Raw genomic sequence first — 72,089 nt, 5'->3', positions numbered from 1 at the left:
TTAGGGACCGGGACTATTGTTGCTGAGCTACATCGCCCAACGTGGGGCTCGAACCCACGATCCTGAGCTTAAGAGTCTCACGCTCTACCGACTGAGCTAGCTGGGTTTGTGCTGCCATCTTTTGTTCCCATTAAATCTCTGAGTTTGCTAGGTATAACCAAAACAAGCCTGCAGTGTGTCGTTACTTACGTTTTAGTTTAAAAAGTCAGACACTCTGAGAGGTGATATCACTTGTAAGCTGGAAAGGAAATGCTGTCTCACTAATTTAACCATTTAGTCTGGAGAGCCCGTTTGCTGCTCTATAAATACGCCATCTGTAAAGCTACAACATCTTACTAGTCATCGCAGAAAATAAGAACAATCCCAGGCTTCTCTTCACCACTGTAGCCACACCTCTGTTGGCTGTAGCTCAGGTGGTAGAACACAATTCAACCCCTGTCTGCTCCAGTCGGCCTGCCAAGTGTTCTTGAGCATGACAGTAACCCAAGTTACTCTCTGATGCATCCCTGGGAGTGTGAATGTTAGCTTGGTCTTACAAAGAAAGAAGAAAGTGCATGTGTGATATCTTAATGACCTCGTAGTACCATATCACTCTCACACTTACTTGTTGGTGAATTCTCCCGTAGTTACACTACAATAGTCTTTGCTGCTGTACTGAGTGCTTCTTCCACTCATTATCTGTTTATACACCACTCTGCATTCAATCATTATTAATCTCTGGCTGTTTTCCACAGAGAGTCTTTTGTCATGTCGTCCTCCCCCCACCAGCAGCCTGTAGCAGCAGATGGCCCCGCCCCTCACTGAGCCGGGTTCTGCTGGAGGTTTCTTCCTGTTAAAAGGGAGTTTTTCTTTCCCTCAGTCGCCAAGTTCAGTGTTCATAGGGAGTCGTTTGTAGGGACTTTACATTACAATAAAAATGTTTTGAGGTGACTGTTGTTGACCATAAACCGTCACAGTCTTAATGTGATAATGAGACTCAGCCTCTGTTGTGCGTCCTTTGAATCTGTCCTTCTACCTTTCAGCTTCTCATTTGTTAACAGTATCGATGTTCATGTCATTTTCTTAACACACACACTTGCTCGGGTGCGCTACATCCTACACAGTGTTACTGTAGATGGTGAATGCTTTCTGCTGGTGCTCTTCCTGCCACCCCTGCTGTACACGATGCACCAGGGCTGTCACTCATACACAGAGCTGTACATGACGGTCCATTCAGAGACCACAGGCGATATTCCAGTCAGGATTACTCTGTGTCTTTAGTGTTGTTTTTGTCAGGGTCACGGCGGGCTGAAGCCAGTGTACGCCCTGGACAGGTCTCCAATGTGATGCAGGGCTAACACAGAGAGACTGACACCAAGCTCCACACAGAAAGCTCGTTCACCGGCCTGATGGTGAAGTCAAACACAGGACCTTCTTGGAGTGAAGCGACAGCACTAACCACTGTGCTGCCCATATTAAATGTATTGGTTATAAAATACAGAATTGCTATGTCAGTTTAAACAGCTGTGAGTGTGGCTGGAGGTTGACCTGGTCGTTCAGCACTGTTAACGCGCTCTGCCTTTCTGTTCTCAAGTTCTGTGCTGCTTTTCAGTATACTTCAGTTTTATTTACATGGCACCACATCACAACAGCCACCTCGAGGTATGACACTGTAAGGTAAAGACCCTACAGTAATAGCACTGCTCATAATATTTAAAACAAAAATGTATTTAAGCATAAAGACACAGGAGGTAGAGGCAGTTGGTTGTCTATAAAAGGCCAGTGGTTCATTCCCTTGTTCCTCCAGCGTGCATCTCCAAATATCATTGTGCAAGATACTGAAACCTTAGTTTCCTCTGACGCCTCCGCTGGACTCTGAGATCAGGTTCAAAGTGCTTAAGCTTGGAATGTGAAGGAAAAGTGCTTTGAGTGCTCAAACCTAGTAGGAAAGCACCATATAGACCAATGAGACATGCTTTTCAATCTCCACACCCCCAGTTGCAGACAAAGACTCTTAAAGGTCGTCGGACAAAGCTGCAGCTAGCAGAAATCCTCACGTTTAGGTCTCGACTTTATTGCATGAGTTGAAATAAGAGCGTTCACACACCTCTTTGGCCTTTCTCATCCTGCATTCCTTTTGCAGACTGCAGATCTGCCTCTGCAGCTGGAGGTTAGTCTCCTGCATCTGGCTGATCTTCTCAACGAGTTGACAGATGTGCTCCAGGTAACCGAGTCCTGAAGATAGCGGGCTGGGACTCACTTGCTGCACCTGTACAAGCAGAAGGCATATGGGTTAAGATAGTTATGATAATTACGCCATTATTATCCTAAACAATGCTTCTATTTTTTCTCCAGGACTGCTGTAGTGTAATAACCATAATTACTGGCTGGGTTTATTTGTTCATTATTCAGTTTTATTAATGAAGAATGTCACCACAGATAGTGAGCTTCCGAAGCACACTGCAGACTAAAACCCAGGCCTATCATTTAGTCTAGTTTATGCAAGAAAAGTGCTTTTGTTATGATTATGATGGAAAGTTTTGGTTAACAGTGTCTCAAATCCTGACCTTTTTATTAAACCAGAGCAGATAGTGTCAGACTCAACACTGACATCATTACTTTAGTCTAATCGTTTTGTTGCCCACCTGCTGTGACTGTTAGTGTGTGCTTGCTCCTTCTACACATGAATTAAACTTGGCAGCAGGGGGTCGAAAAACTAGGTTGAAGTGTATGTGAGGAGAGTGATAAGCTTGCACCCAGTGCTGCTGGACCTGCAGGTTGCTTTTCTCACCTGGTTTTACCTGGTGACCTCCCACCAAGCTTCACACTTCACATTGAGAGATTTCAGAAACCATGGGAAGAGTTTGTGTAAGAACAAGGCTGATAAGGATGTTTCTGGGTCCAGTTCCTAGCATCAACAACATGATGATGTTGTTATCAAACCATTCTCCCCTCACTGTGCCATTAGGATGATCAAGGCACCAGAGCTGATATCACTGACGCATTCAAAAAAAGGGACATGTTTTGCAGTTAGATTAACATTCAGGTGTAAAAGCAGTCCACTCATTTTTAAACTAGTCTGAAAAAGCTCTGCTGGATCCCACTGAATAAAGTACCCTGTGTTCTGCACATTTTAGGTGATTTTGATACTTCAGTAAACTCATGGACAGACTTTTCTACTCTAGCCGAACTCTAAAAGCACTTTCCACAACTTGCCTCAATCACATCTTTTTCTGTGTAACTTTCAAACATTCATTCTCTGGTGGATGCATCTGAGAGCAGCTCAGGGCTAGTGTCTTGTCCAAGGATATTTGGCATGCAGGCTGGGATTGAACCACCACCCTGCCGATTAGGTGGTGCTCTACCATCTGAGCTACAGTCTGATGTTTTAAGGCATAGCCTCCAACAGCTGTGTATGAAATGCTCCCTCTGGAAAAACTGCCTCATAGCCACAAAATCACTCAGTGTCATTCTCTCTGTTGCACCAGCTGTTCCCTAAAGTTTGCATACATTTAGTGTCAGAAAGTGCAAATGCATCTCTCCGTGTCTGCAGTGAAGCTTCACTAAAGGCTGCTCTGCTCCTGACGTGTTGCCTTTCGTAGGATACCTCAGTTTGACTCTGTCGCTCACAGTTTCATTCTCACCCTCTCACTCCCCTGTTACATGAACACCAAAGCTGATTGTTTGTTTCATTTCAACTTCCAGGCTTTCAAGATCCCACGCTCAGTCGCCAGCTCATCAACATTTCTGTGCATTTATTTAAAATGTGGAAAAACTGAAGCTTCCTTACAGCCGCAGTTTAGTTGCTGCAATACAGTTCAGACAAAATGTCTCATCAAGGGTTTCCAAGTCTGTTTTCCAACCTTAAATGTATAGGAAAGGTCACACCCTCAGTTCCTGACACAAGATGCTAGCATCTCTTTGCAAAGGCATATTCAAAATGTTGGTTTATGTGGTAAAATCCATATTTTAATAAGAGGAAACTTTGAGCAAATATTTATCCAACCACAAACATTCCTGTAAGTGTACCAACAAAAGCAGGATGTGAGCTCAGGCCCAGTGTTTCCCATGCAGCTGACACTGAAACGCTGCTCCACAGTGGCTGTGGTGGAAACAATGGCCAAACAGGTTTAGGGACTGACATCACTCGTTTCCTCTGATGCTTTACAGAAACAATTGTATTGAGACTGAGAATTTTTACAATTGCAGTAAATACATTAATAATGTGTTAATATTTAAGTTAAAAAATCCATATCTACATTAACGTTGAAAATGACTGTGCACAGGTTGCAGATCCTGTTTTTGCCTCCTGATATTCCAGTTTAGAGAATAGATGGATAGTGTCCTGGATCTTTGATCAAGTATTTTCAGTTTTGTTCTGGACTTTTTAATTTATGTTTTAGTTCCTGTGTCTGTTATGTTGTAGCACCTCTGAGTTTGTTATTTGTAGTTCTTGATTCTTTGGCTTTGTTTTATTTGTTATTTCCCCTTTTGTGTCCAGTCTGTCCTGGTCTTGTCACCATGCTTTTTCTCCAGCGTCCTCGCCTCTGTTTACCTTCAGTCTCACCAGTCGTATCTCGTGTCCTCTGTCTCATCTCTCTGTGTTCTGCCTCCATGGGCTTCCCAGTTTTGTCAAGTTTACATTTTATTTTGATCGCCTCCTGTCTCGTGTATATAATGTTCAGTTTTGCTTCTCCTGTCTCATCAGTTTGATTCTGTTTAGCTGTGTTCTCAGGTGCGCCCACTCTCCTCCTGTGTATATGTTGTCAGCACTGACCTGAGGGCAGCCGGTTTAAACAGATGAGCGAGGTGCAAGGCGTCACCAGGTGGTGCTAATGTACTGGGACACTTTGCTAGTCTTGCTGAACATTCAAAATGCTTTAGGCTACAAACTGCATTATAACTAAACATTTATATTTTAATTATACACTTGAAATACTTTATTTTCTTAACATCGATGGCAAATTTTCATTGTCATTTATATGCTTGGACTGTGGGTGGAGATTGGATTACTCAGGAGAAACTGACACAGGCACAAGGAAAGCATACGAACTCCACACGGACGTGCCTCAGATTTGAATCATGAAACATTTTGCTGTGAAGCAACACGTTTATCCACGGCACCAGCAACACCCATCCAAATCCAACGTAGTCGACCTTTTGATCTTCAGCACGAGGCCCCCTTACAACAGAAGTCTCGCTGGTTGCTTGTGTGTTAGTGCAATCCCACGTTCTGACACATCTGCCCCAAGATCAGACCCTGCTAGCAGAGCGAGACTGAACAAGTACGGTTTGTTTTGAAGGCTTGTTGGAGAAAGTCTCTTCTCTCTTAAAAGAACACGACAGTACAGTCTGACTTTAAAAACCAGCATCTGAGCAAATCAAATGTCTTCATTACGCTTTAGACAGACCAAAGAGAACACAGTTGGCCCTAACACACAGCATGTGGCCATAGCACATCAGCACCTCATTCATCTTGCATCCTGTCAGGAGGTTATGGACGAGTGTTATTTTGCAGCCACAGGACCTTATAGACTGACTGATCACAAACTCCTCTCTATACCAAAATATTCCAGAGGACATTTATCCGATCACAGCAGCAAATCTTTGACACAATGACTGAAAAACAAAAGGACTGAAGGGTCAAAGTTCAGACCTCAGCCTGACTCAGATGATTAAGAGAGTCGTTCATAAATGAATTTCTGCAAACCTCAATGAACCAAAGCAACACGGTAAAGACGAACGGGCCACAAATGGAGTGAACGAAGTTATTACTGACAAAGGCGGTGCTTCATGCTGCATGGCACTAAACTCTAAACATGACCATGGAACGATGATTAAAACACAATGAATATCAGAGATATTACAACTTAAAGGAGAACATTAATTCCAGCAGTGTGAATATTTGACTGAGCCAGGTTTGGTCATTTTTGGTGGCTAATTAAGATAAGGATGGGTATTCAGTCCAGGAGATGGCTCTCACTTCCTCAGGGGAAGTCAGTAATTGGGGTTGGGGGTTTTCTTGATGGGACAGTAAACATTATCAGGGCTGGCACTGATCTTATCTATGGCCTTGCTCAGACCGCTGAGCTGGGAAGACTTAAGGGGATTTCCCCATTTAAACACACACACACAGTGATGCACTTCCTTGTTTCAGATCTGATCTCGTGAGTCTCACGTGGAAAGTATACCAAGACTGGATTACGTAAAGATACTACATGTCTGATAAAAGAACTACTGCAAGTTTGGAAAACTAAATAAAATGAACATTGGAAGCTCAGATCAGGAATCCCACAATCCAAACTAGAGTTAGGAGAAAGATGAATGGAGCCTTCCTTTTAGAAAGAAACCATGAACATCTGAGCTGACCGTTTCATACTTTTATTTGGCATATCTGTGGTATAATACTGTCTTTCTTTTTACTGTCGGGATCATGTAAAGGGAGGTCTGAAAGTAGAAACGATGGCACCTGTCACTATGATAAGGAGTGATGCACAGGACTGGCATTAATGTCTCGAGGATGAAAGAGTCCTTCATATCTGATTTCTCACCTGTAGACTATATCATATTCTTATATGCTATAACATGCTATCAAAGCTCTACCGTGTGCAGAGGGCATTTTGCCATCATTGAATGATAAACGCTAGGACCAGTTCTGTTTATATTACACATGCTTCCTTTTGGCAATATCTTTCAAATGTGTAGCACACATTTTCACATTGATCACAGCTGATCTCTAAACATTCAAAGCAGATGACACCCAGCTCTATCTGTCCATGAAGCCAGATAACACACACCAATGAGTTAAACTGCAGGAATGTCTTAAAGACATAAAGACCTGGATGGCCGCTAACTTTCTGCTTCTTAATTCAGATCAAACTGAGGTTATTGTACTCGGCCCTGAAAAGCCTAGAAATATGGTATCTAACCAGATTCTTACTCTGGATGGCATTACCTTGGCCTCCAGTAACACTGTGAGGAACCTTGGAGTCATTTTTGACCAGGACATGTCCTTCAATGTGGACGCTGCACCGGTCCATCATGGTGAAGAGGCAGCTGAGTGTAAAAGCGTCCCTAACTATGGCCACGAGATGTGGGTAGTGACCGAAAGAACGAGATCACAAATACAAGCAAGCTTCCTCCGAAGGGTGGCTGGCCTCTCCCTCAGAGATAGGGTGAGAAGTTCGGCCATCCGGGAGGAGCTCAGAGTAGAGCAGCTGCTGCTCCACATCGAAAGGAGCCAGCTGAGGTGGTTCGGGCATCTGACAAGGATGCCCCCTGGGTGAGGTGTTCCGGGCATGTCCCACCGGGAGGAGGCCCCGGGGCAGACCCAGGACACGCTGGAGAGATTATATCTCTCGGCTGGCCTGGGAACGCCCCTGCGACCCGAACCCCGGATATAGCGGATGAAGATGGATGGATGAATGTCTTTCAACGCACATATTAAACAAATATGTAGAGAGAGCAGATTTCTCCTGTTTGGCTTCCCTTCATTGGCTTCCTGTTAAATCCAGAATTCAAAATCCTGCTCCTCACACGCAAGGTCTTAAATAATCAGGCCCCATCTTATCTTGATGACCTTGTAGTACCATATCACCCTATTAGAGCACTTCGCTCTCGCTCTGCAGGCCTACTTGTTGTTCCTAGAGTATTTAAAAGTAGAATGGGAGGCAGAGCCTTCAGTTTTCAGGCCCCTCTTCTGTGGAACCAGCTTCCAGTTTGGATTCAGGAGACAGACACTATCTCTACTTTCAAGATTAGGCTTCAAACTTTCCTTTTTGCTAAAGCATATAGTTAGGGCTGGACCAGGTGACCCTGAATCCTCCCTTAGTTATGCTGCAATAGGCGTAGGCTGCCGGGGATTCCCATGATGCATTGGGTGTTTCTTCTTCAGTGATGATTTTCTTTTTATGAATTTATTAAGAAAAATAACATCAAACATTTCCATGGAAATTGAAATCTGCTCTGGTCCTCATTTGTAAGATTTCCATTATCTGTGCTCCACCCAGAATACTTTCTCAACATGACACTACTAGAAAGGAATGAGACACCAGATGTGTATGCTGAGCACCGTGATAGAGAGGAAGGCGCTACAACATCACGTACTCTGCCTTTCCTGCCAACACTCCTGAGCACACAGACAGTGCTTTGGCCTCACCTCTCTGCAGTATATCTTTCAAAGCTCTAGGGGAGGAACTGCAGACTGAAGCGTGCTTTTTTTGTGTTAGTTTTAGACTTACTCTTGTGATGAAGCCATGCACAGTTGTGTCCCTCTGAAGGTATTTCATTATTGTTACACTGCTGTAACAAACACTTCAGCCATTTCAGCTTTGGAATATTGTTCATATTTAAAGGCTCCACTACAGTTACCCAGTATCCACTACTCCTAATTACATTTCACACGAGTGCTGGTGAGGTATGCATTGGATATTAATACAACACATCAGATATGCAGTCAAAGATGTTACTGTTCAAAATATGACAGCAATGCACTCAGGAATGTCTCCAGCTCTGGAGTCCTGAGGCATCCGTGGGGTTCGTATTTAATAACACACAGAGGAACAGAGAGAATAGCCAACCAAGTCAACACAAAGCAAATATTTGTGAACTGACACGAGGTTTAAGGCAAGAAAAAGCCAACGTCCCTGTACTGTGAACTACAGAGTCCCCATTTAGAAGGGGAAGTATTTACATTATTAGCTGTGGTGACAAGTGAAGATGTAATACTGCCTGTCAGCTTGAAGTCGTGCTGGGCCCCACAATCCAGTGCCAAATGCCATTACCTCACAGGGGCCCCAGAAAGCCATCAAAGAGCCTTTATTTAGCTAAATATGTGAGTAATTTGAGATATTTGACACCGATTTGATATGTCCACACAGACCGCTGAGGGTCAATGACAGAGGAGCTTGTGGTCAGTGACAGTATCACTAGAAAAATCTCCAGTCCTCCAGCACAGATGAACAAGTGTTGCCTGACATGCAGTTTCATAAAGAAGCCTCGCTGCACTCGGTCTGTGAGCTCGTAGGCTCTCGTGTCTAAGTTTGACTGATGTGGCAGAAATAATAAAGCTGTGTCTCCAGAAAAGCCTTTGAAGGATGCAGCAGAACAGCTGCAGTTTACTCAGGAGAGACTCAGAGGTGCTTTGGCTGTAAACACAGGGATCCAAATGTGTACAAACATGAAATTGTTGTTACACAACCTCCAGAAAATTACTCAGTTTTTCTTTATTTTGTTGATCTGCTTGTATTTATTTCATGTAATTATTCTGTTTATATACTGACAGTTAAAAAAAATACTATGTAGTACTAGTTGACAAAGGCAGTCATCTCACAATGCTTTATTATTATAAGGTACACTTTACATAAACCAAAGAAATGATCCCAATAATGACACAATGAGCAATAGCAGCATTTCCTTTAACTGAAGAGACCACAGGTAGAGTCAGGCTCAGAGAGGCATCCAGCTTTCAAAGAGAAGACAGAAAGAGAGACACAAAGAACAAGTAAAAATAAATGACAAGATTGCACAGATAAAACCAGTAGTAGCATAGCTGCAAACGTTATTGCAAAGGAAGGTTTGGAGCTTAATCTTGACCCAAGAATCTGAATCAGCTGGACTGTGACAGCTGTTGTCTTTGTGCCAATATGTCACATCTGCCACAAGATGAGGAATGTTAATGAATTACAAAGAATTATTTCTCTTTTTAGGGACTATAGACTAATGTTTAACATCTTAGTTGTAGTATTTGTTGTTTATTTCTAAAACATCAGCAAGCATTCATTTGAAAAACTCTGTCAGATAACTCTGCTGGTAACGAAAGGCAGCCCAGGCTTGTGTCTGATGTTTCCAGGAATATCATAACGGCGATTATGACTCTGCAGCTTCCACAGCTGTCTGACGCTCTCCCTGTGAGTCAGCTGTGCCCTCTCATTATGAATGTGGACAAGTGTGATGGCTGCACTTACAGCCACACAGTGGTAATATCACCATGTTAGTGTAGAGGCTTATAAGTAATATTGCATTCACATTTCTTTCTTTAAATATAGGAATTTATTTACAGGACAATAAATAACTGGTTTTGGTTTAGAATTCATTCACATATCCACATAACGCTGCATTCTAAAATAAGTGCGCACATTTTAGTTTACACTGTTATGTATGATTAATCTTTTGTTTTCTGCGTTACCTTAGTTGCAGCTGTTCCAGTCCCTTGATTAAGGAGCCAAGAGGTGGAAAAGGGGCGGAGCGAGCTTTAAAGGAAGGCTACAAATTGGTTCACGCCATAACTCGGGACCATGGGGGGGAATTGGAGTTCATTATGTTTGGTTTAGTTAGGTTTTGTGTGTTTTACCCCTTTTCCTGTTTTTGTGGGCTGATCAGCCACTATTTAAGTTTCCCCTTTGTCTCGTTAAGTTAGGTCAGTTTGTTTGAGTTATCAGTTGTGTTGTCAACTTTGAGTAGAGTTTTGTTAGTTTGACCTCTTTTATGGGCCCAAGATTTTGATTCTTTTTGCATGAGTTAACTAATTATGTTTTTTGGGTTAAATAAAAAATCATTTTTTGGACTTTAACCTGTGCCTAAGTTTCCTTCACTGCTCGGGCCATCACAAGTGGTGTCAGGAGTGGGATCAGCAGTTGAAGGCACAGGATTTTTTTTTCTCTTTTTTTCCCCTCTTCACTCATCAAGCCATGCACAGAATGGGAAGGAGTGGCAGAGGAGCAAAAGGAGATTGTCAAAACCAGCCAGTTGGAGTTGTAGAGCAAGTAGAAGGAGGAGAGGAAAATGGAGCCTCTGGAGGGGTGGATAGTACTGAGAGCCAAGGTAAGGAGCCGACAATGTCAGAACTGATTTCCATGCTTCGTTCTCATATGGGTCAGCAGGAGGCCCAGGAAGCAAGAAGAAGGGAGGAGTTTACCCGCCAGGAACAGCGCTTTAGAGCACTGCAACATCAGTTTCAGCTGTTGCAGGTAGAAGTGCAAGCTCGTACCTCCCCGGTCCCTGAGCCTCAAATGGAGGAACCTGAACAACCAGAGGTAGAGTCCTTTGAAGAGGAGGATCCTCCCTGTGCTGGCTCCAGTAATGAGCAAATACATCCTCAGTCAGGTCAGTCTCGCTTTTATGAACCCAGGCTGGAAAAATTGACAGAGGAGGATGATATTGAACATTTTTTAACAACATTTGAACGCATGGCTGTAGTTTGCCGGTGGCAAAAAATGGACTGGGTTTTTCATCTGATTCCTTTACTCACTGGCAAAGCAAGAGGTGCGTATGTTCATATGGATATGGATGACTCTCTAGACTATGACAAAGTGAAAGCAGCTATCCTTCAAAAATATGACATTAATCCTGAGACATATAGACTGAGATTCCGTTCACTGGAGGTAAAACCTGATGAGAATCCAAAAGAACTATATGCAAGATTGAAAGAGTTATATGAGAAGTGGGTGAAGCCAAAAGGAAAAACGGTGCATGAGGTTAGTGAAATATTAATTTTAGAACAATACTTGAGAATGCTGTCTCCTGAGTTACAGATATGGATTAAAGAACGCAATCCAAACTCTGCAGCGGCGGCTGCAGAGCTAGCTGATGTGTTTGTGGCAGCACAGAGAAAAGGACAGCCATGGAGCCACACAGCATGGAAAATGAGAGATGGTTCAAAATCTGTCCCTCACTACCAGAAAGCAGGGGTGAGTAAACCTCCAAAGAGCCAGTCTGTCAATATGCCGTCAAGACCTCCACCCAAGACTGTGATTTGTTATTTGTGTGGGATGGAGGGCCACACAAAACCTATGTGCCCAAAGAATGCTACAAAAATAACGCAGATGTGTTTTGTGCCCCGACAAAGTGTGGAGCCTAAAGTGGAGTTTGAGAATGGTTTCAAAATGACCTTAGTTGAGGTTGATGGGAAACCATTAAAGGCCCTTGTTGACTCAGGAAGTACTCAGACTCTTGTGCACCGAGACTTTGTACCCGCAAATAAAGTTAATGTGGAGACAATCCCTGTTCGCTGCATTCATGGAGATGAGAGATCATATCCAACAGCAGATCTGTACATCAAGGTACAAGGACAAACGTATATTCTAAATATTGGTGTTGCAGAGAATCTGCCATTTCCAGTAGTGCTGGGTCGAGATCTGCCTGTGTTGTTTGACTTGCTGAATCCTAGTCATACATGCAATGTTGCAGTAACAACAGCTCAAGCTAAGAAGAAAGAGGAGTCCCTACACCCACTCCGTGCCTTGCCCTTCTATGATGCGGACATAGAGACTGCACCCGGGAAGTCTCGTAAGTCACGTGGACAGAGAAGGCAAGAGAAGTTTCTACATACTGCTGTTCGAGAAGCTCCTAGCACAGAGCCGGAGTTACCTTTGGGTTTCAAAATCCCTGTTAATATTATTGAAATGCAACATGACGATCCATCTCTAACATCTTTGTTCCAGAAAGCTGCAGAGAGGAGCCAAGGGACTGAGCAAGAATTGAACAGCAAGGGGGAGTTTCTGCTGAAAGATGGCATTCTGTATCGTCAGCAGGGTTCAGCATTGCAGTTGGTGGTTCCTAGAGCAGTCCAGAAGGTGGTGCTCTCCTTAGGACACTCCATTCCATGGGCTGGCCACTTGGGAAAGCACAAAACCATGGCCCGCATTAGAAAATATTTTTATTGGCCTGGTGTGCGCTCAGATGTAACACTGTTCTGTAAAAGCTGCCCTCAGTGCCAGAAGTCTTCTCTTAAAATCCCCTCCAGAGCTCCTCTCCAGTCTCTACCAATTATCAGCACTCCATTTGAACGGCTAGGAATGGACATTGTTGGTCCTCTAGAAAGGAGCAAGGCCGGCAACCGTTACATGCTGGTTGTGACAGATTACGCTACAAAGTATCCAGAGGTCTTTCCTTTGAGATCAATAAAAGCCAAAGCAGTCGCCCTCTGTCTCATACAGTTCTTCTCAAGGGTTGGTTTTCCTCGTGAGATTCTTACTGACCGTGGCACTAACTTTATGTCCACTTTGTTGAAGCAGGTGTACCAGCTCCTTGGGATTAAGAGGCTGAGGACAACGCCATACCACCCTCAGACAGATGGCCTAACAGAGCGCTTCAATCAGACTCTGAAACAAATGTTACGAAAATTTGTCAATGAAACTGGTACAGACTGGGATCAGTGGCTGCCCTACCTCCTCTTTGCATATAGAGAAGTACCCCAGGCTTCTACAGGTTTTTCACCTTTCGAACTATTGTATGGCCATGAGGTACGAGGCCCCTTGTCTCTTCTAAGGGAGACTTGGGAGGGTGATCAAGAAAGATCACAGGCTGTCAATGTTGTCTCTTATGTTGTCCAGATGCGGGAACGGTTGGAGAAGATGACGGAGCTGGCCCAAGCCCACAAAGCGGAAGCACAGCAGCACCAGAAGGCCTGGTACGACCAGTCAGCTCGGCAAAGATCCTTCAGTCCTGGTGAGAAGGTGCTGGTGCTTCTTCCAAGTGATGACAGTAAGCTGTTAGCAAAGTGGCAAGGGCCATATGAGATCCAAAGGAAACTTGGACAAACAACCTATAAGGTCGCTATTCCAGATCAGCCCCGCTCCAGCAGAGTACTGCACATTAACCTGCTTAAGGAATGGGTGGCGAGACCAAAAGCAGATGTCTTTCTGATCCGGGAGGTTTCAGAGGAGGAAGTGGATGATCAGTATCTGCCAAAACCCACTCCTCAGGACCTGGATCTCAACCATCTTCCTGAGGAAAGACAGGCTCAGGTGAGAAACCTGTGTAAATTAGAGGTGTTCAGTGAAAATCCTGGTAGAACGGACATTGTGGAACATGACATTGTGTTGAAAGATGGAGCTTCTGTGAGGAGAATGAGTTACAGGATACCTGAGCGTCTACTGATCCCGTTGAAAGAGGAGATCGACCTGATGTTGTCACTAGGAATCATTGAAGCCTCGAAGAGCGAGTGGTGCCACCCGGTGGTCCTGGTGCCAAAGAAGGATGGCAGTATCCGTTTCTGCATAGACTTCAGGTACCTGAATGCAATATCACAATTTGATTCATATCCAACTCCCCGCATTGATGACATGGTTGAGCGCCTTGGGAAGGCCAGATACCTGACAACAATAGACCTCTGCAAGGGTTATTGGCAGGTACCACTGACTAAGCGCTCAAAAGAGCTGACTGCTTTCCGGACCCCGTGGGGCTTGTTCCAGTTTAAAGCCATGCCCTTTGGACTGCATGGTGCCCCGGCAACATTCCAGAGACTGATGGACCAGATACTGTCTGACATGTCTGATTTTGCTGCAGCCTACCTTGATGACATAGTGATTTTCAGTTCTACCTGGGAAGAACACCTGAAACACCTGGAGAAGGTATTGGGGCGTCTTCAGTCTGCAGGGTTGACTGTTAATCCAGGTAAGTGTGCCATTGCCAAGGCTGAAACTGAGTACCTTGGGTTTGTGATTGGAAATGGAGTAATAAAACCTCAAGTCAATAAGGTCACCGCCATAGAATCCTGTCCTTTGCCAGAGACCAGAAAACAGCTGAGATCATTTTTAGGTATGGCAGGATTCTATCATCGGTTTATCCCTCATTTCTCCACCAGGGCAGCTCTTCTGACGGATCTGACTGGTGCCCGAAGTCCCAATAAGATCACCTGGACAGAGGAGGCTAAGATGGCTTTTCAGGACCTACGACAATCTCTGAGTAAGAGCCCAGTCTTGCACAGCCCTGATTTTGAGAGAAATTTCATTCTTCAGACTGATGCCTCAGAGAGAGGATTGGGAGCTGTTCTGTTACAGGGACCGCCTGGAGAGCGTCATCCAGTGGCCTTCATCAGCCGAAAGCTGTTTCCGAGGGAAGTGCGATACTCAACCATCGAGAAGGAGGGACTTGCCATCAAATGGGCCCTGGACTCCTTTAGGTATTATCTTCTCGGACGGGAGTTCATATTGGAAACAGACCACAAGGCTCTTCAATGGATAGAGAGAATGAAGGACACAAATGGAAGGATCACGCGATGGTACCTTGCAATCCAGCCATTCCGGTTCACCATCAACCACATCCCCGGCAAGGATAACTGCACTGCAGACTGTCTCTCTCGCTGTCCCAGGGAGAGATCTGAAGAGGGGGAGTGTGTGATGGCTGCACTTACAGCCACACAGTGGTAATATCACCATGTTAGTGTGGAGGCTTATAAGTAATATTGCATTCACATTTCTTTCTTTAAATATAGGAATTTATTTACAGGACAATAAATAACTGGTTTTGGTTTAGAATTCATTCACATATCCACATAACGCTGCATTCTAAAATAAGTGCGCACATTTTAGTTTACACTGTTATGTATGATTAATCTTTTGTTTTCTGCGTTACCTTAGTTGCAGCTGTTCCAGTCCCTTGATTAAGGAGCCAAGAGGTGGAAAAGGGGCGGAGCGAGCTTTAAAGGAAGGCTACAAATTGGTTCACGCCATAACTCGGGACCATGGGGGGGAATTGGAGTTCATTATGTTTGGTTTAGTTAGGTTTTGTGTGTTTTACCCCTTTTCCTGTTTTTGTGGGCTGATCAGCCACTATTTAAGTTTCCCCTTTGTCTCATTAAGTTAGGTCAGTTTGTTTGAGTTATCAGTTGTGTTGTCAACTTTGAGTAGAGTTTTGTTAGTTTGACCTCTTTTATGGGCCCAAGATTTTGATTCTTTTTGCATGAGTTAACCAATTATGTTTTTTGGGTTAAATAAAAAATCGTTTTTTGGACTTTAACCTGTGCCTAAGTTTCCTTCACTGCTCGGTCCATCACAACAAGATAATAACAGTTGGCTTAACATGAATGAGACATGATTCTGCAGATCCTTCTGAATGAGTACAGACGCTGTGTTTGTTAATACTCCTCCACAAAACAGAAAATACAAGTTGTTTTGGTTTGGTCAAAAGAAAACACTAGAAAAGTCACACATTTTTAAAACCTAGTGGGAGTGCTGTTGAGCAAGTATTGATCATGCATCCCAACACATACGCCAAGGTGTGAAAAAGGCATGGGTCACTATCAGCAGAGGTTTTGGGTGAAGCTGCTGTGAGACCTTGCCTTACCTGTTGAGATCACTTGATGAAAGATGTGAGAGAGTGAGGCGTCTGGGGAGAGATCTCAAAATCGCTCCTACATAAGGGATGTTGTTCCATTTGTCCGTCTGTTTCCTTCTAGTTGGCATCTGACCTTCTCTCTGTGCAGCTTTACTGATTTGATGAAGGCCCAGTTGGGATAACCACGTGTTGTAAGAGCTTTCTTTACATGTGTGTGTTCCTTTTCTTTCTCTAGAGGGAACGTTTTTCTGACTGGCGTTGCAGGTCCTGATGACTCCAAGTTTGTGTTCCAAAGGTCAGTGGGAGTCAAAGAGGAGGTGCTGGTTTGTGTGTGGGGGCTTCCGGCAAACTATTATCTTTTGCATCTTCCACTGAGTTGTTGTGAACAGTGAAGGCTTTTATTTCTTTGGTTTGCTTTTGAGCCAGGTGTCATGCACCCATCTGTACCAGTGGCTAGGTGTTGTCCCTTTGAAAGAGCCAGGAGCTTTACTTTCCACTTCGTCCATGTAGAGGTTTGCTGTACTGGGTGACACTGGGGAGCACGTGGCACATCAATGTTTTTGTCTGTAGAAACCCTCGGCGTATCTAAAATATGTGGGGGTAATGCAAATCTGATTGGTGGCACAGCTGGTTCTGTTTGCTAAGGAGCTGTCTTGCTGTAGTCATTTTCTGACCGTCTCCAGTGGAACAGAAGTGAAAAGCGAGACCACATCAAGGAAACAGAGTTTTTGGGGTGTACCCAAAGGATACAGTTCAAACTCTTGGCAACAAATATGCTCTTTGATGTTGATGTGAGCAGGGTTACGTAAGCGGTTATTAACAAGAGCAGCAAGTCTCCTTTGCTTTCCTCCTACTGCTAGCGCTGCAGTCTCCGGCAGCCTGAACAGCATAAAAGCCCTCAAAGGAAATGTAGCTGTCTGAAATATACTGGTGCAACAATTTCTCTGTGAAGCATATTAAACTAGACTTCTGATGCCTCCTTTGACTTTGGGCCAGTGCTGTCCTCCATTGTATTTGCCATTTAGATAGAGGGGAAACTTACGACTCTGTTTCTCCAAAACTCTCTGCTGTTTCACTGCACTCTGTCTGTTTCCTCTTCTTCTGTCCATCTCTGCATGCTTGGTGTGTTTCAATCCAGGTATCAGCTACAATCACTGTGTTCAAACCAGCAGACCAGTCAGCTTCAGGGCAATCAGCTGATCTCTAACGCAAACAGTGTGACTGACATGAAGTTGTTGCTCCATGGCCCATTGTTCCGAAGAAAAAGACACTTGGCCAGTTTGTTGGCAAAAGTTAACGGGTAAGAGTAGGATAAAAAAATCCAAGAATATTAAACAAATACTAGGAATGACTGCAACAGGCTGCACGCAGGTTGATGCATGTGCACCAATGGCTTCAGTGAGTTATCACCAGTGTCCTCTTTTGGGTTTTGTCTACCACACATAACCACATAATATACACTTCTTATCTTCTCGTCCCCCACAATCAGGGTCAGTTGTGTCGGACGACGGACCTGATTCTGCTGGAGGACTTTTCCTCTCCAAAGGTTAATCCTTCTTTCTACCATTGGCAATGATTGATGGAGTTTTCTCTCTAATATTGTAGTATCTTTATCTTGCAATACAAAGTGGCTTGAGATGACTATTGTTATGAATTAGTGCTGTCAGCAATATTATCACCAGTTTGAACCAATTATATGTACATGCTAGGGCTGCCACGATTAGTCGACTAGTCACGATTACGTCAAGGATTACGTCGACGACTAATTTAATAGTCGACGCGTTGTTTGAAGCTTTATAAGATCACAAAGGACGCAGGAATGAGTAGTAGGATTTAAGAGTGTAATAACGGACTGAAACAGAAGAGGGCAGCACTGCATGTACAAGGATGCCAGCTGCCGTTAAACCCCGAAGAAGAAGAAGCAGCTGTGTCCCAGAATTCATAGCGCAGCCCAGCTCAGTTTCCAACAATGGCGGCAGCTAGTTAGTTTTAACTTTACTCTTATTATTCTTTCTGGGTCAGAAAATAAACGTTTAACATATTTTCAGGCGAGAATGTAGCTGTGTAAACCTCAAATATCTGCTCAGTTTATCAGGACACCACATATTTTCAAAAGCGCTCCGACGTTTTCGGAGACGTCTGTTACCCACTAGCTCGATAGCTAGCCGGGGGCAAGGTCACTAGAGCCGTGAGAACATCGGACCCCCGGCAAATCGCGTCTTTCGCTACTCAGGTTAAACATGATATATAAGTCACTTAGATAACTTAACAATGTTATTGTTTGGCTTTTTTTTTTTTTTAGTATTTTATTTGTTCCTGAGTAAATCAGTTTGTCTGAGATTAAAGTTATAGTTTTTACACAGCTGAATAAACGTCAAGCAGACAGCTGATTATCAGAAGTGTGAGATGCTCCAGAATATACTCCAGTGTCCTGTTATATTTTAGATAGCAAGGAGTTTATTAAACTCCACCGAAACAATCTGCAAATTTCATTACAATTTTATAAACTATCATCTTGTCTTTATTTTTAGTTAGCACCTTAAACACTTACAGCTGTAAGCTAATGATAGTTATATAAGAGCAGATGCTGCTGGTGCAATAAGCTGTACGTTTTACGTCCAATGGATTTGATTAGTCGACTAATCGCAAAAATAATCGGTGACTAGTCGACTATCAAAATAATCGTTTGTGGCAGCCCTAGTACATGCCTACATGAAGGTACAGGCCAATGAACTGTAGCGTCGTGAAAAGGCAGCAACCATGAGGTTATATATATAGCATTCATATTATGTTATGTAACACCAAATGTTCATATAAATGCTCATTTTATTTGTGACATTAATAGTAATATCCCACTCACACAAAAATATAAATTATGATACTGATATCAAAGGTTAATGCAGTATGAACATGTAAAACTTCTTTATAGAGTCTTTTGAGTCGTTTTTAATCTGTGTAAAATGGTAACAGTCAGCACAATATGCAAGCGAATGTAACAAGTGCAGCTTTTGTACAAACTAGACCTTGCACACATCCAGCACGTGTCATCACTGCTGGCTGTAGGGAATTCTGTTTGTAACAGCCATTTAACTAAAAACAGAACAGGAGATCATAGCGGCAATAAAACCGTTACAGTCTCGCCGATCACCAGGCCCTGATGGCTTACCGAACGAGTTTTATGCCGCCTTTGCTGGAAAACTAGCCCCCGTGTTAGCTACATTATATACTGACTCTCTTGCCAAAGGTGTTTTGCCTGATAGCCTAAATCAAGCTTGTATAACATTACTTCCCAAAAAAGACAAAAACCCTTTGGAATGTGGATCCTACAGGCCGATTTCACTCCTCAATTCAGACTACAAAATACTAGCGAAGGTTTTGGCCAACCAATTGGAAAATTTTTACCCAACATAATCTCTTCAGATCAGATTGGTTTTATTAAAAACTCCTTTTTTAGTATTCGTAGACTACTCAATATAATGTACACCCCCAGTCAAGCTGAAAGCCTTCTCTCCATGGATGCGGAGAAGGCTTTCCATAGAGTAGAATGGGAATATCTATTTGAGACCTTACAAAGATTTGGGTTTGGAAGTTCCTTTTTGTCCTGGGTGAAATTACTCTGTGCCTGTCCTTCAGCTATGGTACTCACTAATAACCATTATTCTAAACCGTTCCGCTTGCATCGTGGAACCCGTCAGGGCTGCCCCCTCAGCCCCCTCCTTTTTGTGTTAGCTATTGAGCCGTTGGCAATAGCTATAAGAAGTAATCATGCCATTCAAGGCATTTCGTGATATGGAACTGAGCATAAATCTCTCTATGCTGATGATCTCCTGCTGTTTGTGTCCAAAGCTGAGGTAACAATTCCCTCCATTCTTGAACTTTTTGATGCATTTGGGCTTGTGTCAGGCTATAAATCGAATCTACACAAGAGTGAATTACTGCCTCTAAATATGCCTCTTTCCACATTAGCAAACATTACTGTTCCCTTCAAGATTGCAACGCACAGTTTTGTCTATCTAGACATAACTGTGACGAAAAACCTCAGTGATCTCTTTAAAGAAATTTTTACTAAGTTACACCTCAGTATGCAACAAGACTTGTCAAAATGGTCGCCGCTTCCTCTCTCGTTAGTTGGGAGAGTGAATGTAGTTAAAATGTCTGTATTACCCAGATATCTTTATCTGTTTCAAAGCCTCCCTATATACATTCCGAATGCTTATTTTAAGAAATTGGACTCTGTAATTACATCATACCTTTGGAACAACAAGAAACCACGTTTGCATAAAACACATCTGCAAAAGTCAAAGCAAGACGGAGGCCTGGCTCTACCGAATTTCCGTTATTATTACTGGGTCTAGTTTACGCTGTCTGACCTACTGGCTCAGCACGACTGCAGCGGACCCGTATGGCTAGATATGGAGAAGCTCTCTTCTGGTTTTTTCTTGCTATCGTCTGTCGTAGGTGCATCTATCCCGTTACCCAAAAGCCTGTCAATTGAGAATCCTGTAGTTAATAATACTATCCAGATTTGCTTTCAGTTTAGTTTACATTTTGATCTTCTGAAGATGTGCTTAGGCAGCCCAGTAGCTTCCAACTATGTTTTTTCCCCTTCAATGTCTGATGCCACATTTCAGGGCTGGCAGAGGCGAGGGCTGAGATCTTTAAAAGAACTATTCATTGACGGCACGTTCACCTCATTTGAACAGCTGACTAATAAATACAACTTACCCCCCTCTAATTTCTTTAGGTACCTACAAATACGACACTTTCTTTCAGGCTCTATCCCAGGGTTCCCAAATAAACCCCCTAATGATGTAATGGATGACATTATGTGTTTTAACCCGGCTAAGAAAAAGGCCATATCATCAATACTTGTTCTGATTTTGCGCCTGGGTTCTTGTTCTATGTCTGCAATCAAGCGATCCTGGGAAGAGGATCTTGGAATCTGTGTTGCTGAAGCCAACTGGGGCAATGTTTTAAGTAATATTCACTCGTCCTCCATGTGTGCAAGACATTGGCTTCTGCAGTTTAAAATAGTGCACAGGTTCATCTTAGCAAATCAAAACTGGCAAAGATGTATCCCCAGATTGACCCAACGTGCGAAAGATGTAAATTGGCAGAGGCGACCTTGATCCATATGTTTTGGTCCTGTCCCAAAATACAAACGTTCTGGACGGATGTCTGTGGGGCTTTGTCATGCATATTTGGAATGAGAGTGTCACTCAATCCACTTTTATTTTTATTTGGGGTCAACTCCGATGGTCTGGCACTACCAGCAGGTGGTCAAAGAGTTATTGTCTTCTCTACACTATTGGCAAGACGTCTAATACTTTTGAAGTGGAAGGACGCAGCCCCGCCCACAGTTTCTCATTGGGTTAAGGATGTATTATTTCATCTTAAATGAGAGAAAATTAGGTTCGTTTAGAGAGGCTCTGTAAATAAATTTAACAAAGTCTGGAAACCCTTTTTGATATTTTTTGACCAACCTGTGTTTTGACCAACACAGGTTCAGGAATGACCTTTATTTATTTATTTATTTATTTATCTATCTATTTTTAATTATATTTGTTTGATTATTTTTTCTTTCTTCTTATTCTGTATACCTTGGCTGGTGTTATTTTGCATTGTATGTTTTTCCTTTTAAACTTTTGATTACTTGACAGCGAACAGGGGTGTTGTTTGTTAGGGTGGGTTTTTATTTTTATTTTTTCCCCTCTTTTACTTTTATTTGATACTTTGTATTTTTGTATTTCATTGTGGAAAATAATAAATATATTAAACACTAAAAGCATAACAGAACTAAACTGAAACATAGTCTTTAGCAGAATGCTTGATTGGATACTGTATGAACTGATGCTCTAACTGTAGCTGTTCAGTGACTCGGGTTCAATAAGACATTACACTGTAAAATCTTTGGGCAGTACTGTATGTGTTATGCCTGAAGATTAGTGATGTGCCATACCACTGATCTCCTTTCTGATCCGATACCGAGTAAAATTCAGGATGGTATCGATGACACTGATCCGATACCGATACTTTGTGCAAAAACTTAATGTGTTATTGTATTTCAGATTATAGCTTCGTAATGATTGCAGGACATCAGACTGCTTGTTCTTATTGTTTAATTATGAAGAATTATCATATAGAAATAAAGAACCTGAAGCTGTGTGTCGATGCTATTTGAACACACATATGTTGTCATTTAACATGTAGATACTTACCTGGACGCTTCAAAAAAACCTTCAACATTCACACTTTCCCTCGTTCACAGCAGTGCTGTGCAGTGTTGGTCAAGTTACTTGAAAAAAGTAATCAGTAACTAATTACTGATTACTTCCCCAAAAAAGTAATCCCGTTACTTTACTGATTACTTATTTTCAAAAGTAATTAATTACTTAGTTACTTTTAAAAACACGATTTACAACCTGAAGAGGTGATAAAGCGATAGATCTTTCAGCCCAATTCTACTTTTTCTGCATAATCCATCATACAAAATGTAATCAAATGGAAAAGTATCTTTTTAAAACTTGTTTTATTAGTTTTAATCTTTTAACTTTATGCATCAAGCAAAAATTTAATTATATGCAACATTCTCTGACTGGAAGAAATTAGTTTAACATTTAAACCTATTTTCTGCACATTCCAGCACATAAAATAAAATATTTTGTGTGTTTACACTCAGTCTTTCAAATAGATGCAAGTAAAACACAGCAGAAAATAAATAAAATCAAAGACTCAGCGGTCCTGTTGCTCTATTTTCACCTGTAAAGCAGGAGTGGGGCAGGCGGAGGGTTACCCTGGTGCAGGTGTGCCGCGGTCAGTGGAAGAATCCACGAGTTTCTCTGTGAGTTTCCCATTACGTCGTAGCTACTCGGTGCTTGTTGGAAGTTTAGGGGTTTTTTTGCTGTAAAAAGAAGTTTTCTTCCCACGCACAGCGGACACTAATGTTTTTGTCACTTTTTATGGAATCAAACTCAAAGTAATCAGAATCAGAATCAGAAACTTTATTGTCATTGTCATGAGAACAACGAAATTAAGAATGGTCCCCGATCATTGCATCATCCCTAGCAATATCAAAATATAAATAAAACAATAAAATTCAATAAATAAAATAGAATAAGGTCAGTACTTCCACGCTTTAAACGCTGCACGCTCATACTCTCTCTGCACTCGATATGTGATCCATTGTTGATCTGCACACAGCTGTTGTCACCAACGTCGCACTCGCTTACATCACTGTCATGAGACGTTCTCGCAGAAAAATCACGGTTTTAGTAACGCAGTAACGCAGCGTTCCTACGGGAAAGTAACGGTAATCTAATTACCGTTTTTGCAATAGTAATCCCTTACTTTACTTGTTACTTGAAAAAAGCAATCGGATTACAGTAATGCGTTACAAGTAAGTACAAGTACTGCCCATCTCTGGTGCTGTGCCACACTACACATTTTGGTATCAATCCAGTACCAAGTAAATACAGGGCCAGTACTGTCGATGTGACTCAGGCAGCTAAATGGGGGAGAGTAGTGTGCCACGATTAATGAGACGAATTCTCAACTAGCAAATTGTGAAACATTTTAAACAGAAACTGGGTTTTTGGAGACCTGGAATGTTTTTGTGTCTTTCAGCACACAAAAAGCTTTGGACATTTTTCATAGTGCATGTTGGAGGTTTATTTTTCCCAAAGACATAATTAACACAGTTCAGCGGGCTACACACTGAAGGATAAAAGCAATGTATCGATCCGATACCAATACTAGTGTTGGTATCGATACTATCGATATTTGGATCGATCCGCCTACCTCTACTGGAGATTTGATTTAGGAAATTCTGACATGCCAGCTCATCTGGCATCTCACTATCCAGCTGCCAGGACTGGATAGCCCTGGCAGCTGGATAGCCACACCTTTGGAGTGGGAGTCGCAAGTTCAATTCCCATCTAGTAAGGGTCCTGGCTAGACCCCCCATGCTAACAAAAAAACCAAGCCCTGGAATGGCACGGTTGCGTCTGCAGCTCGGACACAAGCATTTCACTACTCTGCATGATTGTGTATGTCACATATAAAGGTTGCTTTCATCGAGAAACATCGGGGCTACATTAGTCTGCTCAGTTTGCACCCTTGTAAAGTGTGAGGACGGATCAGCTGATGATCAGTGCTGCTTTTTTCTTACCTTACTTAATCTGCAGCATTCATCCATGTACTCATCCAGGCTGTCACTGGTGATACTCCTTTTAATAGGCTCGGGTTCAAAGACTTTGCTTGTCATGTCGTCACAGCTTTGTATTAAGGATTGCTCTCCAAGCCTCGTATCCTCTGAGCCGGTCCTTCCTGTCACAGCCCTGGACTCTTCAGCATCCTCACTTTGTTCAGGACCTGAAACCATGCAGTGGTTCACATCCTCACCTATGTGCAACTCTACTGTTATAGCCGAAGAAATAAGTGTATTTGAATGAATTAACAAACCATCCTGTGTATCCACTGTTGTATTTAAACTGTTATCCGCTGAGTCATTTGCCTGGTTTTTCTCAGTGCTCTTTGTATCTGCAACAAGTCTGTCAGAGAGGACGGTGGGCTCAGAGTTTAAGTTGGAGGAGTCACAGGAAGACTCTCGACTGTGCACCACAAAGCTCTGCTCAGATCCTGTTGGGGTGGATGGTGAATGAGCTCCGCTGGGAAGCTCCACTCCAGAGTCCTCTGATTCACACTTGAACAAGTTTGAGAGATGAGTATCTGACAAAATGGCAGATGGATATTTGGAGCCAGGCTTGATCTGAGGCTGCCCAGGCTTTTCATCAAGCTGAGAATTCAGCTCGGGGTGTGAGTTGTCCTGGTCAATAAAAAGCTTCATTTTTGTCAGGACAACCTCACTGTCCAGTAATGTGTTTTTACTGCCTCCTTTACCTGTTAAATAGAAAAAGAAATATGTGTCAGTTGTCATTTTTCATATTTTAGGAAGTCCTTCAATACTGTGATGACTGTCCTAACCATTCTCTGAGCTGTTTGAAACGGTTTGAATCCAGCGAACGCGTCTTTGAGTAAAAAGTTATTCGGTTGAAGAATGTTTGTCATCATGGTTAAAAATTTTGGGAACAGTTTCCTGGTTGAACTCCAGGGCCAAGAATCGTACTTCCTTAGACAAAGCTCTTTCTTAGCCAGACACAGTCGTAGCTTTCTTCTTGTCATATACACGGTAACATGCACGCTACCTTGTCTATCATTATGTTTAAATGTTGTAAAGGAGATACTGTGGAGGAAACTACCACAAATGAGACCTTGTTAACTTTGGGAGGGGTGATATGTGTACATCTGTCACATTGTGTCTTGTACAGCAGTGCAAGTACTTGTCACCACCTGTATGATGAGGATGATATGAGGATCTTGCTGTAGATCTACAGCTGGTCACAGGGAGTACTGAGCACTTAATGTAACGTCAACATGTTGACGGCATTGGGGCATTTTGGTCGAATATATTTCCAGAAAACAAAGGTGGATATCTTGTCAAAGCAAATGCAAAATTAAAACCTGTTTGCTTTTATCCTCTCTGAGTGGAGGAGGCAGTTCTTGCATGGGAATTTTGACGAAACTATAAACGTAAAACAATATGAATGAAAGTAGAAGTCTTTCTTGTCTAAGCACAGAAGAAAACATGTAAAAGCAGAGTGTGTTTGTGAGAAACAGCTTCCCTCTGAAAGAAGGGACATTGTAACTGTAAACGGTGGCGGCCTGAACTGAAAGATGAATGAGACACAAGTAATTTAATAAAAACAGGATGTCAGAGGAGCAGCCACAAAACTGCTGTCGGTTATATTGGATCTAAACTATTCAAGGGCAGCTCCTTTATTACCCGCACAGCTGTCCAGTGTAAACACTAGAATACCACAATGTAGAGCGAGCTCAGGTCTGTCAGCAACTAATAAAAGATCATTACAAACTTTTAAAAGCACAGTTTCAGTTCTATGTAACATTTGGAAACCAGGCTGAAATGAGAATACATTCAAGACTTTCTGCTTTTCTACAAATCCTTCTGAGAGCCTGAGTCCAGGGATACGTTTTAGGTTTAACACAGTTGGTTTTACAAGAAGCAAAACTCAAGAGCATTTGAGCAAAGTGAGCAGATGATGAGCTCACGGCTTAAGGGAGCGATTGTCCAAGGGAGGGGCCCAATATTCTGATAAACAGCAGAGGAATGTCCAGCAGGGATGATGCAGGGGTCACGCACACATAAAAGAAGTTTAACTGGTGGACATGGCGCAGAAATTTGAATTATAACAGACATGTGATCAGAAAAGTTTAAACTGCAAATTAGAATATCACATAATTACAGAGCACGAGATGAACCTGAACGCTCACGGGAGGGAGCGCCGACTGAACACGACTAAAAGAGTCAGTGAGGTTCAGGACGTCTTTCACCAGAGGTTTCAAAGTTGACATAAATATCAGCAGTGAGCATCTAAAACGGTTGAAATGGTGAATTTGCAGTACTGTGGTTAAGTTTAATGACTCCCTATGATTCTTTATGGTGGGCAGCCAATGACAGGTTACATCAATTATTCTTATTTATCTTGTGAATTTATTTAATTTGATGGTTTTTTATACTGGCGTTACAAATCAGCCTCACAGTGTTTGTAACATCTGCTTATGTCTTGCTGAATTCAGCCCTAAATCCACAAGAAGCAGTGAGCAGCACGTGTCAGCTGATCACAGCCTGCAGCTCACAAAACGAGTGATTATGTGACTTGTAATTCTTTTCCACACAGTGCACTGCTACACCTGATCTTAGGGTTCATGCCAAATCCTATTTTAACACATCCTGGCTACTGTTGTTGGTTTTAAATACACAGCATACAGAGCTGAGCTCATACTGCTGTTAGAACTAAATTATATGTAGCCTGAAAGACAGCACTATACTTGCTTTTAAAGATTGTTACTTTGAGCACATGATAACTATTCGAGGAAATACAGATGAGATTATCAGTACTCTTACAAAATGAGCAGAACATTACATTTAGAAAGCTACACCAGGTATCAGCGTTCTTCATCAACACAAGGTTATAATAACCATATCTGAAATAATGTGAACATTTTAGTGTATTCTAATAGCATCTCACAAAGTGCTGAAGGTAGGCTGAGCAGCAGTTATTATATGATGCTACTCTTCTGTCTCTTTGCCCTCACTCTCTGACCACTCACAAGTTTCCCTTCAGTTGAATTAAAGGTTTTGTTCATTTATTGCATTAACCCAGAGTTAGCCAGCACCCATGCTTCTCCTTGGAGAAGAGGAGGCAGGTCCACACGTGTCCATTAGGCGAGGCTGCTTTGTTATCAGTTGCAACTCCTTTGCAGAGTTTACTTGTCAAAGCCAAATAGCAGCTGATGTGTTTTCAGTGACAGAAGAGCCCACGAATTTATTTCCATAAAGAAATAACAGAAAAGACAAAACCATCAGAGCGATTAAACTATGTACAGCAGCTCGTCTCAATAATCCTGCACCCCTGTTCATGTTCATGCCTGCACACAAAAATGGGCGAGTGCAATTACACACTAAAGCCACGTCGGCCATGTGAACAGACTTCTGGCCATTGTGATCCAATCGCCGTCCATCCCTAAAGCGCTCTCTGTGCAGTAACTGTCAGCTGGACAGGTGTCGCCGTGATCCAGCTGTCCTCATCCTGGCCAAACAACACAAACAGGTATTTTATCCTGTAATTTACAGCAGTCTCTGTCCTAGTGTCTGTGCTTTCTAAACCCAGCAACATATTATTACAGACAGTCCACCAACGCTGCCCCCACCCAAATTCATTCTAAAGCTCGTCTCTGTACGAAGACGTCCTTCAGCTGTTTCCATCATATTTATTCACGTTCCACTGAGTTTTCAATCAAGCGAGTACTTAAAAAGTCTGAGTTGAGGACTAATGCTGTTAAAGTAGAGTAAGCAGAGTGCCCTGTTGCCTTGTCCTGATGCCTAAGCGTTCACACCTTAATAACAAAGCTCTGAGCCGCCTGGAAGGCAGAGGGAAACATCCTGTCTCCGCACGCGCACTGTGTGATGATAAAATGTATGTCGCTGGATTCAAGTGCACCCAAGTGGTATCAAGACCTCAGTTAATGTTGCATTGTGAGTATGGTTTAATGATTATTATTAACAGTTGGGTGATGGTGCTCTTATGGACTTTGTAACAGCCGTTATGGTGTGGTGTCCCTTTAAGACACCCAAGTCGAGGGTTGATGGTGTTATCAGTGTGTGCCACTGCTCTCTCTGTGATTATGAGGACACGTGCCTTCACGCTCGTGCTTAACGAGGGACGGACTTATGTTTTCTTTTCGAGACCCTTTTTTTTGTTTTGTTTGCAGCGCTTGGGTTGTATGAACGCTGGGCATTTTGTTTTATACGGTTGCTGAAGAATTAGCAACCGTATTAAATATTAAAGAACCACCGTGGATTACTGATACCAGTGTGGGTGTGTATCCTTCCGCCTAGCCTGCTAGGTGTTTTGCCGCCTCTTCTCAACCACACAACACAACCCAACGTTACAACTTACATGTTTGCAAAATGAATTTCCTCAAAAAAATAACAAAAACTTTGGCATCTCAGAATCATTTGTTTTATTACGATAACAAATAAAGTTGTCCAGGTTGTGTTTAATCTGCAGCTTTTCCAGACTGTAATAATAATAATACAAATGCTTAATGTGAGCAGTTGTCTGGAAATCATTTTAAGCAGCTCTGGTGACATCAGATGTTTTTTGTCTGCTGGACATTTTTCAACCAATAATAATGCTGATATGATAATAACCTCAGTTGTTTCTTTCATTTGTGATGCCAGTAACCAGGTGAGGAAGCTAAACTGTGATATTTATTGGGTAAAGGCTATGTTACTTAAAGTTTCCAGTAAAAATGATTTTTAAAATAAAGATAATATTTATTTCTAAATAAAAAAAACATGACAAAAGTATACTGTATGTGTGCAACATGCTGAATAAGCAAAAGTATCATAAATGGAAGAAATACAAACTGTGAATGTGGCTCCAAAGACGATCATCATACACCCTTAAGTGAAGCACTTTTTCTTCCCATGAAATCACCTTCAAACTGCACACGCTCTTATAAAAGGTGGTTTTCCAGAGCCCTTTACTTTTCTTATAGATGTGGACTAAACCTTCTGGTTTGTGCCCTCTGGCTGTCTCTTAATGCAGAGAACGACATTTACAACACAGAACACATATGGAAAGCCTTTGGGCTTAGGTGTTGGTTTAGTTGGCCTCTGACAACACGAGGTCATAAACAGGCTGCGACAGGCCTGCTATTTTTACAGCCCTGCTGTGGTGTGTGTTTGTCAGGGTCACTGTGGGTGGTTAAACTGACCACTTATCATCTGGAGCTGCAGAAGAAGAGGCTTAGGTGGAGCAGCCAAGCATTTTTTGTTGTTTTAGGAAGGCTGGTCTTCTGTATGGAAGCCCGTTTCCGCCACTAAATAAAAACAAAAAAGCTAGTATGCATAACTCGAAATTTTGAGTTATTTTCTCAAAATGTCGAGTTAGCTCTGCCAATCAAAAATATACGTGAATGAGGTCGCTTTCTTGTTACCCGGAAGCATATGGCGCAGAGGAGCGCGCACTCAAAAACGGATCCCAACAAATTGGCGCTTTGGCGAGTACGTTTGCTGATAGTAACACCGTGTGATTCAGCTAATAACAGGGATTTCATCATTTGTGAAGCCAGGCTGAAAACACTCAGCAATCTGTGCGACTGGATGTAATACCTAGCTTAGCTGTAGCATTTGTAGCTGACGCTTCAGCTTCTGGGTAACGAGGAAATGACGTCATTCACGTAGATTACTGATTGGCAGCGCTAACTTGAAATTTCGAGTTGCTTTTCTCAAAATTTTGAGTTAATAAATCGAAATTTCGAGTTAATATGTCGAAATTTTGAGAAAATAACTCGAAATTTTGAGTTATGGATCCTTTTTTTGTTTTTAGTGGTGGAAACGGGCTTCCATACTTCTGGGCTTAGAGCCAAGGTGGTGGAATATTATCAGTGTGTTTTTGTCTACGAGACATCCATCAGGTCTAATTTGATGCTTCCTGTTAGGGACGTGGAGAAGTCATCAAATTCTAGTCTGGATCAATTTGATGAAAACTAGTGATTGTCTTTAGTCATTAAATCTTGGTGAAACTGTTTATTCTGAATAAATTATGACAAATAAGCAGTTTTTTCCTGGATTTGTTCAACCGACTAAAGTATCACAAACAAAAACAAGGAAACTGACATTGCCTTTATATTTTATGTACACAGAACAGATGACAAAGTAAGTCAAGCATCGAGCCCTTCAGTCCTTCCCAGCTCATCGGTCATTACTGGCCTGGGACCGAAAACAGCATCCCCAGTCATAGCCCTTTCTTATTTTCTAAAGCAATGTTGTTTTCAATAGAACATTTCTAAATGTGTTGTCTTATTATTGCAGTTAGACTTGAGTACTAAAAAGAATATTTGCATAACAAAGTTACACAACAGGAATTCCACTGCAGTTTATCTGCAGTCAAACATAAAATAAATCCGATGAGCCCTGCCGTGAGGGCAGGAAATCAAGCTAGTAGCATATGTTTGCACCTGCCTCCTACACTGAGCTTACATTGAAACAGAAGGCACAGCTGGGGCCCCTGTTATGTTTTCCACTGCTTCCTGACCACGGTGCCATCCATCCGTGCTACTCGGTCTTCTTTATCAAAGTCAGTGGGGCCCCATCTTATCAAAAACCATTAAGATAAGACAAGAATGTGCAGGAGCACGGTAACTCGAGTCAGAACTGCTTCTATTAGTCTCTCCCATTCTTGGTGCTGTCTTTGTGTTGATGAAATTAGTGGCTGTCCTTTAACTGGTGATTAAATGGTTACAAACTGAAAGCTTGCTAGTAGTTGCACAAGTACCACAAACAAAAGCATGGAAACTGACATCAGCTTTTAATTTTATAGAACAATAACTCTCACATGCTGCTCAAGATTCAAAACACTGAAGAACAAGAACAGCTGAGAAACAAAAGTCACGGACATCACTGTGCAAACGACGACGGAGCCATTTCCAAGGCTTCAGGACTTTATGAGAGGAAAAAAGGAGACTTTACCTTTCCTCCAAGGGGCCATGATGGAAAATGACTTCTGCCAGCTGATGACAAGTGCAGCCTTTTTTTTCACACTCATCTCGTCGTAGCAAAATTTGAATTCCAGAAAACTTAAATGTGAGTTTCAGAGAGGAAAGATGAAAGAAAAGGTCCTTAGAGATTCTTCGTGATGTATTCTGCCTTGAAGATCAGCTGTGGGAAAGGTGTCTGTTGTTGGAGGAGCTTGCATAGAGGCTGCCCTCGATAGCGGAGTCATGATTCCTGTGTCCCTTTGCTGTGGTGCTTGAGTAAAAGCAGCTCCCAGGCTGAGGAGGGGCTGGGCTCAGGCAGCAGTGTTCACAGTCAGGAGGAGGAGAATGGCCACGAGACATCGACTACAAAGCAATGTTCGATGAGTGAAGTGCTGCCAGTATGTACACAGCTTAGTAACAAAAACAAATATGAGAAATGAGAAGTGTTTATCTGGTAGTGCAGTCGTACTCTCATTACGTTCTTTTCTCAGTAGGCAATGGATGAAAGTTAATTACTTCAATTTTGCAATGTAAAAATTGTAACTTGTTTCCTTTAAAGGAGTCCAACAATAAAACACGTTAGTTTAGACTGTGGAGGCTGTTTCTCCCAATCACAGCCTAGATCACACGATCCCCCCAGGAGGACGATATAGTCCCCACAAGGGAGTCCAGGATTATATATTAACTTATATAAGCCCTTTTAATACGCTTAAAGAACCAATTAAATCATCATTCTATGTGCATTTTTTCAATTCAATTTTATTTATATTGCGCCAAATCACAACAACAGTGGCCTCAAGGCGCTTGCATCCATTCACTTTCCTATTTCTGTGCCCTCGAGCGTCCCACACAGCAACTATAAAACAGCTCTGCTGATTGATGTTAACATCCATGTAGATGCTGACGATGACAGACTCAACCTTAATTAGTTAGACTCAGTTTGCTTTTTTCAAAATGTAGTCCAAAACAGTTCTTGAATAATTAATGATGCAGATGCTGCCTGTGGCTGCAGACAGTACTCAGAGGCACTTTTCATTATCTGTAGGGATTTTAATCACGTCTCACTGGACTCCACTTTGCCTGCTTCCACCAGTTTGTGAACTGTCCACTAGGAATAACAGGACAACTGATCTACTGCATGCTAATGTAAGGGATGCATACGGAGTCACACCTCTACCCCCACTCTGAAAGGCAGACCATAACGTTGTTTAGCTACAGTACACCCCTCTGCTTCACCACACTGTGTCGGGAAATGCAGACAGACTGCTTTGAATCCGCTGACAGAGGAGACCTCATCCACACAGATATTCATGTAGTCAGTCAGACAGCCGGCGATCCCTTCATTGTCCTTATCAGTGGATCCAGCAGCATGTTTTTCTAATAAAAACTACAGGTGGTGAAGGGTGTCCTCAACAGGAAGAAGGTGACCTTCAGAATAAAGGACAGGTCAATTATCAAGTCAGCGGTAGGTGAAGCAGTGCCTGCAGGTGGCACTACAGGACCTACCTGGATCGGCAGCCATCTCACGGAAAGACCCCACTATATCAGGCTGAAGGATATCAGCAGCACTGGTGCACCTCGGGTCACGGTGCTGGCCCCTCTTCTCTTCACCTTATACACTTCAGACTTCTGCTCAGTGATGTGTCAGAAATTTGCAGATGACACAGGCATCATGGGGTGTGTTAGGAATGGCAGAGACGATGAGAACAGAAATCTGGTGAGCGACTTTGTCTGGAGCCAGAGGAGCCTCCTACAGCTCAACACCTCAAAGAACAGGGAGTTTATCGTAAACTACGGGAAGTCCAGACCATGCCAATGACCAGTCCTTTTTTAGTTTTTATTCGTCCTATATTGTTTGAGTGTGTGACTATGAAAATGCCTGTGTTTCTGTCACAAATGTGCTTGATAATGAGGGTGGGAAGCTGCAGCAATGCCCCCAGAAGCGTGGGGGCAGACAGAGGTGGGGACACGGCAGTCTTCTTGTTGCATGTTGAAGCTCGACTTGGAACCTCGTTAAGATCCAACCATGCAAAATATGATTTTATTTATTTATTTATTTTTTTTACCATTTTTCAAGTACTCTTAAACTTTTGATCAGGACTTTATTAGGTTCTGAAATTTGGAGTTAATGCAAGGAATCGAGAAGAACACTCATTTTGCAGGTGGAGGCCGTGAGGCTCTGGGGAGGGCAACTGAGGGAGTGTCTGGGAATGTGGTTCCAACCTGGTTTTCCTGATAATACAGAGGAGGCAGGAGGACAGGCAGATTAAAGCGGTGAACAGTTTTGATTCTGAGGAGTGGGTTACAGAGACATGCCAAAGAGACCAGCGTCCAGGTAACTGAGCTGCAGGGGAGTGAAGCAGTGACTTAAGTGAGGTAAGTGAGATGGGTGACAAACTGGCAGAGAATAGATGACTGCGCTGGTCTTAAATACAGACTTGCTGACTGTTGTCAGTGGATGACAGGTGAGTATGGTAGGTGAGGAACCAGGGCTCCACAAGTAAACACAGGAAGGCAGTGGAAAAACACCAGATGCCCACTGTGATCCTAAAAAGTTGTGTAGATTAGAGAAATCCAAATGAAATTCAAACTTGTTTACCCAGTTTTTCTTTTCAAAGTCAATAAACGTGTGTGCTGTGCGATCATTCCACCCTGAAAAAAGAACCTTTCAGAGAAATCATTTAAAGCACAAAATAATCTTTGCTCATTCTGACCACAAATTTCACCTAAAAAAGATCACAAGACTGAAGACAGGAACTGGTATAACCCAAGTCAGAGTGGTCACAGGGAGGGAGCAATCAAAACATTTTAACAACCTTCCAGTATGACCCTCCCTATCACTTGCTCTAGTTGCTCTAAATTGGGTTATCCATGCGTAATCAGCTTGTAAGACCTTTTATGTCCATCCACTAATTGTCAGAGTTACCCTGAGGAAATCACTCTTATTTCATTTGTCAGATACGATCACGGATGTTGGCTCTTTCCTTTCGCCCTCCAAACGTCAGAAGGAAAAGCACTGAAGAAACAACATTAACCGTGACGGGACTCTCATCACAGTTGAAGTTCACACATGCGTGTGTGTGTGTGTGTGTGTGTGTGTGTGTGTGTGTGTGTGTGTGTGTGTGTGTGTTTATTAGGCCTAGCTCTAGAAAGGTATATTGGTTGGTTAATACATCAGTGTACCAAAACTATTCTAAGGCAGTGTGTGACAGCTGTAAACCTTTATTAAGACTAATAAGTGTTGAGACTGAGAGTGTTACTGTAGTGTTACTGTAGTGTTACTGTAGTGACTGCATGAGGATCATGAGCTAGTTTTCCAGGGTAGGGGAACTGACCTGTTAAGTGCTACTGAATGGGATCAATTTTAGTTTTTTTTACTTTGGTTATTGGCTCTAACAGGAACTGTGAAATTTCTAGCAGGAAAACTGATTGCACTGTGCAAGGTAGTAAACAGCTGTTTTTCCATGATATGACCTTCAATGCACATATTAAACAAATATGACTGCTTTCTTTCATTTGCTCAACATTGCTAAGCTTTGCATATTCTATTGTATTGAGTTACAGTAAAATTATTCTTTTGACTTAGGTAACCATACACCTTTTAGGTGGCTGTAGTTCAGGCGGTAGACTAAGTCAGCTACTAACCAGAAGGTTAGCGGTTCGATCCCAGGCTCCACCAGTCTGCATGCCAAATATCCTTGGGCAAGATCCTAATCCCATGTTGCTCTCCGATGCATCCATCAGAGTCTGGAAGTCAGTTTAGAATTAGTCGTTCAGCGCTTTGAGTGCTTAGATTAGAAAAGCGCCATATAAGAACCAGACCATTTGCCATGTTACACAACATAAAGTCAAACTCACTCCAAACTGCAGATACTACATTAGCCTGTAATTAACACCGAAGAAAGTTCTACAGTTTGCTTCATTTTAGACAACTCTCAGTCTTGGGTTTTCCAGGTAAGACAAATCCCAGAAGGCTGATACTATTCATCTGGATGTGAGAAATATCCATCAGTAATGAGGGACGTTTGAAAGTAACATGTAAAGGAGATGAGCTTGGCTGGTTGTCAAACTGGGTGCATGGAGCCATTGCAGGGTTTCAGCAGATGATCAGGACACAAATATGCTGTTAAATGCTGTAAAAAAATGTAATGCTTGATGTCATGATATGGTACAGGGAAAACCAAAAACAAGCCAAAAAACACTGCTGATAAGTTTATTTCTCCAAGTGTCTTTATTAATCTCCTTTCCTAGATAAATAAAATTGTGGCGTCAGTGTGTATGAATTCTGTTCAGTTTCTAACGGAGGATATTACGGAAGAGGATTAGGGCCACTGAAAAAAAAAGTGGGTCTTTTTTTCTTCTTTTCCAGAATTCTGAGACAAAAGTCAGAAAAAAAGACCCACTTTTTTTTCGGTGGCCCTAATCCTCTTCCATAGGGTATGCTAGGGAAAAGTCTGAAAATCACTAGGCCGGAGTGAGAGCGTTACAATAGCTTGCTGTAACGGCCTTTTGCGGCTGGATTTACAGTGAGGAAGACCAAGACACAGTATGGCGGAAACAAGAGGCATTTATTTGCCTGTATAGCTCTAAGGCAGTTACTTGCATGTCGAGCTTTCTTAAATAAATAAATAAATAAAATTTTGTTTATATAGCACCTTTCTAGACAGAATCACAAAGTGCTGCACATAAGATAACAAATAATAAAAGGGTAAAACAGACAATATAAGCACAACACTCACTCACATCCAATAACAGCTGGCAGCCTTAAATACTCTCAGCTGTTAAGGACTAAACAGACAAACATTTGCACCCTGGAGAGCACACAGGAAAGACAGGCGAGCAATCACATCTCAACATCTCAACCAATTCTTTGCACCACCTTTACCTCTTGTCTTTGCACACACGTTACTTTAATTCTTTAATTCTTTCCTCCTCACAGACAACCACAACATTTCTTAATGTGGAGCAGCTGGAGGACCTGGAAAAAGGCTACTTGCTAATTATTAAAATACTCAATAAATAATTAAACCTCTTGTGTGCAAATGTTATTAATGTGAAAATCTATACCTAAAGTGCGATGCTAAATAAAGTGCTAGTTAAAGTGCTTTTAATAAAGTGCAAAGGTGTTCCTAAAGTGCTGCACAATACTAGAAAGGCAGTCCTCTTCCTTACACAAGCTTGTTTCATCTGCCCTCTGCTGGAGAGTTAAAGGACCTGCGGTCTCAGTGTGACACACGTGTTAATCCTTATGAACTAATGCAGCGGTTCTCAAATTTTTCACAATGAGTAACACCTCATAAAATATATGGCTCTTGAAGTACCAGCCTTATGACCGACATTAAAGAACAGTAATATTTAACACCACATACAGTTTACATGAGACAATTTTATTCCTTATGTGAATGTTATTTATTTTAACTGTCATAAACAGGATGTGACGGTGATAATAATAACATCTGTACTGCATTACAACATTCACAGCTCCAATCTTTAAGTGATGACCTGATGAATCCTGCTTCCAAATTACTCTGTTTATTAAGGTGTTTTGTTTTTAACATGTTTTAATGTTTTGTATCTTGTTCTATTTAATCTGAACAAGCCGCTAAAAACAGTGATCATTGTTGTCCTCTCTCGTTTTTTATTATCACTATGCCCAGCCCATGCAGCAGTATATTAATGACTAACCTCGTATTGTGGATGGATTATCTCAGTTGTTCTCCTGGCTGAAGTTTGGTCCTTTTACAGCATCCTGCCATACGATTACATTTGTCTCTAACCATCAGGAACCCTCACGTTAACTTTTATCGAGTGCAAAAAGTTAGCGTTCATCCTCCAGCTTCACTGTTATGCTAACCATAGCTGTGCAGCCAGCCACCATGCAGCACATCATTATATACCAGCTGGCCCAACTTCAGTAACCCTACAAACGTCACTGCTGTTTAGTTTTCTGTGGCAGTTAAGCTGCTGGATTTTTGGCTTCACGACCCTCCTTCGCGGTTCGTGCACGTTGGAGCTCCGTTTGCTCTTTGTGGCATTTCAGCCGACTACACAAAATGCCATCATGTGGTGACCTTGCTGGATCCGCTGTTCACCCGCCGTGTGATGACCCTGCTCTGGGATCCCTCCACCAAATGAAAGAAGGAAATGCACCGCTCTCAAGGCGCTGCTGCTGCAGCACCACTCCTTCTCCCACGCAGAGCAGGCCGAGAAACTCCTCTCTCTCTCGGGCCTGGGTGGTGGTACCACTCTCCAGATCATGGAGAGCACGCTGTCCTTGCTAGGAACAGATGACGGTGGATTCCTCTTCACTGACCTCTTCCTCCGACAGCTGCCGGTGCGAGCTGGCCTATACTATGGCCACAAGTTTGCATCTGATTCAGAATACTTCCCTTATTATTTATTCCTAGTGCAATAACAATAAAGTGATAAGAATAAAAAATAATGTTTAGATCTGCTCTCTGTAGGACGGCTTCCGTTGACGTCTCCTGATGTGTACAACATGTTATTACAAACAGCTACTTTCAGTGCTTTTGATGTTTATGTAGCGTCTTTCTCTCCAAGGTTCTTTCTGAGCTAACTTCTATAATTACTTCCTCCAAAGCATCAACGTGTCTTTTAGACCCCATTCCTTCAAAGACTGCTCAGAGAAGTCCTGCCATTAATTAATGCTTCAATCTGAAATGTGATCAACCTACCTCTAATAATCAACTACGTGCCACCGCCTTTAAGCTGGTCATCGTTAACAATTATTTACCTCACCTGGCTAATTATAGGCCAGTCTCAAAAAATTCCTTTTGTCTCAAAAATTCTTGAAAGAGTCGTTGTCATATAGCTAACTGATCATCTGCAGAGAAATGGCTGATCTTAACACCTGGATAACCTCTAATTTTCCTTCTAATAGGCCTAGGCTGCAGACCCTTCAGTACAATAACCTCAGTTTGATCTGAATTTAAAAGCAGAGAATTAGAGGCCATCCAGGTCTGTATGTCTTTAAGGCATTCCTGCAGTTTCACTAATGGATGTGTGTTATCTGGCTTCATGGATAGCAATTTAAGGAGAACATGTGGCTAAACATGTCATTCCTGGTCTGACTGGGGAGGGGTCCAGAGAAAAATGTTTTGGCAAAGTTACACAGCAATTCAATATTGATTTTATTGACCTCCGACTGATGTAACCGGGTGTCATTACTGCTGATGTGAACTATAATTTTACTGAATTTATATTTACTTTTAGCCAGCAGTTTTAAATTTCCCTCAATGTCGCCTGCTCTGGAAGACAACTGACTATGGTTTCTGGTGTCTCTAACCTCACGTCTCAGAACAGAATCGCCAGTTACCAGAGTTTGATCCCCGGCGGGCGTGTCGCTGAGTGGGGAAAAGCAGTTAGACACATGAAGAGCCATCCTGTTTCCACGGCTGCTCAGGACAGTCTGCCAGGGGACAGCTAGCGGGGCCTACGCTACCTTTGGCTGCACCGGCTACAACAGGTCCCTGGCTGGCTACGGGTTTTTCAAGGCTATTCTGTGATCCTGGCCTCAGGAGGTGAAAATATGCTACATTTATTACAAGTATCAGTATTGCTAAAGGAGGCTGCTAGCAAGTGGGTTATGAGATAAGCTAAGCTAGCGAAACCCTAAAGCAGGAGTAGGTTGAGACTGTGAATATAAATTAGTGAGTACACAGAGTGTACTCACTAAGAACGTCTTGATGCATAGTGTAATCGTCACTCTGTGTACTCACTAATTTATATTCACAGTCTCAACCTACTCCTGCTTTAGGGTTGCATCAAGAACGTCTTGATGCATGCTCAGTCATCCAGGTAAGTAATTGGGGTATTGAATAAGAAGTCACCTTTAAGCTTTTAATTAAATTGCTACGCAGATAAGCTATACAAACACATCACTGTGTGTTGGAACAGGAAGTGATATTCTACTGCAGAGAACGCGAACACCACCCAAAGGGACCATTTAGAGCAGGGGTGTCAAACTCCAGGCCTTGAGGGCCGGTGTCCTGCAGGTTTTAGATCTCACTCTGGGTCAACACACCTGAATCAAGTGATCAGTTCATTACCAGGCCTCTGGAGAACTTAAAGACATGTTGAGGAGGTCATTTAGCCATTTAAATCAGCTGTGTTGGATCAAGGACACATCTAAAACCTGAGGGACACCGGCCCTCAAGGCCTGCAGTTTGACACCTGTGATTTAGAGGCAGCAGCCAACCAAGAGAGTGTTTGTCTCGGAGTACCTGTGTGTGTGTGAGCGCACTTATGATCATAAGATTTCCCCATGAAAGTGTCTAATAGTGGGTATGGGGAGCCATATCCCTGCCCCCCAGGTCATGAGGCATGCATGGAGGAGACCCGGGCCAAAGAAATCCAGAGGCCCTGCAGAGCACCCAACGAGGACCACCACAGGAACAACCATGTTAAAATGAAAACTATTCTTAGGCTTTTATGTCTTCTGTCCTCCTTCTCTTCACTGGTTGCAGCAGATGGGTGTGCTTTCCTGAGTCTGAAGAGCGTTCTCTTCCTGACCCAAGTGCTGCTCATGGGGCCTCACAGCAGCAGATTGTTGGGGTTTTCTCTCTAATATTTCTGTACAATATAGGCCTAAGCCCCTGGAGGTGACTGCTGCTGTATAAATAAAACTGAAATTAACTGAATGAATAACAGTGAGAGGGTTGTGGGCGCCAAATCAAGGAGAAGAAACAACATAAATTATTTTAATAACATGAGTGGTCATCACACGCGACCAGAACAGCTTCAGTGCACCTTGATTTTGATTCTACAGTCCCTGCACTCTGTTGGAGGGAGGGCAAACATTTCACCTCATTTTCATAATAATGGAGATATGGTCATCCAGCTGGTACTGATTTGTGGTTACCAGGTTTTTTTTAATTGGTCAACTTTAATTTGTATAACTTAACAAAGTCAGCACAGATTTTTTCTTAAATAATTAAAGGCTGTGCATACATACATGACATAAACATTATAATACTGACATACTGGATGCATATTATGGAAAAGTACTATGGAGTGACAAGCTGTAAATGGGTGCATATGTTCCTGTAACAAGTAGTTTTTCCTTTTAAGTACGCTGACTATTTGGGATCAGCTGCGTATTAAATGTGCAGCAGTAAAAGAAACGACATATTTAGACCACCCACCAAGTAACCACAACATCAGCTGAAATAAGGGTTTTATATCAGCATTCTCACACATTGCTGCTCTGTGGACCAGGTTATCAAAACCTATATTCTGTGTGCGGTTAATCAAAGCCTCACATGCATGTGTCATGTGACCCTGCAGATCTTTCCAGTGGACTTGCTCCATCTAGGTTTGGAGTTCTTCCCTTCATTGAGAAACTGATTTGTGTTTACTTGTGTTATCTTTGTCTAATTTCTAAATGTGTTTGATGAAACTGAAAATACCATACTGTGGCAATCAAATCCATGATGAAACAATCTGGAAACTTAATCAGATGATCCAAACCAGTCTAGTGTGAGGTTCCAGGTGTAACACCCAGCAGGTTTACTTCCTCTTAAAGCTCTGAAATCACTTTATGACGCAGGATTGTTTGATTGTTTCTCTTGATCACTGGTTCTTGTAGGGCTTGTTGATAGCCTTGTTAATCCATCGCAGGAACCTGCTAACACGAGTGTAAACCCCAGGGAAAGAGGGGTTACCACAGCCATGACCCCACGAAATGACTCCTGTCAGCACCCAGTGACCCCTCTCCCCCTGACAAACCAGCGGACCCCCACTGTCACCCTGGCAGCTGTCCACACGGTGGTGCTTCGACAGGCTCCCGGCACATAGCATGCGGCTGGTGAAGCGGTTTCCATATCGTTTCTTACACGTCGAGGCTGGAAGCAGAGGGACCCAGGCCTGGAGCAGGGTGTGTGAGTACTCTGAGTCTGGCAGCAGACATAGAAAAGATGGAAGAAAGTCTCAGTTACATGAGAATGAAACACCTGATAGAAATGAATCCTGAATTTGAAAAACACTGGTGGATGAAAATACTGTAGACCTATTTTGGTGAAGTTTGCAGTACAAAGTTTCTGTGTATTATTGTAGACTCTTTGTCTTACAATGTAAACTGAGGCAGCTGCTGTTGTGGTTTGGCACCACATACTGCAGTATGTTGGACTGGTACACAGCAGACATGGTGTTCATGGTCAGTGTTAGTTGCATCAGGATGAGCTGACATCAGTTTATATTTAAGGCTGATGCTGATTAGATTCACTCACTGAATTCTTTATAATAAATCGTTATACTGTCAGCTTGTGCATCATCTCCGTATATATCGTTGAATCCACCACAAACCACAAAGAGCCGCGAATATTGGAGTAAACATACAGGACTGTTGATCAAAGCTTCACAAAAATATTATTGTTTCTCAGTTGTTCTTTTCTCCACACATTTGTAAGGTCCCACCACCTGCCAGCTATGTGCAGCCCATCCCAGAGAGGATTGTTACTGGATCAAAGTGAAAGTCAGATTTTGATGTTTAACAAGAGCTGGTGTGTTCCCCTAAACTTGATCACTTGTTTTGCACAAATATATACTGAAAAACAAAGAACAAATCTGATGTGGATGGATTCTCTGTTCTTTAGAAGGTAAAAGCTTAAAATGAGGACACCATGTGACTCTGTCCCAAAGTCTTCTCCAGATGCTACACTTACATATATGGACACTATAATTACATAAACTGTTGTTGCATTTTCTGCTCTGTAAAGAAAAAAGAACAAATCTAAAGACAGATTGAACCATCATATTCTGCAGCAAAGAAACGTGGTGACAGATGATGAGCAGCGAGCCTGCAGTGAAACTTGGATGATCTGATATCCTCGTGTTGGTGTTGTTCCCAGACCATCATGAAAATGTTGTTCCAGGTTCAACATTGCAAGTGACCAATCACATTGTTGTGACGTTATTCCTTTGCGCGCCAAGCCATTCGTGAATTTATGAAATTCCAATGTTGCAAGGACAATATCAATTCTGCTTACTGTTTATTAAAGGGTTACGGTTAGGGTCAGGGTCCGTTGATCGGTGGACAGAGGCGGTTTCACGCAGTTTAAGTACAGTTTTTTGTTTTACGCCGGTTTTTCCCGAAGTCGCAAAAGTATGACGTCACAACATTCTGATTGGTCACTTGCAACGTTGATCCTGGAACAACATTTAGTATGATGATCTGGGAACAACACCAACACGAGGATATCAGATCAACCGTGAAACTTACCTGTGATGCCCCAGCCAGTTATTACACAGGCAGTCAGCCTCTTCTCCAACTTGTCACCTGGCTCTGGCAGACACACAGCACCAGTGTGAGGGTTGAATGCCACACAGTTTCCCTCTGTGCCTTTCAGACGCAGCAGGGCTATATCATACTCCCAGCTTTGACTGTGGTACTTTGTGTGAATGATGATGCGTTCTGGGGACAACGTGCGTTCGAAGTCATCTTGTTCCACGGTGTGGTAGTCACCGAGACGTAAGACGTATCGCGCCGGGTCTCTGCCAAATCTGGAGGTGAGAAGAAAATCCCTATTTAATGTCTTAAAGCTGAGGGGGATTTCATCTTAGCTAATCAAGTGTTTATTGAAGTTTAATGAAATAAAACTGTAACCACGTGGTGAATTTAAGAAAGCAGACTGGCGTTCTTTTTTAATTACTTGAATTCATACTTGTAATATTTCCTGGTTGGTTTTAGATGTCTTTTATTTTCTTGAACCGGTCGCAGCAGATGGCCCCGCCCCTCCCTGAGCCTGGTTCTGCTGGAGGTTTCTTCCTGTTAAAAGGGAGTTTTTCCTTCCCACTGTCGCCAAAGTGCTGCTCATAGGGGGTCATATGATGGGTTCTTCTCTGTATGTATTATTGTAGGGTCTGCCTTACAATATAAAGCGCCTTGAGGCGACTGTTGTTGTGATTTGGCGCTGTGTAAATAATATTGAATTGAACTGAATTGAATGCCAGAGCTGATAGGCAGGCAAAATACAGAACTATCAGAACAACGAAGGCATGTTTCCTGTTAGAAAAACGAGATACATGCAACTGTTGAGCCTCTAAAGCAGGGGTGTCAAACTCAAACTCACAGTGGGCCAAAATTCAAAACTGGAACAAGGTCGCGGGCTAACATTAATATTTATTGAAAAAAAATCTTCCTCTAGATATAAGAATGAATCTTTTCTTATGGACTCAAACAAGTTTTGCTGAAAACCTGAATATGGAACAAGCAAAGCTTAATACTAAACAATATATATATTAGCTGTATAATACCAGTAGGCCAGCTCTGATAGTCATTTGGTATGGCTTGATTTGAAGACGGTGGGCCAACATCACTCACATTAGAAACAATGTGAGTGAACTGCCTCCTACCTCTTGAAGCAGTGGGCAGCAGTAACAAGCCAACAGGAGTTGATGAGTGAGGCGCCACACAGAGGATGGTTGCCTTTAGACTGAGACCTGAGCCACAGGGACACCTGCCACGGCCACTCACCCCTGAAATCAAAGAGTCAGACTCTCAGAGCTGTTTCAGTCAAAGACACTGTCAAACTGCCATGAGACTTCTCAAGCAGCAAAAATGTCCCACTGACATGAAACTTCTGAGTGCATATGTGCGTGTACGCTAACCTCAGTGACTTTTCTCCTCCTATGATTCTTCGCTGACGACGCTGACGACTGAGTCTGCGGCCACAGCTCTGCATTGCTGAGGCACCGTTTCCCGTGGGATCTAGTGTATAATCACAGATGACACCTGCGTCCTCGCTGTGGCGACAATCATGGCCTTCTTGTCCTTCAGCTGGACACTGGCCTAAGGATGTTTCAGTTCCTGAGCATCGCACATTGTCCAGATGGATTGGACCCTGACCCTCACCGAAATACGCCATAGATCGAGCTTTAGCCACGCCACTGCAAGGACAGCACGGAGACAAAACACTTATTCTTTTATTGTATGAGTGTATATGTCATTGTGTGTGCTATATTGTTACTACTGCCTGCTTCTGCATTGCGCAGGCATTTATTCACCCTTCACACACACATTCATATACAGCTTTATTCATTGCTGTTATGCACTTTGCGATATCACACACTCTCCTACAGCCACCTATATGAATCATAACCATAAGCTCCTTTTCACCCTGAATACAGAACACAAGAGGATGAAACTTTTCACTTACAATAGGAAAAACCACTGACACAGCCTTCTAGGACAAATATATCTGTAAAAATGTTGTCATACTAACGTGAATCCCAGCTGTCTACAAACTACAGCTGCATTAACGTCATTCCAGCCATCATCGCACACACTTCCCCACTGGCCGTTAACAAACACTTCCACTCTGCCTTCCCTCCTGGTCTCTCCTGCAACCAAACGCACCAGAGGGCCTGAAAACAGAGATCAGAGGGACAATGTGTCGTTACTGCCACAGCGAAATGCTGAGTTGGTGTTGGTCTGCGTAGTGCTACTCAGAAACGTACCTATGGGTGCGTAATTACTTTGTATCTCATTGGCATCACTGTGACAGAGAACACCTACATCCTCACTGTGTGAGCAGTCGTGTTGTCTCCACTGAGAATGAGTGCAGGCCAGTAAAGTGGTCTCTGTCCCGTCACACTGCACCTCATCCAGCTGGATCAACCCATTGCCTTCTTCATACACCTTCTCAGGAGCCACTTCTGCTCGCCCCCTGCAGGCAGGGAAAATGCATGAATGAGATAAACAACAAAAACAATAGTTCCCTATAAGTTCACTCAGACTATTGTTGTGTGATATGAAGACGCACTGACCTGAAACCGAGCTGTCTGCACACTACCTGGGCATTGAGCTCAGTCCAGCTGTCATCACACACAGTGCCCCATTGTCCCTGGTAGTAAATCTCCACGCGACCCTCCCGGTCGCTGGTTGCTCCCACCAGGCGAACTGCACCATCTGAGACCACGCATCGCTAAATTACACACTTGTAAGTATGAACAACTTGTTTTACTGCTTTAGGTCTTTCAAAGGCTGCTACGTTTAGGTTGGACTTTAGCTGAATAATTACTAAAAGCAGCATATCAACACAAAACTAAAGGTGAAAACCAACTCACTGAACAGTGTTAACAAAAGCTCACAGGAAATTTTACCCACAACAAAAGACTGTTGACCTTGTAGCGGCTCTAAAGGAAAAAATAGGTCATCAAAGTCTTAGGATTAAAAAAAAATATTCAGAGCAATATATATAAGTCACACAGTGTGCACGTAAACACACCAGACCTGAAGAAAAAGCTGATCGTCACTCGAATTTTATAGTCACATAGAGGCTGGGGTTGGTGTGTGCTTCCTTCCTTGGCTCTGACCTGTATATGGATTGCAAGACACCCCTGCATCGTCCATGTGTTCGCAGTTGTGCTGTTCCCAGTTGCTATGAGGACAATCTTCTAGAGAGAGTTCATTGCCTGTGCACTGAACCCGAGCCAGCAAAACTGGACCAAAACCCTGGCCAAAGTGGGCCCGCGTCCATGCTTTGGCAACACCCCTGTTGGTCAGGACAATTCTGAATTTACATATGCACTACAAGACACCAGAAATATATTACGAATACATGAATAAGCTGCGGATGTACGGTCCAAATATATGTACAGTGAGCATTAGTGCTGGTATGTGATCCTGCATATAATTAAGTGTTTTCCTGTGTTATCTTTGATCCTCAGATCCCGCCCTCACATGTCTCCCAGTTGGACTTTTAGACGTTGTTTTTCCAGATTCTGGACCTTCTTCATCTCCTCATAAAGATTTGCTGTTTATTTATTAACTCTACCACAAGTCTGCATCCTGGGTCCTCGACTAAACTATCCAATTCAGGGTTGCAGGGAGGTTGAAGGCTATCCCAGCTACCTTATTGGGGCGAGAGATGGGGTACATCCTGGACAGGTTGCCAGTCTATCAGAGGGCTAACACAGAGAGACAGACAGCCATTCACGCTCACTCTCACACCTATGAGCAGTTTAGAATCACTAGTTAACCTAACCACACTAATTGCATGTCTTTGGACTTTGGGAGAAAGCCAGAATACCTGGAGAGAACTCACACAGACATGGAGAGAAACATGCAAGCTGCACACAGAAAGGGCCTGGCTACACTCAGGACCTTCTGTCTATAAGGACAACAGTGTAAAATAAAAGTCATTCAAGCATAAAGTAGTTATATGTTACTTATTATGGCATAATATTTCATTGCATTACAGTCTTTGTTCTTAATTGCACTGGTGAGAAGTAGCCACATTGACTTCTGCATGTCTAAGTTGTAACAATGTTACCCAGTGTGAATTATAATGTTGCATTTCATAAGATAATTTGTCTAAAATCAAAGTGCAAAGATACTGTTTGTGTTAGCTTTGGCACATTTTCAAAGCTGTTTCTTAAAGACAAAAGCATGAAGACGTTCTTCGACTCTAGCTGCCATCTAACTACAGCCACATCTAAGGTGCAGCAATAGCTGTATGACATGTAAACAGTTACATGTGGTTTAACTTACCAATGTGACAATGCCGTGATCATCCAAACACATTTTCTGAACTGTTGTCTTCCTTCCAACTACACTATTGTTGGCTTCATGACCTCAGCTCCTTGTTGTTGCTCCCAGGCTGGAAAGCACAGAAATCTTACTCCATTCTGGAAACATGGTAAATGGACTAATACGTATATACCAGCTTTTCTAGTCTACTGAGCACTCAGACTTGTTTCTACTGCAATTCTCATTCACTCAGTCACATAACACTTTTATCTTTCTACACTCACACTCCAATGGCTTCATCGGGGGCATCTTCGGCACACGGCTGGAGCAGTCGGGATCAATCCACTGACAAACCGACTGATAGACGATGCATTCTACCACCTTAGTCACAGCTGCCCTGAAGGGCCTACATCATGGTCATTTACAACAGCAGCCCACCTTTCTGATGAGTTTCTAACGTCCACAATTTAATTTTCAAACCCAAAAGCAGCATCTATGTCATGTATTCCATTATCAACTTAGGCTTGTGTAAACAACGTTCCCATAATGCATTTTGCTGGTGATGTCACAGCTTTATAGAGGCCGATAAATTAAGATGAGAAATGGTTTATCGGGAATCTATGGTACAGTAAATTATTAAGCTATGAGTGTGTACGGGTGAGCTTAATAAGTCTGTGTAGGTTCTCAGTCATCCAGGTCATGCTAATCTCAGGAGCGATTGGACTTCTGTAAGTTGCTTTGCAGAACTTTCTAAAGTGTGACTCTCGAGTGGTTTACCTCCTGTCTATCTTAGGATCTGTAAGTTACAAGCAACTTAAAGAAGTCCAGTCATTTGTTTTCCAAGCTACATAGATGCAGATGGTGTGAGGGGATGTGGAGCAGAGCGATACGTACCTGTCGGCACCGAGTGCATGCAACATCCCCCCAAAAAGTGACACAGAAGGTTTTGGAGCAGGGTTCAAACAAACGAGTGAATACAGACTTTCTTCTGCAGAAACTTCATTTCAATTGAAATTTGAATGTAGGGATAGTTAAGCTCACCTAAAGCCCTGAACTCATTGTTCATTAAGACTTTTACATGGAAGGACTTTATATGTAACAGGAGGGAGGCGATGCTGCCGTGGTCCTGAGTCGTTTGTGTTTTGGGGCTTTCAGGTTTTGTCATTTTTGTGACTCCGGGTTGTTTTTACGTTTATATTGGTTCTTGTATTTCTTTCCCTGAGTGTATTTAGCCCTGTTCTTAGTTTTCAGGTGTTTAATTGACCACTGACCACTACATACAATGACAGATCTTGCATTCTGTGTGTAGCAGCAGCTGATTTTTTCTTACCCCAAGCCCAACTGTCGACACACCACTTCTGCATCAAGATCATCCCATTGGTCATCACAAATGGTTCCCCACCTGCCGTTATGGTACACCTCCACACGCCCCTCAAATTCCTCCAGGCCTCCTGCCAGCCTTAAAGGGATTCCAGTACCTGGCAAAGTGTTGAAGCAACCATTTGTATACTAGTGACAGTAATATGTTACTCTTGTTCATTATTGTTATTAATGTTATTGTTTTGAATGAACAACAGTATGATGCAGCGAGGTGAACGAGTGAAAAGTAAGTACTGAAGCCAACAAATTCAGTCGTTTCTGGGCAGCAGCTGGTTAATTTCTTGAAACTTGATGAAATCTAATTACTGATCAGGAAATCAATGGGGATGTGGCGTACAACACTAGAGGCCAACTCCAAGCCCATAGCACAAGTCACCATCAAGTGCGGGATCTACCAAGGAGATGCTCTGTCCCCACTGCTGTTCTGCATAGGCCTGAACCCCCTCAGTGAGATCATTAACAAGACTGGCTACGGATACCGACTACAGAACGGAGCAGTTGTCAGCCACCTCCTGTACATGGATGACATCAAGCTGTATGCCAAGACTGAACGAGACATTGATTCACTGATCCACACTACCAGGCTATACAGCAATGACATTGGAATGTCGTTCGGACTGGAGAAGTGTAGTCGGATGGTAACAAAGAGAGGGAAGGTAGTCAGAACTGAGGGGATTGAACTACCAGAAGGCAACATTGCAGACATAGAGGACAGTTACAAGTACTTGGGGATCCCGCAGGCGAATGGGAACCATGAAGAGGCCGCTAGAAAAGCTGCAACCACCAAGTACCTGCAGAGGGTCAGGCAAGTCCTGAGGAGTCAGCTGAATGGTAAGAACAAGATCCGGGCCATCAACACGTACGCCCTGCCCGTGATCAGGTACCCTGCTGGGGTAATAGGCTGGCCAAAGGAGGAGATAGAAGCCACTGACATAAAGACAAGAAAGCTCCTTACCATGCATGGAGGGTTTCACCCCAAGTCCAGCACCCTGAGGCTGTACGCTAAGCGGAAGGAAGGGGGCCGGGGACTGGTGAGTGTCAGCACCACAGTCCAGGATGAGACAACGAACATCCAAGAATACATTGGGAAGATGGCCCCAACTGACCGAGTGCTCAGTGAATACCTCAGGCAGCAGAAACCCAAGAAAGAGGAGGGAGACGAGGAACCAGCATGGAAGGACAGGCCCCTGCACGGTATGTACCACCGGCAGATAGAGGAGGTGGCTGATATCCAGAAATCAAATTCAAAATTTCTAATTCAAATTCAAATTTTATTTGTCACGTACACAGTCATACACAGTATGATATGTAGTGAAATGCTTGGACAACTGCTCGTGACCTAAAGAAAACAAAAAAGGAAAAGTCTATGAATAAGATAGGAAATAAATATGAAAAATTAAAAAGGGTAAATTTAACTAGGAAGGAATAAAATATAAATTAAGGTTAAAAATGAAATAACTGTACAACACAAATTAGAATGAAGGGTAAATTTAACTGGGAGAATAAGATAAAATATATAAATTAAAGTTGAAAATAAAATAACTGTACAACAAAATACACAATATAGAACTATATAAGAATGTATGAAGAAATATAAATAAATATATACACAATAACAGCAGCGTGATTTAAGTGATGAAGTGAAACCAAAGTCCAGAAAGTCCAGTGTGTGTGTAAGAACTGTATGTGTGGGTCAGTACTGTGTGGTGGTGTGATTGTGATTGAGAGACCGTATCGCCTGCGGGAAGAAGCTCCTCCTCAGTCTCTTTGTGTTGGTCTTCAGGGAGCGGAATCGCTTTCCTGACCTCAGCAGAGAGAACAGTCTGTTGTTGGGATGGCTGAGGTCCTTCACGATCTTCCTGGCCTTGGTCCAGCACCGCCTGCTGTAGATTGAGTGCAGGTCAGGGAGCTCGGAGCGGATGGTGCGCTCAGCTGATCGCACAACCCTCTGTAGAGCTCGTCTGTCCTGCATGGTGCTGTTCCCGAACCAGGTTAAGATGTTTCCCGTCAGGATGCTCTCTATGGTGCACGAGTAAAAGTTCCTGAGCACCTTGGAGGGCAGTTGGAAGTCTCTCAAGCGTCTGAGGTGGTAGAGACGCTGTCGGGCCTTTTTCACCACGGTGTTGATGTGACAGGACCATGACAGGTCCTGCGTGATGTGAACTCCGAGGTATTTGAAGCTGTCCACTCTCTCCACTGGGCACTCGTTGATGACGGGGGTCTGGTAGTTCCTCTCCTGCTTAGTGCTGAAGTCCACTATCAGCTCCTTTGTCTTACTGACGTTTAGAAGGAGGTTGTTCCTCTGGCACCAGTTCTCCAGATTCCTAATCTCCTTCAGGTAGGCCGTCTCGTTGTTATCAGAGATCAGGCCCACCACGACGGTATCGTCAGCAAACTTGATGATGGTGGTGGAGCTGGTAGTGGCCACACAGTCATATGTGTACAAAGAGTACAGCAGGGGGCTCAGAACACACCCCTGGGGGGCTCCAGTGCTGAGAGTGGTGGAGGCTGAGACATGTCCGCCCATCCTTACTGCCTGTGGTCTGCCAGTTAGGAAGTTGGAGATCCACAGACACATAGATGAGCTGAGTCCCAGATGCTCCAGCTTGGTGGTGAGTGTGGAGGGAATTATGGTGTTAAATGCAGAGCTGTAGTCTATGAAGAGCATTTTAACATAATTCCCCCTTCTAGTGTCCAAGTGAGTGAGTGATGTGTGGAGGAGATGAGAGATGGCATCGTCTGTGGAACGATTTGGACGGTAAGCGAACTGTAGTGGGTCCAGTGTGTCTGGTAGTGAAGAAATGATGAAGTCTCTGACCAGGCGTTCAAAGCACTTCATCACTACTGAGGTGAGGGCTACAGGGCGATAGTCATTGAGAGAAGCAGGGTGGGGTTTCTTCGGGACAGGAACCATGATGGACTCTTTGAAGCATGTGGGGATCACCGACTGAGATAAAGAGATGTTGAATATCTCAGTGAACACAGGAGCTAGCTGGTATGCGCAGTCTCTTAGGATACGACCTGGGATGCCGTCTGGTCCTGCTGCTTTCCTGGTGTTCACTCTCTTGAAGGCTCTCCTTACTTCATGCTCGGAGATGACGAGCACGTTTCCGGTGCTGGCAGTATCTTCCTGTCTGCAGCCGTTAGCGCCGCTAACACTAGCATTGTTGGAGACCTTAGCTGCAGCCTCGAAGCGAGCATAGAAAGTGTTCAGCTCGTCTGCCAGAGTCACGGCTGCGTTCGTCATACCGGTTGTTGGTGCTTTATAGTCCGTTATTGTCCTTAGTCCCCGCCACAGGCTCCTAGAGTCACTCTGTTGGAGTTGTGACTCTAGTTTCCTCCCGTAGCGCTGCTACCATGTGGCTGGACAAAGCTGGACTGAAAGACAGCACAGAGGCACTAATCATGGCAGGAACAAGCTCTGAGCACAAGATCCATAGAGGCTGGGGTCTATCACACCAGGCAAGACCCCAGGCTGTGTAAAGATGCCCCAGAGACAACCCAGCACATAACAGCAGGGTGCAAGATGCTAGCAGGCAAGGCATACATGGAACGCCATAACCAAGTGGCCGGCATAGTGTACAGGAACATCTGTGCCGAGTATAACCTGGAAGTCCCGAGGTCAAAATGGGAGATGCCCCCAAGGGTGGTGGAGAATGACCGAGCTAAGATCCTGTGGGACTTCCAGATACAGACGGACAAAATGGTGGTGGCTAACCAACCGGACATAGTGGTGGTAGACAAACATGAGAAAATAATAAAAATAATAATAATAATAATACATTTTATTTCAAGATGGGGAGAGGGGACGGAGAGAGAAAGAAGAAGATCTGAGACACCGAGATGGGATGGTGATCTGAGATATGGAGGGGAGAGATGATGAATAGCCTTAAATGTATACAAGAGTATTTTGAAATTGATGCGATATTTGACGGGAGCCAATGAAGCTGCTCCAGGACAGGAGTGATGTGATGGATAGAAGGGGTCCTGGTGCCTGGTGATGATACGAGCAGCAGAGTTCTGGACGCGTTGGAGCGTCCAGAACTTACAAAATTACAATAAAGTAATTTTGTAATTCTTTTTGTAATTTTGAGTTTGTTTGTGATGTAAGGTCACAAATCTCACCTTCAGGTTCAGCACAAAGCACCCCTGCTTCGTTTCCGTGGTTACAGTCTCCAGTGGCAAACTTCCTGTTCCAGCACTCTAGCAGGGAATTCTCGTTACCACGGCAGCCTAGACGCTCATATTGGAAGATGGGACTGGGGCCAAAGTAGGAATGCTGTAGGGCTATACCAATCTCACTGCATGAAAAGTACATATACAGAGACACTCTTAGTTCAACGATCATCCAGGCAGCATATATCTGACCTCACCCAGTGGGACATCCAATCACATTATTTACATCTAATCACCCACACCTTATCATCCTCTCTCTAACTTACACAATTTAACACAAAGTTTAAACTGCGCATGTTCTTCTTTTGTGTCATTCTTAACATAGCATATTGGAACATTAACCACACATGGATATAATTCATGTTTCATCGAGTTTATGTAATTCTAGATTCTAGATATGTCTTTAGCACATTCTCACATGAAGATTATTATATCAGCTTATTTTTATGAAATCATATATTTTATAAGACATTTTCTGAGATTAGTGGCTGCCCAGTGTCACCCCTCCCTCCCTGTAAAACACACCAAGGTCAGACTGTCTCTCGGTGAGGCCTGATTAGAATCATTACATAGATTTATTTACTAATTTATTCTGTGTTAAACTTATACATACTCATTTTAATACACCTGATAATATTCTGATCAGTATGAACCATAAACAACTATCAACAAAATCACATATGAATTATGGTTCTGTGGTCAACCATTAACACGCCTTCCTTCAGTTAAAATGTGGACAGTTCTTATCTTCTCACATTCCTTCACACGCATTCACACACTAATCTACCAGGTTAAAGATGGATCATGTACTCACATCATGTTATCATTTAACATATCAAACTTATATTCTGATTTGTCTCTGATTAAGAAAAAATCCCATTATTATTATAAAGCTCTGATTCAGCCCTGATCAATTTTACTCACATTAAAGACCTTCCACTCCCTCTCAGCTGTAATGACAGGGGCGGCCAGCGGGGACATCCGTCCCTCTCGACCTCACATCACCTGCAACATCAACTTGTCCCAGTGTGTTTGTACACACTGTCTTGGTATGCAGGCATGTCTCACTGGTTGAGAACTGCCTTAATTCTTTGTAGCATTGATTCACAAAATTGCTGGAAACATTTCTTAGAGATTTGGATCGATACCGACATGACAGCATCATGCAGCTGCTGCAGATTTTGGTCGTCCAATTTATCAATTCCACCACATCGTGAAGTTTCTCAGTTAGAGATCTAGAGACCATGGAGACCAAAGTACTGCAATGTTTTAGTCTTCTCTTCTCCTGCTGAGTGTGTGTGAATTGTAACCCCAGTTTCTGGGTATTAGATGACGGGAGGTAGTATACTACTATTACCTGTGGGCCAAGGTTCGACATGTCGTGCTCTTCTTCAGTTCAATTCTGTACTATTTATTTAAGGCCAAATCAAAATAATGGTTGCCTTAAGGCTTAAGTAAGTAGTGGTTATTTGAGCTACTAAGCTAATGTTGCCTTCCTATCAGCTTCAAACAGTGTAGTGATTGCCCTCTGACCTCTGGCATCAAAAAGGTATTTTGTACAGAACACAGTCACTCACTGATTTGTTTCTATTTTTGGGCCATTCTCTGTGCCCAGGAGATCAGCACTTTCATAATTACTCAGCTCTAGTACTGCCAGCCTGTGCAGCACCAACAACCACGCCGAGCTCAAGTTCACTTAAATCACCTTTCTTCATCGTTCCGATGCTTGCCTTTGCAATTTAGCAGGCAATATCCTCATAAGCACAGATCTGCTGCCTGATTATATAAAGATGAGGAAAAAATTCCCTCATATCAAAATTCAAATGTAAAATATTCCCAGAACAAGGAATTTTTAACACACCTTTTCCAACTGTCCTTTTTTATTTTGGATGCCTACATTATTTTTACTTTGAACACAGAAACAACATTATTTCTAAAAAACAACAACAAACAAAAATAAATATCACCAAACGGATCCTAATAGTCAGCAGTGTGTCCTTTTTACTAGATAACATGTTGGTCTTGTCGGGTTGTTCTTCATCGGGAGCACCGTGTGTTTTGGCTCTCGTCATGTTGGGAGACAAAGCGATGACCCCAGACCCAGTTTTGCAGCTAAGAGCTGATCTCAGCGTGTCCTCCTTTCTTCATGATGAGAGTCCTCAAACACACCGAAGTATCTGCACAGCGTAATACTCCCACCATCGTGTTTCGTTGTGGAGATACTGTTCTTTGGGTTCTGTCTCTGTACCCGAAGAGCTCTAGTTTTGTCTCATCAGAACCACATGTGTATATATACTAGGGGTGCAACGATACACAAAATTCACGGTTCGATACTTTGGTGTCACGGTTCGATATTTTTTCGATACAAAAAAATGTTCATGCTTTTTTAATTTGTCATATATTAAAATTATAAATATATACTTTAACTCAAAGGTACAGTTTTTAAATTTAATGTTGCTGAAACAACAAAGTCATAAAATAATAAATCTATCTGATTGAGGAATCACTCATCTTTGGAAAAGAGTTTATTACAGAGAAATGTCTCTTTCCAAAGTAAAAGCAATACTATCTGCTTCTTCTGGGCTATATTCTCAGCAGCATACTAAACATATCAGGTGCCCATAAGGAGAATCCTGTGCTAACGGCTGTCTAAATGACTCGGCTAAAGTTTGTAGCATGCTGCTTGTTGTTTTTGTCTGCTTCCACTTGTCTTTGCACTAGGATGATGTCGGAGTAAATGTGCAGTCATACTCGTTGTGTTCCCACTAGTGCTGTAAGCGTTAATCTGAAATGACGTTAACGTCACAACACGGCAAATCTCTGTTAACGAGCTACCGCCGATCGCCCCGTGCGTGGGGCTGGACGGCCAACACGTTAACGAGCTAACTGCGCTAACACACTAGTTCCCACCCATGTAATTGAGCATTGTGGCACATCCAACATACTGTTTTACTTTAGTCCATGACTCGCTTACCTTCAGCTTAACTTCTGTCTCGCTAGCTTGCCCTGCGCTCAGTGAATCTGCGTTCGACTACTCCGCCTAGGCTGCACTGCAGAAAAGTTGATAAAATAAATTACAAATGTTGTATTGTTCGATACATATGCGTACCGAACCGAAAGCACTGTATCGAACGGTTCAATATCGATACGAGTATCGTTGCACCCCTAATATACAGTATGTATGTATATATGTATATATATATATTACCTTTAAGACTGGTTCTTAGCACTTTTCTACTCTGAGTACTCAAAGCACTTTTATGCAACTCGTTCCTTCTCCAAATCACACCCATTCATTTCATCTAGTTTTTTTTTAGTGCTATCTAACTAACATTCATACACATTCACACTCAGATGGATGCATCGGAGAGCAACGTGGGGTTAGTATCTTGCCCAAGGATATTTGGCATGCTGCTGGAGTAGAACCAACAACCTTCCAGCTAGCAGGTGACAGCTCGACCACCTGAGCTACAGCCACCCCACAGATATGCATAGTGTTCGTCCAGGTGTCCTTGAAGGTGTCTCTTCTGCAGAAGTGTAGTTGTTGTTGGTCTGCAGCCTCAGTCCATTCCAGTGATCATCTTCTTTAAAACTACTTGGCTACATCATTCACGAGTGTCTTGGCAGCAGTTCTGGGGTCTTTGGACACATCTGTTTTAGTGCCTGAGTCTTTGAAATGGTTGCTTCCTACCTCTGCCAGACTTGTTTTGTTCTGTGAATTTCATGATGATACTATAAAATATAATAATGAACTAATTTCTTTAGCCTTTGGCATGATGCTTTCTCAAGTGACAAACACGGCCAACAGAAATAATTCATGGTCTATAATAAAAACTAGCAAGTTTAGAAATGCTAGGGTAAAAGCACAGTGCTTGATTTCTTTGCAATAACCTTTAATTTCATAGGTTTGCTAATAGTCTTATCTTTGATCTATATTTACATTAACAAGCAGCTGAAAAGACATTAAAAGACATACATAATAACAGTTAAATACCACATTTTCTGCACAAGCACAGTAATACATTTAAACTCTGGTGGTCACCTGTTCTTGAAAGGATTCTGTTGCCATCTTTTTGTATGTTGCCGAAGCAGGAACTACATTACATTAGTAAATGCCTCACTCTACTACTTGAGCCACAGCTACTCATGTGTGTGTTCCTCAGCTGGGTTAAAATTAAAGCTCTGCCATTACCTTAGTCCAAGCTGTCTGCATATGACACTGGCATCACGGTCAGTCCAGTGTGTGTCACATACTGCGCCCCACTTGTTATTCACATACACCTCCAGACGGCCACTGTTGCCTGAACCCCCCACCAGTCTGACTGCACCTACACACATCAGGAAGAACTTCAACAAGCAGAACTCGTACAATAATAACAAAATAAAATATCATTTTAAACAAGAATCTTTATGAAATCAGTGGTTTGATCATTCTACCAAAAGTGAAGTGTCACTGGCACCTATGACGATACAACATAGCTACTCAGAGGAAACTGTGGACTGTGTGGAACGCTTAAATTGTAACCTGTCACTTTGAGCAAAGGTAAATATGCTTAAAAAGGAAAAAGACAATCGCAGAAAGACATAGAAAGGCTTTTGCTTCAAAATTGAATCTACAAGGGGATAATGAAATGAATGCATATACAGGATGCACCCAGGCCATCTGCAGCCCCCAAAAGCACTGAAGCCCTAAGGCCATACAACTTGATGACAACTGCAAGCCCACTGCAGCCGCAACATGACAAAGGCCCCAGACGGGGAGGCTCCCAAAAGACAACCAGAGAACCAGAGGCAACAGCCATCCCTGTGAGAGGACAGGACAAGCTGAGGACAGGACACCAGGTCCTCGGGTCCACACTGGAGCCTCTTCAACTAACTTTCTCTGGCTCTGGAACATAACATAGCCCAAGATCACCTTGGGAAACTGGTCACTGATGCTGAAGCCTGCCTCCTTACCGTCTCCTGGATGCTTGAAAACACTACTCATACTGTGGGCCTGAAGAAGGATAACAGTTTTATTAAATTATTTTTATTTTCTACTCAGGCAGAGTAGGCAGGTCATTCCCTTGGTGAGGGATGTCACCAACTCTTGGAAGACTGCTTTTCTGCAGCGAGTGTTTTCACCTGCTGCTGGCTGGACACCACTGAGTTCAATTCAATTTTATCTCTAAAGCACCAAATCACAACAGCAGCTGTCTCAAGCCAACCAAACAGAGCCTGAAACTCACTGTGAAGAATTTCCAGTAGCAACAGGTGTGCATCAGAACAGTCTTTTATCTACAGACTCCAAAATGTTCACTGTTTCAGAGGAGTCATCAGTTGTGCTTCCTTGGTGGATGGAGTGCCTTTGCTGCTGCAACGAGTTGGCACCTTGTTTGGTTTCCCCACAACACCTAACTTGAAACAATCATCATCCTAATACCCATAATATACTTTTATTACCTTTAAGACTGTCTACAAATAAACTGATGGAAAAGAATAATCACTGAAATAATTGGAATCAGTTGTGCATCATCATAGCGCTCCCACATCCATATACACAGGGAGTGCAGAATTATTAGGCAAATGAGTATTTTGTCCACATCATCCTCTTCATGCATGTTGTCTTACTCCAAGCTGTATAGGCTCAAAAGCCTACTACCAATTAAGCATATTAGGTGATGTGCAACTCTGTAATGAGAAGGGGTGTGGTCTAATGACATCAACACCCTATATCAGGTGTGCATAATTATTAGGCAACGTCCTTTCCTTTGGCAAAATGGGTCAAAAGAAGGACTTGACAGGCTCAGAAAAGTCAAAAATAGTGAGATATCTTGCAGAGGGATGCAGCAGTCTCAAAATTGCAAAGCTTCTGAAGCGTGATCATCGAACAATCAAGCGTTTCATTCAAAATAGTCAACAGGGTCGCAAGAAGCGTGTGGAAAAACCAAGGCGCCAAATAACTGCCCATGAACTGAGAAAAGTCAAGCGTGCAGCTGCCAAGATGCCACTTGCCACCAGTTTGGCCATATTTCAGAGCTGCAACATCACTGGAGTGCCCAAAAGCACAAGGTGTGCAATACTCAGAGACATGGCCAAGGTAAGAAAGGCTGAAAGACGACCACCACTGAACAAGACACACAAGCTGAAACGTCAAGACTGGGCCAAGAAATATCTCAAGACTGGTTTTTCTAAGGTTTTATGGACTGATGAAATGAGAGTGAGTCTTGATGGGCCAGATGGATGGGCCCGTGGCTGGATTGGTAAAGGGCAGAGAGCTCCAGTGCGACTCAGACGCCAGCAAGGTGGAGGTGGAGTACTGGTTTGGGCTGGTATCATCAAAGATGAGCTTGTGGGGCCTTTTCGGGTTGAGGATGGAGTCAAGCTCAACTCCCAGTCCTACTGCCAGTTTCTGGAAGACACCTTCTTCAAGCAGTGGTACAGGAAGAAGTCTGCATCCTTCAAGAAAAACATGATTTTCATGCAGGACAATGCTCCATCACACGCGTCCAAGTACTCCACAGCGTGGCTGGCAAGAAAGGGTATAAAAGAAGAAAAACTAATGACATGGCCTCCTTGTTCACCTGATCTGAACCCCATTGAGAACCTGTGGTCCATCATCAAATGTGAGATTTACAAGGAGGGAAAACAGTACACCTCTCTGAACAGTGTCTGGGAGGCTGTGGTTGCTGCTGCACGCAATGTTGATGGTGAACAGATCAAAACACTGACAGAATCCATGGATGGCAGGCTTTTGAGTGTCCTTGCAAAGAAAGGTGGCTATATTGGTCGCTGATTAGTTTTTGTTTTGTTTTTGAATGTCAGAAATGTATATTTGTGAATGTGGAGATGTTATATTGGTGTCACTGGTAAAAATAAATCATTGAAATGGGTATATATTTGTTTTTTGTTAAGTTGCCTAATAATTATGCACAGTAATAGTCACCTGCACACACAGATATCCCCCTAAAATAGCTAAAACTAAAATCAAACTAAAAACTACTTCCACAAACATTCAGCTTTGATATTAATGAGTTTTTTGGGTTCATTGAGAACATGGTTGTTGTTCAATAATAACATTATTCCTCAAAAATACAACTTGCCTAATAATTCTGCACTCCCTGTAGAGCAATCTGATCACTTTCTGACCACTTAAGGTGTTTTAGACTACATGCCATCTTCAGACACCTGCTGCCCACCCTTAATTCACCTTGATGACAATCACAATAAGCCCATCCAATGGCTCCAGAGGTCTTTCGGAAGAAGCACCACGGTTTGGTTTCTCTGTCTGGGTTTCGGCAGAAGTTATGGTCTCCCAGGCCTCGGTTTGGATACTGCTGCATGTAGTCTGGGAAGTTAGTCCACTTTAAGCATGGGGAGCCTGCGTCTGTGTGAGAAACCGAGCCATTATAGTGGCCCAGTTTAGTGAGACCCTCTGAACAGGACAGCAGCACTGCAGACACAGACAATCATCCGTCAGTGAGACAACATGTTAATAAAGTCACATTCCATACAAACTTTTCATTTTATACAAACACAAATGGTTCTTTATACAGAGCATTTCAAGATGTTAAAAAGATGAGAGAGACGAGGTTAAATAAATAGAAAAATGATTGTAAATAGTAAGCCTTCACTCAGTGTAAACATTACTTCAGCACAAACAGAGCACGTGTGATAAAAAGACACTAATTCCAACATGTAGATGAAACATCTGGAATAAAGGGGAGTGGCTTCTCTGCTGCCGCCGTCTTGCTGAGGAGTCTGACTATGAGAGCTACTGTTGTACCCTAACTTTGGTTGTGTTTAGTTATTTATTTACTCGTTCCCAACTGTCTCATAGCTGGTTTTTGTGATAAGTTGCAAAGTGCTCTGTTTATGCAACGTAAGAAAGTGAAACATTTATTATTATTTTCATGTTTTGGCTGCGATCAAATGCATCTAATAAAAATTATTCCTATTATTATTGTTACAATCACCTGAATGACCGACTGGACTGGAGGACCAACAGTGATGCTGAGCAGACTCAAGCTCCCATCCTTTGATGGGTTCAGCAAGATGTGAATGCCATCTATTTTGCTTTTTGTGGTGTAGTATTTATAGGATATATACCATTATTATTTTTCTCTTGTCAGCCTTACTCTTCTTTAACTTACCTCATTTTTACTTTTCTTTGTTTTTATCACTGTTGTGTATGTAACATTTCTTAGACATAAGACCCAAACTGAAGTCAGGTGACATAAGGAATACACGATAGTGATTTCTATCAAGGCTCGTTCTATTCTGTGAAGACGAAATCAGACTGGAATTGTTCATAAAGCTTTTTGCCAGACAACTGAGCACAAACCTGCGAAACGACTCCAGGATTTTAGATACGAAGCTTAGGTTAGATATAAAATGACAGTTGTTGCAATTCCTGAGATGAGAGACTTCAATAATAATTTGCTTCTGGACTTCTATGAAAGGGAAATATATATCAAGCTGGTAGCTTAACACTGATGCCATGGCCAACAATGTGAGGAAGGCACTCCCCAGCAATCTGCAGCTTTTCCACACCCTGATTTACTCAACCCAAGTCTAGGACTATTCCTCAGCACTGGCAAAACATTGCTCACCTAAAATGTTTTCCTTATCTGACAAAATTACTTATTTATTCACTGATTTCACTGATACTTGCTGCACTGACAGGTATGTACATATAGTGCTTAGCACATGGAGCTTCGTTCCCCTCCAGCTGGATCTCAAAGACCAAATACAGAAAATAACTTACCTGCACTCTGAACTACATTGAAGTGCGTCCATTGAGAAATCTGTTAAAGAAACACAAACCCCGTGGAACGCAATGTGAATAGGAATTACAGAGCAACAAGAAATACAGATTTTAACAAAACTAAATGTTCTATTATTATATTATAATGAAATATCATACAACCATAAAGGCTGGCTTACTGTGTCAAATGTAGATGTAGTTCATTTTTTTAAAAAGCTGATAAAGCAATATTTTAATTCATAACAAAACACTGAAAAATGTTGAGAAGAAGTCTGGGATGTCTGTTTAGGAACATTTTGCAACTATAGTTATCTAATTGAATTCACCTAATTATAATTAGGTGAATTAAATTAGTAACAGGTCACCAACATGACTGCAATAACGAAGAGAAAACCCCGACAATTCTATGACCCCATATGAGCAAGTGCTCGTGACAGTGGGAAAGAAAAACCTCCTTTTAACAGAAACAAATCTCCAGCATAACCAGGCTCGGGAAGAGGCAGCCATCTGCCACAGCCGTGTGGTGTATAAACACCCAGTGAGTGAAAAAAGGTGCATGAAGAAGTACAGTATAACCCTTACCACCCTGAGCCAATTGCAACGTGACTAAGAGAGGATTCAGGGTCACCTGGTCCAGCCCTAACTATATGCTTTAGCAAAAAGGAAAGTTTGAAGCCTGATCTTGAAAGTAGAGATAGTGTCTGTCTCCCGAATCCAAACTGGAAGCTGGTTCCACAGAAGAGGGGCCTGAAAACTGAAGGCTCTGCCTCCCATTCTACTTTTAAATACTCTAGGAACAACAAGTAGGCCTGCAGAGCGAGAGTGAAGTGCTCTAATAGGGTGATATGGTACTACAAGGTCATTAAGATAAGATGGGGCCTGATTATTTAAGACCTCGTATGTGAGGAGCAGGATTTTGAATTCAATTCTGGATTTAACAGGAAGCCAATGAAGGGAAGCCAAAACAGGAGAAATCTGCTCTCTTTCTAGTCCCTGTCAGGACTCTTGCTGCAGCATTTTGGATCAGCTGAAGGCTTTTCAGGGAGTTTTTAGGATTTCCTGATAATAATGAATTACAGTCGTTCAGCCTGGAAGTAATAAATGCATGAACTAGTTTTTCAGCGTCACTCTGAGACAGGATATTTCTAACTTTAGAGATGTTGCACAAATGGAAGAAAGCAGTCTTACATATTTGTTTAATATGTGCATTGAAGGACATGTCCTGGTCAAAAATGACTCCAAGGTTCCTCACAGCGTTACTGGAGGCCAAGGTAATGCCATCCAGAGTAAGAATCTGCTTAGATACCATATTTCTAAGATTTTCAGGGCTCAGAAAATATTCTGTTTTGTCAGAATTTAGCAGCAGTAGGTAGAGTGTTCGCCCCATGATCAGAGGGTCGGGGTTCAAATCCACCAAACGGCTACCCCTGAGCAAGGTACCATCTCTACACACTGCTCCCCGGGCGCTGGACTGGTGGCTGCCCACTGCTCTACTCAGTAAATGTTTTAAATGCAGAGGAGTAATTTCCTACGGGATAATAAAGTATACAAAGTATACATTATTAAAAGGAGGAACAGAAAAAATAATATGAAGATTAAATTAAAAAATAAATATTTCTCCCTCCAGTTATTTTATTGTTCAACCTTGCCTGTCGTGTCTTTCTACTAGACAAAAACTTGGCCCCACTAGTAGCAAATGTAAAAAGTGCTTGTGGCCAGAGGGCCCCCACAGGGCCCCCAAATACTTCATCTTTTTTTCCATAAGAAGGAGAGAATATTGTAAAGTTTCTTTCCATTAGCTTCTTTTAAATGGATTGTATGGTTTGAAGAGATCCCTTTGAGATATTCAGAGGAATTTCCTTAAAGGCTCTGAAGCATTCACACTTATCTGCAGTGATGTGACACAAATAAAAGTGTAGACTTTGACCTGCTTACATTATGAAGCACACTGACCAATCGCCAACAAAGAAGGAAGCTGCGTTGATAATGGTTTTCTGTGAACTATAGCACATTAGAATGGGCTCAAATGTGTTGCTGTTAAAGTGGGTGGTCAGTAAAACAATATCCTCCAAAAAGTGCTTCATGTTATTCACTTTGTGAAAATAGATCATTAACTCTTCAAAATATTTAAACGCATTTCTAACCAATTTCATTTCCCTGCTGTTCTTTACCAGAGGGCAGAGGGGTGCTTGGTACTCGATGTTCAAGTCATGTCTGAATCCTTGGAACAGGCAACTTGCCATCTGTACAATCAGGTATAATCTAAGGCCTGTAGGAAAAAAACTGAGGTGAAAATCATGTTTGGAAACGGATCTCTACATTCCCTCCACATTTGGATATCTAGGTCTGGTTTAAAATTCGCTCTTAATTTAAAAAAGGGCACGAGTGAGAAAGTCTTCAGCCTACGTTGGACCACCGTTTGTGACTATCGGTCTAACTATTGATGTTTTGAGAAAAACCTGCTTGTGACGGCACTACTGAGTTTTTTGCTATTATTTAACAGGTCTTGCAGTTTCATGAACAGTCAAATAAATAAATAAATAAACTGATATGTCATTACCAATTCTAAGAGTTGATACGAAGCACTATAGAAATATCAGGCGAAAATGGAGGCAGCGAGTTCCAGTAATAGTGCAACAGACATCTGGAAATTTGCCAGCGAGCTATTAAAATAAATACGGTATTTATCTCTGCCTTTGTTTTGATTTGTTCTTAATGTAAGTGTGACGGAAAGCGATGAGCGCATACAAACAGTTTAAACTCAGCATGGCACAGACCAGTGTCCCGGTTTACTTGACACAATGTGTTCCGCGACAAAGACGGCTTTATATAGGCTGAGCGTGTTGGGCAGCAGCGTGCTCACCTCTGCAGACACCGCCAGCGCCAGTAACAGACAACACGGGACAAATCCGGACACAGCTTTCCTCTGCTCCATCGTGCTGAGGAAACCATATTCTCTACACTGCCAGCGCACACATTCACCAAGTCTTCACGGCCTCTGACAATCCTTCCTCGATACGAAACACACAGGATACTGTCCGCTTTTAACCGAGGTACCGACGTCCAAGTCGCTCCAGAGCTAAAAATGACGCGCTGTTGGAGAGGAAAGGGCACACCAATATCGCTACCCACCCTCTCTCTCTCTCACTGACTCATTCACGCACTCTCTCTCTCTCTCACCTTCACCTTAAAATCGTATGACGCGTTTTTGTCTATGGTCCGCCTCCCTATTCACGGAATTACACCCTCAATATGTGACATCAGAACTTTCGTAAATAATTGACGCTTCTTAAGGGGAAATATTTATCATTTGACAAAGATTATATGACAGGGCGTGTCAGTACAGTGAAACTGTTGTTGTGAATTGATCACTGACGGTGGTTTTAAGAAGCGTCCCTAGTCATTAAGAACAACTACTGCAGCACATGTAGACTCGCCAGAGAGAGAGAAAGGGTTCTCTGCTAGGAAAGTTTAAACGAAGCCTCCTCAAACTCAGCAGCTGAGCTTTTAACTGATCCTTTAACTTTGCCCAACATGTTTCTGGACCAACCCATATAAAAGGCCATACCTTGGACCTTGTCTTTTCTTTGGGCCTCGATATCGAGGCTGTACATTTGAGTGATGATAACGGTGTCTTTTTTTAGCTCAATTCTAGTTCTAAACAAACACTCATAGATCATAACAGCTGAGAGGTTCTCTGTCATGACTGACAGTTCTCTACTTTCTCATGAAATAAAGAACCTGATTAAAACAGGTTCTATCTCACAGGAAAAGGCATGCCCTTGGATCAATCAGTCCATTTTAAATTTGAGGAGAATATGCTGCAAAGCTGAACGACTATGGAAGAAAACTGAACTTGGCTCTATCTCAGAGATCTCGTGTTCTCTTGAAATGAAATCAGAATATTTTTCTAGACTCATATCAAAAAACGAGAAATCCCGAGATTCTGTTTGACAAAATCAGATCTATCGTGTCCCCAGATGTGGTACCTGTGCACTCTCAAGCAGACAGTAACAAACTTCTTTGATGTTTTGTTGAGTAGATCAAGTCCTGACTCCTGGTCAACTTTTACAACTGTGACATATGATGTAATAGCAGCCCCGGTGGACAAAATGAAGCCGTCTTCAGGTCCCTCAGATTTTCTCCCCCACTAAACTTTTTTAATGTTTCATGTTTTCTAATCGTTTCCCAGCTTTTTTTAAACGTGCCATTGTAAACCCCAGCCTGGATTCAACACTACATCAACATGATAGACCTACTTTCAAACTCCCTTTATGTCAAAACTTTCTGAGAAGGCAGTTACTGTCCACCTTATAGCGCACTTGGATAAACAGTTAATCCTACCATCCCGATAAACACACTGAGAGATCTGGTTGGGTTGTCTGGCTCTGTCCTTGAGTGGTTTTCATCCGACATATCTGACAGGAGTCTAAGGCTGCGTTCACACTGCAGGCAAAAGCGCATCAAATCAGATTTTTTGACCCTCTGCGACCCATCTATCCGATCATGGTGTGACAGTGTGAACGGCACAAATCCGATATTTTCAAATCCGATCTGGGTCACTTTCGTATGTGGTACTGAATCTGATACATATCTGATGTTTCAGAAAGCGACTGCTGTTTGATGGTCATGTCGCATTAAATCCGTCTTTTACGTCACCGACACAAGACAGACGCCAACTATCAGCGCCGGAGAAGACATCGTGAACGCTTCCTGGCCATCCGGTGAAACTGTTGGGAAGACAATGTTGGAGAAACGTGAACATTTTATTTGTACTGTATAATCTGCAGATTCTGACAGAAATCTGCAGCTATCCTTGGAAGCACAGCTCCTCTAAAACAGCAACAAGGATCATTATTAGGTTATCTACATTATTATGTAAATAACAAATAACTTAAAGCAAAAACTGGGAAACATGAAGTCCGAAGTCTTTATATTAAGGGCCATCAGTCAAACATACTGCTGCTCTGGGTCTAAACAGAGCGTGTTGTGTGTGACGTCTTCTTTTGCACATGCGAGCGCTTTGAGCGTTCACACTAGAGAGCGTTTGCTGTCGCATTTAATTTGTAGTGTGAACGAGCAGACAAAAAAATCAGATTTGATCAAAAAATCTGAATTGAGCATTAAGACCTGCAGAGTGAACGTAGCCTCAGTCTGTCTGCAAACCAGATTATGTCTGAATCTACAGAGTTATGTGGAGTTCCTCAGGGCTCCGTGCTGAGACCTACTCTGTTTTTAAAATACATTCTTCCTTTAGGCCAGATAATATCTGCTGATGCTGTCTACCTATCACCTTCCTTACCACTTGCATTACACTTCCTCACAGGGACCAGCTCCCAGTTTGGATTCAGGAGACAGACCCCCTCTGTACTTTTAAGTTTAGGCTTAAAACGTTCCTTTTTGGGAAACATATAGGTAGGACTGGATCAGATGACCCTCAGACCTCCCTTGGTCACGTTGCAATAGGTCTGTTGAGGGCTTCTCATGATGCATCCATGAACACATGAACACATGCGTGTTTAGTCTCTGGCTCTGTTCTACAGCATGTATTTGTCCTGTCTTCTTCCCTCACCCCCAAGGTGGCCACCCCTCCCTGACCCTGGTTCTGCTGGATGTTTCTTCCTGTTTAAAGGGAGTTTTTCCTTCCCACTCTTTTCAAAGCACTTGCTCATATGGGGTCCAATAATTGGTCAGGTGTTTCCCTATAATTGTAGCATCTTTATGTTACAATATAAACAACTCTGAGATGAATGTTGTTGTGATTCAGGACTATATAAATGACTGAATTAAAAAAAAAAATCAGCAGGTCAACAAGTACTGAGTGGTACATCGCTACTATTAAACTTGTTTTGTAAATAGTGTTTCCTAAATTTGTACAGTAAGTGTGTCGTGGAGAACCCTACAGTATACTGGGGAATATGGAAGAAACTGTTCCTTTTGTGAAGGTCTATGTACAGGCAGGAGTCGAATGCAGGACTCAGCAGTTAAAGAACAACACATTTATTCACAATTTCCAAAAGACCAAAGACTTGTGACGGTTCGAGGCAAGGAGCTGGGCAGCACTGACTGTTAGCAGACAGCAGTCCAGCAAAGACTGAAGCCACTACTTATGAAACGGCTCCAGCTAAGTCATCAACAGCAGGTCTGTGATCAGGCTGAACCAGTCACATCAGGCCATTTTATTGTACTTTTAAATTACACAGACAAGCAGAAGCAGGAGCAGGAGCAGGCAGGTCTTCTACACCCACATTTCCTACACTCTACCCGGTGATAGGTGACCTGTTGACTGCCTCCCTGGATCATTGCTGGCTCAGTGTGGTACTAGGCCTGAGTCTGGGGCTTGCTGGGCCTTGGTCCCTCTGGGAGATTGTTATTAAGGTTGGGGATTCCCCTTACTGCCGCTCCCCCCTTGTCGCTTCCTAGGTGTTGTGTATCATTTGAGTATGCTTTGCTACAGATGCAGCGGTTGGAGACCCAGCCTGTGTGTTTGCTTTATCCTCAACATCTCCCCTCCCTCCCTCAGACCATTATTCTGCTTGCTACAACTTCTGAACAGGACTGGATCAGACAGATAAGCAGAGCCCGATAAGCTGCGTTTTACTTGGCACTGATTGTGAAAGTTTGCCAGAAAAAACAAAACAAAACGAGGATGATTACGACCCTGATCTTAATCATCTCCGTCTTTGGGCTGAGGCTTCAGATGCCTCTAACACCGCATGTTCCTGTGTCGCGCATCTGACAATGAAAAGGTAAAAAGAAATACCTCCAAGTAAACAATTTGCCCACTCCAGCTCCCACAGGGGATTTGTGGAAAAGGGGAGTGTATTTATTTTTCTTTAAACCCACTACAACTTCCAAGCTAGCAGTACTTGTCTGTTAATGCTAGCATTACCAGCTCCTACACACATACACAACACACACGTACCACATATTCATAGCAGTAGAGACAGGCCTAATGATTACAATAATAAACTGGATCACCAGAAATATCAGGATTGATAAAGAAGTAGTGTTGGGGACAAAATGAGCCCACAGGGGAACTAAAGGGAGAATGGCCAAAGCAGTACCGCAAATTTATTGCAGTGCACCACAGAAGAATGTGCAGGAGCTCTAACTGATAATGAAGGCAACTACAGGCGTGGAGGTGCTAAGAAACGGTATATCAGCAACAGTTTGGGGGTTTGGAACAGATTGTGTAACTAAAACAATACGTAGAGATAGGTGACAAAGATAAGAAGCAACAGATTCGGAGATCCCACAGAAACACCCTAAAAAGACTCTGAGAAGCGAACATCCTCAGGACCACTCAGTGCTAACAGCCATCGACGTGGGCTGAACCACAAAACCACGCCGAGGCTGTCATGGTCTACGGTGGGTGGCTGGAGTTTCCATTAGGCTCCTGAACTGACCTGGGATCCGCCCCTGGGCAGGGCCAACTCCAGCTCCTGCACACCTGGAGCCTATTGCAGGCAATCAAGCCAGAGGGATTTAAACCACACATCGATGTTCACTCACTGCCAGTTCGTCATCAACCCATGTTGGTAACAGGTCTTGTGTTTCAAATTCTCGCTGTGATTTATCTTACTAACAAAGACTCTTTTGTACTACAGTTGCTGTACCCACCCTGGCTCACTCCACCTCCGGACTCGGAATACCTAGTGATCATTTTGGAAATCCCTCTGTGCCTCACCTGCCTGCCCTCCTGCCATCACACTCCATCTGGAGCCCCGGATCTCAGGTCAGCCTTTCCACGCCACTCAGCCTCCCCTGGATCTTCATCACCCCCCTCTCAAACACTCCAGGTCCCTAACTGCAAGTAAGAATTGCTGCTCTTATACTGGCCACTTCTGAGCTGCCTTCACTACCTGCCTAACTCCTATATCCTCTCCCCTCAGTGTGACTGTTCCCCACTCAGCTCCGTTCCACTTCTCAGGCCTCGTTCCCTCGCCCTAGCCACGTTCCCCTGGGCACGCCACACCAAGGCTCCACGTCTCGTCATTTTCTGTCTTTGCCACGTTTCCCTTTTTTTCCCCCCTTGCACTTAACCGTAATAAACTGTTAAATCATCTACTGTCTCCGCTCTGGGTTTCTGCACCTGAGTCCTATTCAGTACCGGCCATCCGTCGCCGTGACAGAGGCTCCTTTGTTTGTTTGTTTTTTCCAAAAGCAGTCACTGAATAGATATACTTGGAACGTTTGTCACAAACTTATTCTGAGCAACATTAGTGCAATACCAGTGAACAGCAGCTAAGAGTAATGTTGACTCAGTAACTCGTAGCTCCCGTGTTTTTTAATACGATAAGCCTCACATTTAAAAGTGTTGGACACAACAGGGAATATACTAAAACTGGCTGTACTTGGGGTTTGTGTATATTTAATCTATAATTCAGTTATTTTTTAGATAATTAGGTAAATAAATAATATATGTGGTGTAATTGAATGTGTAAGAAGCCCTAAGGTGTGTATGAAACAGTAATTACTGTGGACTGTAAGAAAGTTCCTGTTGAGTGTGGATATTTGGGAGGAAGTGATAAGCAGGGAGGAAATGGTTTGTACAATGATGTGCAGATAAACAGGGATGCAACAGAAAAATGTTCTCACAGCGGCGGGTGCAAATGCTTCCTGTGCCTTAGACAAAACATGAAACAAATCCACACTTTCAACATGGTTCGCTAAATGTCAATAGAAACAAAGCGTCATATTAACCACGTTTTAAAAATCAATCTAGCTTAAAATAGTGTTGTCAGTGAAGTAAAAGCAGTGACAGAATTTTAAATCTAATGCATAACTGTAAAGCTTTATTATTCAGTTTTAGTTCTGATTGTGTTTGTCATGACAAATCATTTACAATAACTTATCCAGTAAATAAGATCAAAGTAACGAATTTATATAGATTTGTTTAGACTTACTAAATGCCCACAAGCCACCAACTACAGTAACTGAATAAATAAGGTAATACAAAAAAATTAAAGGTGTTACATGAAGAGGATGTGGGACCTATGGAATCTCTGATACCCAACATCTAGTATCTCAGTGTACAACACAAATACTACACAGTGGGACGTGAGGATGTCAGGGGGGAGCAATCATGATCTCCACCTGAGACTGGGCACCGAGCCCCACGTACAGCTGTTGCATTGAAGGTGTTTCAGTGCGAAAGCAGCTCATGGCTAAGCTGGGAACCTGGACCCTCCATGGCTGAAGTCCAGCCCCAGAGATTGTTGTAAAATTCCAATAGATCAGCAGATACTGAAATATACAAATATTATCACAATAATAATATTTTGTAATGAGTTACAATATATTGCTAGTTCAAATCTTTTAACACAAAGCCAGTGTTACAAAACGGATTCCAAAGCAATACTCTGATGTGAAGAGTGCATGAAATGCAGCCTTCATATAAACACTCTTCAAAAAGTTACATTTGAACACACACTTAAGTGTTTGATAAAATATCAGTTTCAGACTGTGGCGCAGTGCAAGGGCGTCGATGGAAGCGAGATACGCACACCCAACCAACATAACCGAGCTTTACGAGGAGGAGGAGGAATGTGTGAACTGGTAGTAACTTGTCCACAAATGGTAGAACCCAGCTAATAGAGCCTGTAAGGTTGAAGCAGCAGTAGTCACACTCACGTGATCAGCTTCGTTAGGTTTACACTGTTGTTAAAATACTGTAAGTACAGGTTAAGCCACAGACAGGGTCAGAGACAGTTACTTGTGAATGTTTGTTTTTTTTAAGTGTTCAAATCCAATCAGATATCTGCATCAAACACACTAACCTTGTTTACTGGTACTTAATGCAAGTCTCTCTGGCTGATTGAATTTTGACATTGCTGACCACCAATATCAGCTTCCACAGGAACGATGGGTTCAGTGTTCAGCGATAGCAGTAACCTTCCGGCCAGAGCCGTGCAACCCAAGAAGAATAATTCCATCACATCCACTTAGGATCTTTGCACTGAATAAAACCACTTTGCAAATTAGATTAAGAAAAAACAGACATCTAGCCACACAAGAAATCAAGAAAGATTTAATGTTTTTGAAACAGAGACACTATGAAAGTGGCATTAAATCTACCAAAATATTGGCGTGGAAATTGAAAAAAAAGACAGCGGAAAATACAATTTATAAAATTAGGGACCCAAGTACAAAAGTGATAAAAAATAAATTAAATGAAATACAGGAAGCCTTTGAAAGATTCTATAAAACCCTATACTCTGAAGCCCCTGGCGGGACTGAAGCTCAGATTGATAGCTTCCTGAACCCTCTAGACTTACCCACTTTAGATGAAGAACAAAATCAAGCAATGATAATGAACATAACTGAAGAAGAATTAAAAGCTGCAATTAATAGGCTTAAATTAAGTAAATCACCAGGACCAGATGGTTACACGGCAGAGTGGTATAAAGAATTTAAAAAGGAACTGATACCTGTTTTACTGCCTACATTGAATTGGGTCTTGAAAAAGGCACAAATGCCCCCCAGTTGGAAGGAGGCAATTATCTCAGTTATACCAAAAGAAGGCAAAGATAAAATGGAATGTGGATCTTTCAGGTCAATCTCTGTTCTTAATGTGGACTATAAACTTTTCACATCTATCATGGCCAAACGGCTAGAAGAGTTCCTACCAACACTGATATGTAACGACCAAACGGGTTTCATACATCAACGCCAAACACAGGACAATATACGAAAGACACTACATATTATGGACCATATACAAAAACATAAAATCAAAGCAATTGTGATGAGTGTAGACGCTGAAAAAGCCTTTGATTCCGTCAACTGGAAGTTCCTTTACAGGGTATTATATAAATTTGGCTTTCATGATACGATTATTAAAACTATACAAGCTCTATACGACAATCCTACAGCCAGGATTAAAATTAATGGATGCCTATCCAACAGTTTTACCCTAAAAAGGGGCACTAGACAGGGCTGTGCATGGTCACCGTTACTTTTCGCACTGACGTCACATCTTATGAAGACTCTAGAGCGGCTCTTCCTCAACCTCCTCCGACCACAGGTACAACATGCCCAGGACCCACTACAGTTTGCATACAAGGCGGGTGTCGGAGTGGAGGATGCCATCCTGTACCTCCTACACAGAGCCCACTCACACCTGGATGGGGGAAA

General features: G+C 42.6%; 2 protein-coding genes and 1 non-coding gene across 3 annotated transcripts in view; all 3 read right to left on the bottom strand.

Annotated features, from left to right (window-relative positions):
- LOC146620567 (uncharacterized) overlaps positions 1-31,250 on the bottom strand; it is a 37,550-nt gene extending 6,300 nt beyond the window's left edge. The window contains exons 1-3 of the mRNA XM_085369633.1: positions 31,151-31,250; positions 24,203-24,933; positions 2,087-2,248 (exon numbers count right to left, since the gene is read on the bottom strand). Coding sequence (XP_085225759.1) covers positions 2,087-2,248; positions 24,203-24,933; positions 31,151-31,226 — 969 coding nt within the window. The 5' untranslated portion in view covers positions 31,227-31,250. The remainder of the gene's footprint in view (positions 1-2,086; positions 2,249-24,202; positions 24,934-31,150) is intronic.
- trnak-cuu (transfer RNA lysine (anticodon CUU)) lies at positions 34-106 on the bottom strand. Its single transcript has one exon. It is a non-coding gene; the product is annotated as a tRNA-Lys (tRNA).
- Positions 31,251-40,672: 9,422 nt separating the features above from the next.
- On the bottom strand, positions 40,673-63,885 carry LOC146620566 (neurotrypsin). The gene is made up of 14 exons (XM_085369631.1): positions 63,814-63,885; positions 60,951-60,990; positions 59,394-59,636; positions 56,397-56,532; positions 52,154-52,329; positions 47,979-48,126; positions 45,493-45,671; positions 44,944-45,085; positions 44,635-44,843; positions 44,400-44,541; positions 43,786-44,064; positions 43,531-43,653; positions 42,398-42,678; positions 40,673-41,072 (listed from the first exon to the last, which is right to left on the bottom strand). Exons 1-14 carry the CDS (start codon positions 63,883-63,885, stop codon positions 40,750-40,752), a joined length of 2,493 nt encoding a protein of 830 aa, XP_085225757.1. The 3' UTR covers positions 40,673-40,749.
- Between the last annotated feature and the right edge of the window lie 8,204 nt (positions 63,886-72,089).

Source organism: Diplotaxodon limnothrissa, linkage group LG13, assembly GCF_057381915.1.
Source record: "Diplotaxodon limnothrissa isolate DT_005_m linkage group LG13, D_limnothrissa_male_GT1.1, whole genome shotgun sequence".
NCBI lineage: Eukaryota > Metazoa > Chordata > Actinopteri > Cichliformes > Cichlidae > Diplotaxodon > Diplotaxodon limnothrissa.
The sequence above is the reverse complement of the archived record's forward strand: the minus strand, read 5'-3'. Positions and strand labels throughout refer to the sequence as shown.

Bases quoted from the DNA above. Each gene is read 5' to 3' on its own strand.
- LOC146620566 (XM_085369631.1), bottom strand. From the start codon at position 63,885: ATGGAGCAGAGGAAAGCTGTGTCCGGATTTGTCCCGTGTTGTCTGTTA. The intron at 45,672-47,978 runs GTAAGAAAAAAT...CCTGACCAACAG, and splicing joins TGTCGACAGTTGGGCTTGGG to GGGTGTTGCCAAAGCATGGA. The intron at 44,844-44,943 runs GTCAGTGCGTCT...CCCTGCCTGCAG, and splicing joins TGCAGACAGCTCGGTTTCAG to GGGGCGAGCAGAAGTGGCTC.